The sequence below is a fragment of the Neomonachus schauinslandi genome, chromosome X (assembly GCF_002201575.2).
Source record: "Neomonachus schauinslandi chromosome X, ASM220157v2, whole genome shotgun sequence".
NCBI classification, from domain to species: domain Eukaryota; kingdom Metazoa; phylum Chordata; class Mammalia; order Carnivora; family Phocidae; genus Neomonachus; species Neomonachus schauinslandi.
This window is the reverse complement of record NC_058419.1, coordinates 29,511,790-29,583,878: the sequence shown is the minus strand read 5'-3', so window position 1 is coordinate 29,583,878 and position 72,089 is coordinate 29,511,790. Positions and strand designations below refer to the sequence as shown.

Genomic DNA, 72,089 nt, shown 5'->3' with positions numbered 1-72,089 from the left:
ATTTTGATGATCAATTTCACCAAATTGCTGTAGTGCCTTCCTGATTCCAAATTTGAGAACTGTGGGCTGGTGGAGTCATGTCCCCATGGATACCTACACATAAAGGCATTCATGCATATTTGGAATGGTGGCCACCAAGTAGTCACAAAAGCACGCATACACATACATGGATACAGCCCAGCCATTCTCTGTCCACCCTGGTTATCACCACCCACCTCTCAGCTCCTAGGCTTGAGTCCACTAAGGATAGAAAGGAGCTTCGGAATAATGGAGAACCTCAAAGAGTCCAAACATTCCTAATTGAGGCTGGAGTTGTACCTTAGGTCAATGCCTAGTACCCAGCGCCTTTGCCACCAACTGCTGAATCGTCACTGAGGAGAACCATGTTTGATGGTGTGATTTCACCCTCGGAGCTTGACTGTTTCCCATTGCCAGCTGCTCATTTTCTTTGGGTACCGGGAAAAAGCACCACAGCACCAGGGAACAACGCTGGTGCTTGTCTTTGCTTTGTCACTGTTTTCTTCCTATCTTAGTGACAAAACACTATAGTTACCAAACACTGTGTTTTTCAATACCAGTAAGAAAATGTTGGTAACACAAATTATTTATTTATTTGAGCGAGAACACGAGCAGGGGGAGGGGGAGGGGCAGAGGGAGAATCAGACTCGATGCCAGGACCCTGAGATCATGACCTGAGCTGAAGACAGACCCCCAACCGACTGAGCCACCCAGGCGTCCCCAAGTCTGAATATTTTTAAGGCTTTTAATACATATTGCCAAATTGTCCTCCAAAGTATTTGTAGCAAAGAGTCTTCCCACCATCAGCATGTCCAGCACGTGCGTGGATCCTCCCAGTCTCTTGGCTTTGCCTTGCAAAGGAGATGTTTGAGCACTTAAGACACACCTGGTTACAGCCAGCGATGGGAGGGGCCAGCCAGGAAGCTGGATGGGAGGTCAGCCGGGCACGAGGCATCTGGTGGAAACCACAGATCTAGGAGGCAGAAGCTGAGAGCAGTCCCAGTGAGGAGAAAACACAGTGTCACCGTCCACAAGAACCTTAGAAACCTCCAACTGCTTAGTTGTTTTCATTGTTGCGTTCATCATTGTGCTCTGTTGTACATACCCAAAGTACCTCTTTTTCCGTAGCTTTCAAAATTTCTGTAATGATCACTTAGTCATGCCTGGTCCGTAGTAGGGACTTAAATACCTGTTGAATATATGGCACTTTTAATCTATTGCTTTTTTTCTGCTTACTGGAATAAAACATGACACTGTAAAAATTCTCCAAACTGCAGAGGTACATGATGCAGCAAATTACCCTCTCCCCCACAATTCTACTCCCCAGAGATAACAGTTTATGGGTTGAAATGCATTTTTCCTGATTTTTTTCTCCACGCGTACTTTTGTCAGATTGTTTGTTTTGAGAATGGAATACTCCTTTTTAAAAGTAAACTTTTTCAATAATAAGATAAAATATTTTTTGTTAAGTGTTGTAAGTTGCATTTAATAGCTTTCAAATACACCACGTCAAAGTCCATCTTCAGTCAATCAAACCCAACAGTAGTTCATTCTTGCACAGTAAAACGCCCTTCAGCTTATGTTACGATACCCACTTAGCTCTCATGGACGAGGAATGGAAATTACAACTCATATCTGATCACTAATGTGTGATGAAGAGCATCAGGAGAATTCTATGAGGATGAATATAAAGAAATGGTTCTGATTTCAAAGCACATTGCTTGGAAACATTAACAAAAACATCCAAATGCTAGAGGTATACATGCTTCCAGTCAATTCTTGATAGGAAAGTTCAGAAAAACATCTGTTTCTTACTACCAAAGGGAGGGTTTCTTTTTAAGATCAAAGTCTGTTTTTTTCACAGAATTTCACACTTTCCTAATTTGAAGGCATAAACCAGCAACAGAGAACAATAATGCATGCTTCAGTGAATACTCTAGGGAAATCTTCATATTCAAAAAGGCTAAGTAATGCTTTTGTGAATTTTAGAATAAATTTAACAGAGGTTAATAGTCACCAAATGCTAAGTTTAGAGGGAGACGGGTCAGTGGGTAAACATCATTAACGTATTTTATACAGTAAACTATTTATTGAAGGAAAATCCATACAGGAAAATTCATCACACATATTACTTTTTAAAGAGGGGGGAAAGAGCAGGAGATGAGAGTGAGTGGCCTTAAGGTCACAAGACTGGGCTGGAAGATCATTCAGTGGGTCTCATAATTTGGACGTTCTGGTTTACCTGTCAGAAATGGCAGTTGGTGGGACGGCTGAATAGGCTTCAGTTAAGCTGTAACTGCCCTGTTTCCTTCCTCTAATTAATTACAGAGCTGAGTACATCCTTTCCCTGTATCCCCATCAAAAAACATTCATTAAACACCTAATTAGATGTGGCATTGTCACAGGCGCAGGGGCGGGGGGGGGGGGTGCGTCCAACCGCTTGGTTCAGGTTTGAAGTGGAGAGAATTTCTGTGTTCAGTAGTTTCTGGGAATCAATAGATCTGCTCCCAGTTCAAACTGCTCTGCAGAGCCTTTAAAAATGTTTACACTCTGTGGCCCAGTAATTCCACTTCTGGGAATCTGTACTAAGGAGAGAGAAATCTGGACTAAGATTTATGTGCAAGGATGTCCATGGCAATGTTCTTTATAATAAGGAAAAAAAATTTGGAAAAAAACCTGAAATGCCCCAAATTAGGGATATGATTAACTAGATGATAACACAGCCATATGGTGCATATGTTATATAGCTATTAAAATGGTGTTTTCAAATATTAAGGACATAGAAATATCCATAGTAATGAGTGAAAAAGTAGGCTGTACAGTTTGATCTCAATTTTGTTTAAAATTGCATATATATGCAGAGACAAATGACCAGAAGGAAAACCATAAAGCTATTTAGTTAACTCTGGGGAGTGGAATTGCAGAGGGCTACCTTCTTTTTTATACTTTTCTGTGTCGTCCAAATATGTTCAGTGAGCATATATTAAGATGAGCCCCCCAAGCCCTCCGAATTCTAGTTTACAAACGACTTAAATAAACCTGTGAATGTTTTGTAAATTGCACTCTGTCCTCCGTCCGATATGGGCTTGGGGCTGTTCAGGACCCATCTGCTTTGGTTCCCTCTCTCTCTGTCTCTCTGTCTCTCGCACACAGACACACACACACGTACACACACACACACACACACACTCGGCTCTGCTTTCAGTCATCCTTGCCTGAGTGCAAGTTTCAGGCAATGTGTCACCTCTTTCAAGGAAATTTGTACTTCTCTCTCATTGGGTGATTCTTAAAGCTTGTTGGTGTGGCAGGTGGGCAAGTACTCTTTCTGGTCCCCCTCTTTCTATGCCCCTGCAATTACGCCGGTAGGGGGCTGTCTACTCTGAGGATTGCCTGAAAGGAACCGCTTTTCTGAGAGACTGACCTGTCTGGGGAGATAAAAGGAACTCTGCCTGGGCTTGGGGTGGGTGGGTGGAATTTGAAGGAAAGACAGAACAGAGAGAGGGAGAAAATGAGCAGCTTTGTTTATTAGCGAGGACTCCTTTGGTAAGGTTGCATTTTAGCGTCCGACTGTTCAGAAGAAACACAGCTTTGCAGTTCAGTTGGAGCTGTAAGAGGTTCTGTGGAAGATGAAATGCACCTCACTCCAGACCTGCCTCTCAGCTCTGCCTGGGAGCCCAGAGTCTGTATAACGAGGAGGGGTTGTCCAGGAAAGCCTGCTCTCCTTTAGCAAACAGCCGACAGTTGCAGACATGAAATAGGCACCTGCATGTCAAACAACACAGAAGAGTATGAACTACAAAGGGAAAGTCTTTCCCTTCCCGATCTCACTTTTAGGAGGCAACTTCTGTTCAAAGTCTGGTGTGTCCTTCCCCAGACTTTTCCATTTTTCCTATGCACATACAAGTACACACACACACACATTTACACACATAAGTAGTGAACAAAGATGGAGCCAAACCATAACTCTTAATTCTGCAACTTACTTTTAAAAAAAAAAAAACCCAATTCTACTTCATGGGCAGATTTCCACGTCAGTATATATAGATTTACCTCATTTTTTTTTCCCCAGCAGCTGCCTAACATTCCATCGTGTGAACGTCTCAGATTTATTTAACCAACCCCCCGTGGTGGGACATTTAATTTAGTTCCAGTTTTTCATAGTTACAAGCAGTACTGCCGTAGACATCCCTGTACATAGACCATGGCATCCATTTAAGGGGAAATCTTCTTTCCATCAGCTGTGCATTACCTAACCATTTGCAATTAGTTTCCTGGGCTCTGGAGAACAGTTTTTAATGGCTACGCCAAATGTTCTGTAGCGTCCCGAATGGTCCAAGGCATCCTTTCCAATTAAGGTGCAGTCTGCTACCCTCTGCATTTTAAACGGCGTTCTGCGTTAAGGACAGGGCACTGTCTTACATTCCTGATCCAGTGTTATAAGTGCTCTGTCTTAATACGAAAGCCCTGCACTTGAATGGGCACTGCCTGAAGAGAGCGGGTGGCCAGAGGCTGCCCGTACCCCACACCATCACCCAGGGCCATCCAACCCAGGGACCAAAATATGGGACCTTCCTTCCTCCATTTACTTCCAGCCTCTCTCCACCACTTCTGGCAGGAAGGCCCAGCTAGAGAGTGAGGCACCTTATTTGCCTACTGACCGGCTTGAGGGAAAGAAATAGGGGAGCACAAATACCAACCTCCACATCGAAGGAGATCAGGCTGCTTGCCGCCCCTCTCACCCCCTGCCCCCCATCTCTCTCCTCTTACCCAGGTGCTCATGGCCTCCGCCATGCCTTCTGGCTTTGTGAAAGGCTTTTTCTTTGCCACCCTATTTGGGGGTGATCTCAGTCATTGCCTGTACCCCCATCAAAGCCCATCTCTTTTTAGAATTCTCAGTTGCCAGGATTCGTTTGTGTTAGTGTGACAGACAGTGCTGAAGGCTCGGCATCAGGAGACTGTTTTCTAGCCCTCGGCCTTGGACCACATCGATCCCTCAGAGCCTCCATTTTGACGTCTGCAAAATGGGGCTAATACGAGTATCTTCTTCACAGGGTCGATATGCGATGATAGGAGATAGCATATGGCAAAGCCCACTGAAAGCAAGGAACAGTGCTTCGTGATTGTATAAGGTGCCATTATTATTTATGCATTCTTCCTCCAGCTAAGCCAGTTTTATTTTGTTTTTGTTTAAACAGGGGATTTCTGGAGACTACAGTGCCTTAACTGGGAGGAGTGCTTATTACAGTGAAAATGTCACTCCGTGGAGCAGGCCAGTGGGGAAGCTAATTTGAGATGGGGAAACCCTTCCAGACTTCAAATCCACATATGCAGGGGGTTGCTGGCACCGCCAAGACAGAAGACTGACCAGAGTCCCCCAGGCAAAAATGTCAGAAAGGTCTCTGTTACCCTTTTCTGTCTCCAGGGAAGGGGGAGATGGGTTGGAAGGGGGGCGAGGACAACGTGGGTTTCTGAGAGCTGGCCCGAGGACCTGTCCTCCCTAGGGAGATGTGTTCTAGCAACTGTTTGGTGTATTTTTAAAGGTCAGAGAGGCTTTGGCTCTATAGGATGGAGTGGCTGTGACACCTGATTAATGTCTGTGCAGTACTTTCCAGAATGAAATTTAATCAGCAGAATGATTGCAGCAAGCAGCTGCCTGGAGGAAAATGATCCTGTTCTAATGGTGGCTTGTTTGATGTGTTGGCATTGTAGTGGGGCACGTACATTATTAGTCCAGCCCAGGGGGCCCCAACTAGGACACTGGATCAACTAGTAAGGAAATGCAGCGAACACCAGCAGCCCCTCTCTGGCTCCCGTGTAGGGTCATCACTGTCAGATTGTCAGTTCCTGCCCACTCCGAGGACCTTTGCTGTCAGCCTCCCTCTCACCCCCAGGCTCTTTCCTGTCTGCTCCTTTAACTCCCTCCTATCATTATTACCCGTTCCCCAAGCCCCTCAGATCCATCATTCGTCGTGCTACCCCCCACCCCAACTTCAAGGCCTTCCCTGACAGCCTCTCCAACACGCTCGCACATACGCACAGGCATCCCTCCCTCCTCCCCCCCACTCCCCAGAGGTGTCCTCAAGGCTTCAGTGGAATGAAAAATGGCCTCTCCTCACAAAATGGCTGGAGTTCCCTGGTCTAATTAACCCTTCTTGGCCTACTTTTCCATCAGAAGCACAGAGGTTATTATACTCACTCCCGGAAATTCTGTCATCAGTATTACATTCTCTAACAGGTAGGAAATGCAGCAGGGACCCAGGTGACTGCCATGTCCCACCATTCAAATGACACGGTGTGCTTTACATCCAAGCTGACTCTGTTGGACCTCCCTCAACAGGATCTGTGGTGTGAGGTGTTTCCCCAGTAGTAGACATAGGCTGAATGAGCTAGGCACAATTTCTTGCTGATCTTTGTTCCCTAGTTTGAATAATGTCCACACAACCCTTCCAGAGTGTACTCTGGAATCACCATGGGGATCGGACCCAGGATGAGGGCAGCGTTTGGAATTATTAAGGCCCCAGTTTACATGGGAAAGGGTAGCCTTTCAGGACCAAGAGGATTAAAATGGGTAGCATCTCCCAAAACCCTCTCTAAGCTCAAAGAAAGGGTTGAGCGGTCTCTTCTCCATGGGTAGTTGAGAGTACTTCATGACTCCCAGCCTTGATGGAGGAGCGAGAAATGGAAGAGGTCGAGGGAGAAGTAGTGGGAAAAAAACGGCCACTGTCAGCGCCACCTCCCTGCCACCGCGTATGGGGTGGGGGGAAGCCGCCCTCGCTGGAGGTGGGTGCAGCTGTCATCCTGCCTCCTACTTCTCCTGGCCCTGGGGAAGGATTTCCCCGGTGGGACAATGTGCAGGGTGGGCAGTGGAAATTCCCACTGTGCTGGTGATTAAAGGAGAGAGGGACAGAGAAACAGTTATCTCAAAGAAAAAAGGGGGAGGCCAAAGAATAAAACAAGGATTTCCCCAGAAGGAAGGAAGGAAAGAAAGAAGAAAGAAAGAAAGAAAGAAAGAAAGAAAAGAAAAAAGAAAAGAAAAGAAAAGAAAGAAAGAAAAGAAAAGGAAAGAAAGAAAGAAAAAGAAAGCAAGCCTCCTAGGCTTTGCCTGAGGCACCACCCTGGGGCCCTATATATGAAAGGAATCCGGAATCCAGGAAAAACAAAAAACTGACTAGTGTTCCTAGCCACATTAAGTTGTATATGTGTTTGGGGATGTCTAGAGGTGGAGTTGGACTGGAGGGGGCAGACATGGTATCCAAAGTTAGAAGACACTTTGACTAGCACATGATAAACCATCGTTGAATACTTGCTATGTGCCAGATGCTAGAAATAAAAAGATTCAGATCCTGCCCTCAAGGAGTTCACAATCAAGTAAGGGAGAGAGATTTGTAAAGAAAAAAAAAAAAAAAGATAATTTTGGCACAGAAAACTAAATGTAGTGGTAAAGGTGTAAGCTGGATGCCGAGAAAGGACTGAGAAGGGTTTCTAACCCAGGCAGGAGAGATGGGGGAAGTGGTGCCTGATTTAAGTATTAAAAGATTGACTCATTCATCCATTTTCTAGGATGTAAGTCCCATGAGGTCAGGGACTTGTTTTGTTCACTGTTGTAAGTCTAATGCCTAGAGCTGTACCTGGAATATGGTAGGAGCTCAGTATTCATTGAATAAATGACTACATGCCTACTATGTGCCAAACGCTGTGCTAAGTGCTTGGGAGACTTGGGGGAGGGGTGATGGAAAGGGAAGAATCAAGGAAGATTTCTAGGTTTTTGGCTTGAGCAGAAGGAAAATGTTAAGTCTTCTTTAAACTTTTGGTAGAATTCACCAGTGATGTTTTCTGGTCCTGGGCTTTGTTTTGGTGGGAATTTTGACCACTGCTTTGATGTCTTCACTTGCACAGTACCACTCGGACTTTCTATTTCTCCGTAAGTCAGCTTTGGTAACTTGCGTCTTTCTATAAATTTCTCCATTTCATCTAGTTATCTAATTTGTTGGCATACAATTGTTTATAGCATTTCTTTAAAAAAAATTTCTATAAGGTTGGCGGTAATAGTCCCACCTATTATTATTGAATTGTCTATTTCTCCCTGCAATTCATGTATATGGAGGCGGGCTGTTTTTAGGTGTGTACATATTTATAATTGCTGTATCTCCTTGAATTGTTGACCTTATTATTACTATTATAAAATCTTCTTCCTCACCTCTACTAACAACTTTTGTCTTAAAGTCTATTTTGCCTGATATTAGGATCCCCACTCCAATTCTCTTTTGGTCACTGTTTTCACAATACATCTTTTCCAGCCTTTTACTCTGAACTTAATTGTGTCTGTGAATCCGAAGCACATCTCCTGTAGACAGCACATAATTGGATCATGCTTTTTTATCCATTCTTCCAATCTCTGCCCTTTGATAGTAGTGTTTAATCTATTTGGATTTAATGTAATTATCAAAAAGGTGAAATTCATGTCTGCTCTTTTGCTATTTGTTTTTTCTATTTCATGTCTTTTGTGTTCGTCAGTCCTTCCATTACTGCCTAATCTTGTGTTAAATGGATTATTTTCTGGTCTACCTTTTTGATTACCTTATTGTTTCTTTTACTATATTTTCAGTTATTTTCTTAGTGGCCTCCCCAGGGACTGCAATGAACATATTAACCTATAAAAATCGAGTCAAAATTAATACCAATATTATTCAAGAACTTTGCTCCAAGAGAGCTCCATTCCCTCCTCCCTCCTTTGTGCTGATTGTCATACCAGTTACATCTTTATACACTGTATGTCCATCAATACAGGTTTATCATGATTGTTCTGTGCAGTTGTCTTTTAAATCAGAAAGGGAAAAAAAGGAATGTGGTACATAGTCTAAAATTAATATTACACGTTGCTTTTACATCTGGGAAAATTGGGAATACCTCCAATGGCCTAACTGCAAATTTCCCTCGCCACTCTGCTTCCACAGATAAGGTCCTCTGGCCAAACAACCCTCCTTATCATGGAGACCGGGCATGGTGCCTACTTATCCCTGAATAGTGGGCTTTCGTTCCCTGCCAGCCTATAGAATTATTTCAACAAGCCAATCATATCCTCCCATGGGAACCAGGGGTCACCCCCATCTTCTTGATACTACCAAACCTGCTTCCCACAATGCTTGGTTGTTCATTCTGATCCCACTTGCAAACCCCGTGTGGCTCTGTGTGACATGCAGTGCCCTCCTCCTTCAGGCTGTAAGTATATGTGACTAATAAGCTGCCGTCAATCTCATGTGGCCAGTGTTGTGTGTTGTGTGTTCAGTCATCCCCATAATTCTAGGGAAGAATCCCTCCCTCATCAATGAGGTGAGGAAGAGGTGATCAAAACAATTGGCATCATGAAGAGGGTAGACCAACCATGACCAAGGACACCTGGTTAGTTTTAGTTAACTGCTCATGGCTAATTAACTGCTTCCATGATATGGCAAACGCTGTCTGGGACAGAGCTGCCAATTGCTGATGGACTTGCACTTTGGCTTGCGGGGCACTCTATGCTCTTTGCCAGGTGTTGGTATCTCTTCTCACCCGAAATGCTCTAATCCTCATGACAAGCATTGTTGCTAATGCCATTGGGTTTGGCCTGGGTTTGGCAGGTGGTCTCTGAGGCCTCTGACTGTGAAGGCAGCACACGCAGTATCCTAATCCTTTGGCACTTGAGTCCCAACTACCAAGGATGGGGCTGTACCTCTCTGGTTACTGTGCCTAGCTTGGTTATTGTCACCGGCTGCTAAGGCAGCCATGTAAAACTTGTTTGTGATTGTGCACTGCCAGGATGGGCCTGGGGACACCTCTTGGTGAGGTTTCTGGAAAGGAAGGAGACCACCATCCTGGGGACAATGAAGCATGGCACCCCAGTTGCCTAATCATCATTGTTGTTCAGACAAAAGTAGCATCTTTGCTTCTCTCATGTGCTGCTACTTTCCTTGCTACTGTCATGTATGATCTCCTGGCCCCCCAAAGATAATGAGGTGCACATCCTTGGTAACCCATGGCCCAGGTACTGATTTTTAAAAATGGGAAGGAGTATTTTGTACTCAGTTGCTTTCCCAATGCATAACCCCCCAAGTGTGCCCGGGCTTTGTCCAGCTCACCAGCACGCCAAAGGGCTAATCTTGTGATCATAGGACTTGATGGATCCCATTCAGGCCACAGACAAAATGATTTTACTGGATGTGGACCTCAACCCGGGGAAGATTGACAGGCATTCCCTGGAAGAAGAGACAGCGTCCTGTGAGGCACGCCCCAGAGCCCCTGAACCTTTCCCCATAACCACCAAGAAGGTTGACATCACGGGTGATTGGGCAGGAACAGAAACTAGAAGTTGAGGCTTTACTTGGCTAAGAGTCTAAATTCTTATGAGGGACTTTTTACAGAGAGAAAAATAGGGGAACAAAGGGAAGCCCTTGTGGGGAAAAGAGCAGGGCCAGGGCGGAATAGTGGACCCAATGCTCTTCTGCTCTGCCATTCTGTTGCTTATGCCCCTTTGGCAACCAAGAGCTCACTCCTCAGGGCTGCAAGGAAAAAATTAAACTGAAACAAAGGTACACAATTTGACCCTACTGGAAATCCAAAATTTACTCAAAGAATTATATAGCAAAAACACAAAAGGGCACTGATTGGCTTTTGTACCTCTACAACATAGGCTCTGAATTAATGTCAACATTTGCTGAAATGCACCAATTGGCAAACCTACATGGACTTGATCAATACTGGAATTCAAATTACAGTTATACCTGGGGACCCATTAAATTTAAACAAGGTACACTCTATAATCTTCAGGGAGTCACTGAATATAAAAGAAAGGACAAAGAGGTATGCTTCACCTTAATGATCAGAATTATTATTTTACCTAGATTCCCATGATCATAGCACCCATTACCCTAAAATATCCTCTAGTGGGCACAGACATTCTGACCCAATTGAGTAATAAGTTAAAATTGTATAAGGTCTTTGGCCCTTATCAACTGGCTTGGCTAAAATGAGATGCCATGGATTCCCCAGTTCAAAAAGTTAAGATGGCACAATGTAACTTAAAACAGGGCCCTGAAAGATGAAAAGTTATTATAGAAGACTTAATTAGTGAAGGGGTGATTATCCCCACTGCTTCTTCATGTAACATCCCAGTTTGGCCTGTTCTTAAACGTGGAAAGAATGAATGGTGCCTCACAGTAAGTAACTGCACATCAATGCTCTGGCCCCATCCATTAAGACCCCCATATCCAAAACTGACTATTGGAATGACTGACTCCATCTACTGGGAAATATTTTGCTATTACAGATTTGAATAATATATTCTGTTCAGTGTCTATTTCAACAGCCTCTCAACTGCTGTTTGCCTTCACCTCTGAAAGGACACAATCCACCTTTACCAGGCTATCCATGGGGTACATCAGCAGCCTTGCCATTACACACAGTGTTTGCCAGCAAGATCCTAACTGCATCCAGCTTTCTCTAGAAACACAGACACGACGTTACATTGATGACATCCTCCTCCAAGGAGATTCATTTGACACATTTACTAACAACATACAAATACTCATAAAGGCCCTCAGAAAAAGGGGACAGACCATTGCTACACATAGTGCAAGGCCCCACCATCTCTGTTGCATTCCTGAAAATTCTTTAGTAAACTGAGGGTTATTCCATCTCGGACAGTTAAGAAAATACCTGTTGATCCTTTCAGCACCCACAATGTTAATACAAGTCCAACATCTTCTAAGATTTTTGGGGGGAGTTCTGAAGATACCATAGTCTTCATTTACAAATTTTACTTAATCTCATTAATGTTGTTACTTGCAAATTGGCCCACCTTGAATGGGTCTCCAACAAAAAGCTCCAGAATCTGTCCAAATTGAAATCAACAAGCACTCCTATTAGTGTCCTCAAACCCTCCTTCATGCCTCCTTTCATGCCTCCTGGAATCTCTAGACAATATGATGACCATAAGTGGTCCATAGGCTTCTAATATAAGAAATCGCCCGTCATAGCCCTGCACTATACTATTAGGGCAGCAATTTCCCGGCCACAGAGATCTTCTGAAAATCAAGGCTCTCACAGTCCCTTAGCTTGTGACCTTCTACACCCAGCTGCCCATTATGCTTTGGGTCATGGAAGCCACACTCCACAAGCACATCACAGCTACTGAGACCTCCTTGCTACTGGATGGAGCCAAACCTGAGCCCTCCAGTAGATCCTACCTACAGGAGGCTGGCCTTCTCTGTCCTCAGTCACTTGCCAGATGCCATGATCCTAGAGGAGGTCAGATCTCTCCCAGACCCTTGGCTACCTAGGGACCCTTTTAGGATCAACTGAGTGACCAATAATGGGAGCTCATATATTTTATGGATGGCATTGCACCGTCATACATGATGGAGTTCAGTAGAATGTTTTCATCCCTTAACCAGAGAGCCCCTGAAAAGGATGGCACCCAAGAGTCAGCACAACTGGCCATACTTCAGGTAGTCATTTTAACATTGGATGCCTAGCCAACAAATAGTATCATTTACACATTTTAAAAAATATTTTATTCATTTATTTGAGAGAGAGCAAGAGCACGAGTGGGGGGGGGGGCAGAGGAAGAAGCAGACTCCCCACTGAGCAGGCAGCCTGATGTGGAGCTCGGTCCCGGGACCCTGGAATCATGACCTGAGTTGAAGGCAGAAGCTTAACCGACCGAACCACCCAGGCGCCCCTCATTTGCACATTTTTACATCCCTTGGGCCACTGCCTCAGAGTTGCCCCTTTTGGAGTAAAGAACTCTGGGAATCTCTTCCCTCACATATATTCAAAATATAAATGAAGCCCACATGTCTCTACATATGCTAAGGCCACACACAATACAAGGCTTTACCAGGATGTTCCTTATCACCTTTGGAGTCACATTACCGTTAGTGACAAGGGCACTCATTTCATTTCTCAGAATATACAATGCTGGCTCTTAAAGAAGGCATTCGGTGGAATTTCCCCTATAGGACTCAGGAAGTTGGTTTAATTGAAAGGCATAATGGGCTCCTCAGATAACTTTGATTTAAGTTACAAAGTGGCAAACGGAGCCCCCCACTGGGTGTCACTATTGCCATAGGCATTGATTAGCCTAAATTCATGGCCTCTGGGGAAACGCACTCTTTGCATCAATGCCACATGGGTCCCTCAAATGCCTTTTTGGGACATAAAGGGGGACACCTCTAAAGTTCATGGTTTTTGACCATCATCTCACCACATGGCCCTCTTCTTCTTGGTCAAGTACTTACTTCACTTCCTAGGGAGGCCCTTCTACTCCCTAAAAATCTCAGTCACAGCAAAGATTGAAAGTGAAGACATTCAAAGGGTCAGATGTGATGTCAGTCCTAAAATTAATATTCTGTGCTGCCCAGACAGCTGGTAAAATCAGGAGAGCCTCAAAGAGACCAACCACAAGTTCACCTCCCCACTCTGCTCCCATGGATAAGGGCCCGTAGCCAACAAAACAAAACAAAACAAAACAAACTTCTTATCATGGGGAACCTGGCACAGTTCTTGCTTATCCTTGAGTAGCAGGCCTCAGTTCCCTGTTGGCCCATGGAATTATTCAAACAAGCAGATCACATCCTTTGTGGGAACCAAGAGTCACCTCACCCCCTTGATACTAGAAGGTCTGTCTCCCACCGACCCTGTTTGTTCACTCTGTTCTCAAGTGCAATCCCCTTGTGTCCCTGCATGGCAGGCGGTGTCCTCTTCCCCTGGACTGTGAGTATATGTGATTAATAAACTGTCAGTCTCATCTACCTACTGTCAGGTGTCATGACACTGGGGACTCCATTCTTCATTGATGGGGTGAAGAAGAGGTGATTAAAACAAGGAGTTATAAAGAAAAAAACCACACTTATATTGTCTTTTATATTTACCTATGTAATGAAGTTTTATCAGTTGTGGATTCAAGTTACTATCTAGGGTTCTTTCCCTCAAGCCTGAGAATCTCCCTTTAGTGTTTCTTATAGGTCAGGGCTGCCAGCAATAAATTCCATTAGTTTTTGTTTATCTGGGAATGTCTTGGTTTCTCCCTTATTTTTCAAGAAAACTCTTGCTGGATATAGAATTCTTAGTTGACAGTCTTTTTCTTTCAGCATTTTTAATGAGTCATCTTACTGCCTTCTGACACCCATGGTTTCTGATGAGAAATCAGCTGTTAACCTTGTTGAGTAACCCTTGTATCTAATGAGTCACTTCTTTCTTGCTGCTTTCAAGGTGATCTCTTTTTCTTTGTCTCTTGACAGTTTGATATGATGTGTCTAAGGTCTGGATCTTTTTGAGTTTTTCCTAGTTGGAAAATCTACTTTGTTTAGTTTCTTGGCTGTGTACATTCATGTTTTCTTTTTTAATGAAATTTGGGAAGTTTTCTGACATTATTCTTTCAAATACACTTTTTGTTCCATTCTCTCTCTCCTCTCTTTCTGGGTGTCCCATGGTGTGTGTGCTTGGTTGTGTCCAACAGGTCCCTGAGACTCTGTTCATTTTTCTTTCTGCCCCTCAGATTCAAAAATTTCAATTGACCTATTTTCAAATTCACGGATTCTTTCTTCTCCCTGCTCTACTCTCTTGACAAGTCCTTTTGTTGAATTTTTCATTTTCTTATTGTACTTTTTACTTTTGTACATTCTATTTCATTCATGTTATAATTTCTGTGTCTTTATTGATAATCACTATTTCGTGAGACATCATTTTCATACTTTGCTTTAGTTCTGTAGACTTCAGTTCCCTTATTTTAGCATATTTAAAACATCTCATTAGAAGTGTTTATCTGGGGTGTCTGGCTGGTTCAGTCAGTAGAGCATGCAACTCTTGATCTTGAGGTCATGAATTCAAGCCCCATGTTGGGCATGGAGCCTACTTTAAAAAAATAAAGTGTTTGTCTATTAATTCCAATGTCTGGGCTTTCTCAGGGACAGTTCCTATTGACTGCCTTATTTCCCATGTGTATGAGTCTATCTTTCTTTTTCCTTTGCAAACCCCAAATGGAATACAAACAGAAACAAATGAATATAACATATTTCAAATAAATAACATAACCACTTTAGGGGTTGGGGTGGAGGGACAACTAACCCAAAAAACTTTTGAACACAATTTTTTGATTATATACCCTCAAACAAAATAATTGTAAACAAATAGTATACTCTAGTTAGTATGTATTTTTTTTTTTTTCAGTTGTATGGGTTGAATATTCTCAAGTTACAAAATGGAAGGGAAGAAAGCTAGAATGAACTCTCTGGTGTTGAATGTCAATCAGAACTATCAGTATGAACTCATGGTTCATAATATATTTCACTTGCATATTTTCTGGCTCTGTCAACTGATAAGGCCAAGTAGTAATAATGCTCTAATGACAATGAGCACATCTAATGCCCAGAGCCTGGTATCTAAATACTCTTCCTTAGTAATAAGAACCAGGGCTACTTGGAGAAATGGCTGATTCCAAGGCTGGGACAGCAAAAATATCTTGTGGTGCCAGAAAATAAGGAGGTACTCAAAGAATGAAGTTAGCTTGAAATGACTTCTAATAGCCCAATATGGGATAATTTGACGAACAAAATAATGATAGTAGTGAAATGTAACCCATAAGATACATTAAAAAAAATTTTTTTTATTGTAGGAGTAAGTCTTTTTTAAGTAAGACCAATCTTGTAGGCAATATTTCAATGTAGTCTTTAATGTGTTTGTTACAAATGAGAACTAAAGGACTAGAATTTACTTCCAAAACGAGGGCAATGGTAAATTTCCAAAGCTAAAGGAAAGTAAACCACTATGTAAAGCTTCCTTCTATCATGTACATTATGAACCTACTGAGTGATTTCCCATCGAGTTTCAAAATTAGTCCAAGGGAGTGTCAAGGGGAAAATAAAGCCATATCTTGTTTGCTTCTTTCAAATTCATCAGACAATACTGTGTGCCCAGAGAGCATACAGAGCATACTCCTCTAGACACTATCCACGACAACAGACCTTTTCTAGGATACTAAACTACTTCTAATGTCTGTAGACTGCCCCAACCAGATTTAAACTACCTGTGAGATATAAACATCTAGTCACATATCCTAAATGCATAGATTCAAAACTACCATTTTAAAATAAATTGGGAAGTAGGAAAACCTTAAAAAAAGGATACATTCTGCTATCACACTATTATAAACATTATAAGTGTGTGTGTGGATATATATATAGAGAGAGCAGATAATCAAGATTTAAATAAGATGGTTAAAAAAAAAGGAAATGTAGATTTTACCAAAGGAACTATAATAACCGCCCAAGTTACAACTATAAACAGATTCGCTACTATGGTAATTTGTCTAGGTGCTGGAAAAAAATAACTAAAACAAAAAACAAAAACAAAAAAAATACAACCCAACCAATCAAAACAAAACAAAAACAAACAAACAAACAAACAAAAAACAAACCCACAATAAAACCCACCCTAGAATAAAACAAACGTTGATGAGTCTATACTGATACAAACAAACAAACAGAAAGGGAAAGCCCTGTCCTACAGCAGAATTCCAATTAATAAATGTAGAAGGAATGATGGAACTAGAAAATCACCATTTGGCAACCACCATAATAATACTTGTTTCATGCAAGAATCACCAATGGATGCTAAGACCAGTGGGTGAGAATATAATCAGAAAAAGGATATCTACATAGTATTGAAGCATCTTTCTGTAAGATATGTATTAATTACCAAGAGTAAAATGTAACTTTACAGCGGAGGAGCCTGTTAGGGATCACCTTAATCAAATGGTTGCAGTTAATAAACATTATGAGCAAAAGCACAAAGCAATATCATGTATCTCTAATGTGATGTGCTATAAAAGACACAGCATCACTCTCTGGCACTCCTGCCAAAAATGTATAACCTAAATCTAATAATGAGGGATCATCAGAAAAATCCAAATTCAGGGCGCCTGGGTGGCTCAGATGGTTAAGCGTCTGCCTTCAGCTCAGGTCATGATCCCGGGGTCCTGGGATCGAGTCCCGTATCGGGCTCCCTGCTCTTTGGGAGCCTGCTTCTCCCTCTGCCCCTCTCTCTCTCTCTCTCGTGAATAAACAAATAAAAATCTTAGAAAGGAAGGAAGGAAGAAAGAAAAATCCAAATTGGGGGATATTCTATAAGATAACTGGCCTGTACTCTCTAAAAAGTCAAGGTCCAAAGAATGAGGAACTAAGCAAGATTAAAAGGAGTCTAAAAAGACAATTAAATGCAGTGTGTAATCCTAGATTGTATCCTGGACCAGATGTTTTTCCTTTTGCCCTAAAGACAACCAGTGTGACAACTGGTGAAATTTAAATTTAAGATTAGTACATTTCATAAGAGTATGATATCAGTGTTAATTTTTTATTTTGATCATTGGTCTGTAGTTATATATGAGAAGTTCTGATTATAAGAAATATCTACTTAGAGGTAAAGGAACATCAAGTCTGCAACTAAATTTTAAGTGTTTCAGAAAAATATATAGGGGAAGAGAAAGCAAATGTTGTAAATTGTTAACATTTGGGCAATCGGTGTATGTGAAAGGTATAGAGTACACCCTTGCAAATTTTCTGTAAGTCTGATATTATTTCAAAATAAAAAGTTTTTAAAAATTCTAGGGGGACACCTGGGTGGCTCAGTCGGTTAAGCATCTGCCTTTGGCTCAGGTCATGATCCCAGAGTCCTGGGATCAAGTCCCACATTGGGTTCCTTGCTTAGCAGGGGGCCTGCTTCTTCATCTATCTCCTGCTCCCCCTGGTTGTGCTTTCTCTCTCTCTGACAAATAAATTAATAAAATCTTAAAAAAAAATTCTAGGAATAGAGTCACCTAGGTGGCTCAGTCGCTTAAGCATCTACCTTGAGCTCAGGTCATGATCTCAGGGTACTGGGATGGCTCCATGCTCAGTGGGGAGTCTGCTTCTCCCTCTCCCTCTGCCTCTCCCCCTGCCCATGTTCTCTCTCTCTCTGTCCCTCCCCACAGCTCATGCTCTCTCTCTTTTTCTCTCAAATAAATAAATAAAATATTTTTTAAAATCCTAGGAATAAACCCAATAAAATGTGTGCAAGACCTCTATGTAGAAAACTATAATGCTTTACTGAGAGACAGTGAAGATCTATATAGAAGAGATATACATTATTCACAAATTAGAAGACTCATATTGTGAAGAGGTCAATCCCCTCAAATACAGATTCAATGAAATTGCAATCACCCCCCCCCCCGGAATGTTTTGCGTGTGTGTGTGAGAGAGAGAGACAAACAGACAGACAGACAGAGACACAGTGAAAGAGAGAGAGACTTAAAGCTAAATTTTAAGTGTATCTAAAAATACAAGAGGTATTGTAGACACTTTTAAAGAAGCAGAAGCGGAAGTGAGAGGACTCTACCAGATATCAGACATATTATAAAGTTGTAGTAAACAGGATGGTATTATAGTGACACAGATGGGAAAAGAGAGCCCTAAAACAATCCCTATATATGGAGACTTGTTATATGACAGAGATGCTACTGCAGAGAAATGGAGACAGAGAATGGTGTGTCATTTTAAGAACGCCGACAAACAGATGCTGAGATGGAGTTAAAAATGCAGGAGGTTTATTGGGAATGGGGTGAGTATCACCTGTGAAAGATAAAAGAAAAGGAAGCAGGATTGTGCAGCAAGAGCCTCAAACTGTGATACATACCTGACCAGTTTTTGGCCAATCCAACAGGGAGCTCTAGAGCAAAGATTACCCGTTAGAGGGGTCCCACGGTGGGCAGAATTGCCAGGATGGAGTACTCCCTCCATGTTGAATGGCAAGTTCTTTCTCATTGGGAGATCCTCCGTGGCTGCCACAATACATCCCTTATGCTGAGCAGATCAATTTCTCCATACATTTTTGGGGACAAGTTTTTGTAGTTTTCCCATAGGCCTCTCTTCCTGAGCGAAACTTAGAAGAGGGAAGTTAGTGGAAAAAATCCACAGCCCCCATTGCTGCAGTTGGTCCCAGAACTACAGCTGGAATCCACTGTCTCCTCCCTCACTATCCATCCTCAATTCCTCTCACCCTCCACTATCGCCTCTGCTAGTCCCGGTGGCTCACGTGGTCAAGTGAGTAAAACCCTCATTACTGAGAAACCTGAACCCCAGTAACCATTCACACCTCAATTTGGGGTTGCTGCACTTGCCTCTTCGCAATTAAAATGGAGCAAGGCAAAGGAGTATCAAGAGTTGTCCAGATGGATTACATAAGTTCCATTCCTATTTCACCCTGTCCCCGTTTTGTAACTGCAGCCCACTGGGACTTGCCAGAAACTCCACAATGTGTGTCTTCTCACGCCTTACTCTTCCCACTCCCTAGGGTCTGCTGGATCATATGAGTTAAGCAGCCGGGCTGCTTTTACGTCCCAGAGTTCCTGCTCTGTGACTTGCTCGGAAGTGGTAGACTTCAACGGCCCTGGGTATATGGAGTGGCTCAGTATTCCCAGGTATGGAATGACTTGCACTAAAATCCAAATGGTCCTTCCTGGTGCTGTGCTTTTTTTCTTTGTGGTAGGGATTACCGGATGCCACAATTTGTCTTTTGCTTTGGCAGGGATTTCCCTGCATGCTCCTGACCACTGGATTCTTAAAAACTTCGTTAAATCTTTATCTCCTGCAATCTGGAGCACATGTGTCTTACCAAAGCCTCCAGAGGGCTAGTCTTCTCTTGCTCATCCTGCTCAATCAGCACAATGAGATCATCGATGTAATGGATCAATGTGTTGTTCTGCAGATGTCCAGAGAGGCCAGATCTCTTTGAACTATGTTATGACAGAAGGCAGGAGAAATAACACATCCCCGGACAAAACTATAAATGAATATTGTTATACATTCCGCATGAATGTGAGCTCTTTCTGATTCTCCCTCTTGATTGAGATAGTAAAGAATGCATTTGCCAAATCAATGGCCATCTCTCATGTACCTGAAGCCAAATTAATTTGCTCTAGCAAAGGTACTATGACTATCACAAAAGCTGTGATTGGCTTCTACTTTCTTGAGCTTACAGTCATCTCTAGTCATCTTTCAAGTCATATTCAGTTTCTGCAGGGTTGATACTGGTGTATCAAAAGGGGAACACCATCCCTTCATCGTTGAGATCCTTAAGGGTGCCCCAATCTATGCCATATTCCATCCCAGGGCAAGGGATAGACTACTGATTTTGATTTACTATCTCGGCTGTGGGCTGCATTTTCAGAGCTTTTGACTCGGCCTTTCTACTACTGTAGTTCTTATGCCACAGGACAAAGACCTAATGCAGAGGTTACTCCAGCTGCTAAGTATGTCAATCCCACTGAAGACTCAGTAACCAGGGAAATGAGCACCTGGTAGGTCTACAGGCCCAGTGGACTGGGGTATTAATGTCCAGTAGTCCAAAAGGGGAATGTCTCCCCTTTCCCCAGTGTACAGTCACCCACATAAATGGCCATAGGTCCCTTTGGGGAAGAACTGGGGCTAGTATTATTGTATATAATTGTCATGGTGATTTAGGGTCCTTCTTTCTGGGGACCCAGCCACCTCTTCAGTCAATGGGTTCTAAAAACTGACTCATATCTGGAGACTCAGCCAAAGATCATAGTTTGTCCAGACTCCTGCATATATATATATACATACATATATATATATATATGTATATATATATATATATTAGAGAAACTGCTCAGCGGGCCAAAGGGATGGGGCCCGAGTGCACCTGCCACGCTCAGTCAGTGGCCAGAGGGTGCCGGGAAAGAGCCTGGCTCCTGCTTAAATGCTTCAGAAGATCTCCGAGGTGCCACAGCTTGAGGCCGACCGCTAACTGCACTCTCGGCTGCTGGATGGCAAGTTCTTCCTCAAAGAAGAGCCAAGCTGCACAGATGATTCTTTTCAAAAATGGTGCTGGGATGATTGGGTACCCATATGGAAAAACGGAAAGAAATTGGGCCCTTACTTCAGTGAATGAGCCCAAATGAGTTACAAGTAGATTATACATTTAAATTTAAAGGGCCAAATTATGCTTTTAAAATACACACGATTATGGTCACAACTTTGGGGTAGTGACGAACTTCTTAGACAGTACACAAAACTGTTAACCATAAATGAAAAAAATGGATGACTTTGACCACAATAAAATTAAGCAGTTCATAGAAAAGACACCATGAAGAGAATGAAAAACCAAGCCATACAGTAGCAGAAGGTATTTGCAATATATGTGTAGCAAATAAAGTTCTAGGACATATACAAAATTGTTGGAAAGTGATAAGAAAATAAGAAAAATGGGCAAGAAGTCATAAACAGTTACTCCACGGAAGTGAAAATCCAAATGGCCAATAAGCATACAAAAATGTCCTCAATTTTGTCAGAGAAATGCAAATTAAAACCATTGTGCAATATCACCACACATTCACTAGAATGGCTAAATCTTATTTTTCTTTAAGATTTTATTTATTGGGCGCCTGGGTGGCTCAGTTGGTTAAGCGACTGCCTTCGGCTCAGGTCATGATCCTGGAGTCCCGGGATCGAGTCCCACATCGGGCTCCCTGCTCGGCAGGGAGTCTGCTTCTCCCTCTGACCCTCCCCCCTCTCATGTGCTCTCTCTCAAATAAATAAATAAAATCTTAAAAAAAAAAAAGATTTTATTTATTCATTTGAGAGAGAGTGAGCAAGTGTGAGTGAGTGAGAGAGCAGGTGCAGAGGGGCAGAGGAGAAGCAGGCTCCCTGCTGAGCAAGGAGTCCCACAGGGGGCTCGATCCCAGGACCCCGGGATCATGACCTGAGCTGAAAGCAGACACTTAACCAACTGAGCCACCCAGGTGCCCCTAGAATGGCTAAATTTTTTAAAAATTCCTTTTCTGGGGCGCCTGGGTGGCTCAGTCGTTAAGCGTCTGCCTTCGGCTCAGGTCATGATCCCAGGGTCCTGGGATGGAGGCCCACATCGGGCTCCCGGCTCAGCGGGGAGCCTGCTTCTCCCTCTGACCCTATCCCCTCTCATGCTGTTTCTCTCTCATTCTCTCTCAAATAAATAAATAAAATCTTTAAAAAAATAAATAAATAAAATAAAAATTCCTTTTCTTTTAAAGTGAAGACAAATTTTTTAAAAAGATTTTATTTATTTATTAGAGAGAGAGAGAGAACATGAGTGGGGATGGGGGTGGGGGAAGGGGCAGAGGGAGAGGGAGAAGCAGGCTTCCCGCTGAGCAGGGAGGCAGACACGGGGCTCGATCCCAGGACCCTGAGATCATGACCTGAGCCAAGGCAGACGCTTAACCAACCGAGCTACCCAGACACCCCCACATATATTTTTTAACAGCTTTATTGAGATATAATTAACATCCCATACAGCTTACCCATTTTTAGTGTACCACTGGTGGTTTTTAGTATGATCAGACACATGTAGCCATCACCATATTCAATTTTAGAACATTTTCATCACCTGAGAAATAAACTCCATACTTTTAGCTATTAACTCCCTGTCCCTCCAACCTCCCAGCCCTAAGCAAGCACTAATATACTTTCTGTCTCTGTAGCTTTGCCTATTTTGGACATTTCATATAAATGGAATCATATAATATGTGGTTTTTTGCAATTAGCTTCTTTCACTTAGAGCAATGTTTTCAAGGTCCATATATGTTGTAGCGTGCGTCAGTCCTTGTATTAGCCTGTTTGGTGTGCCCTAACAAAATACCACGCACTGGGTGGCTTAAACAGCAGACATTTGTTTCTTCACAGTTCTGGAGACCGGAAGTCCAAGATCAAGGTGCTAGCAGGGTTGGTTTCTGGTGAGGCCTCTCTCCTTAGCTTGCAGATGGCCGCATTTCCGCTGGGTCCTCACATGGCCTCTACTCTGTGTACCTGCAGGGAGAGAGAGGGGTATCTCTGGTATCTCCTCCTCTTCTTTTTTTTTTTTTTTAATTTAATTTATTTATTTGACAGAGAGAGAGAGAGCACGCACGAGCAGAGGGGAGGGGCAGAGGCAGAAGGAGAAGCAGACTCCCCGCTGAGCAGGGAGCCCGACGCGGGGCTCGATCCCAGGACTCTGGGATCATGATCTGAGCTGAAGGCGGACGCTTAACTGACTGGGCCACCCAGGCGTCCCTGTTTCCACCTTTTATCTATTATGAATATTGCCGCTATAAACAGTCGTGTACAAGTTTTTGTGTGGACATGTGTGTTCATTTCTCTTGGGTTACATCCCTGGGAGTTGAAAGGCTGGGTCATGTGGTAACTCTGTGTTTAACCATTTGAGGACTTGCCAGCCTGTTTTCTGAAATGACTGCACCAGCTTACACTCCCACCAGCAACATATGTGTGTTTCAACTTCACCAACTCTTTGACAAAAATTGTTATTATCTGACTATTATACTCATCTTCATGTTTGCGAGTAGCATCTCATTGTGGTTTTGATTTGTATTTCTTTGATCAGTCAGTTGTGCTTATTGGCTACTTGCATTTCTTCTTTGGAGAAATATTTATTCAAATCCTTCGCCTAATTTTTAATTGGGTTATTTGTCTTTGTATTATTGACCTGTAAGAGTTCTTTATATATTCCTTGTTTTGTATTTCTTTCATTTCCTGCTCTGGTCTCATTTTGTGTTTCCTCGGAGCTTATTGACGTTCCCGGAAGCATAAATAAATGTCAATAAATTTGTGAAGTTTTCAGCCATTATTTCTTCAAATGATTTTTCTGCTCCTTCTTATCTTTCTTCTGCTTCTACCACTCCTACTGCATATATGTTGGTGTGCTTAATGATATACCACATTTCTCCAAAGGTCTTTGCATTTTTCATCATTCTTTTTTCTCTGTTCTTTGGATTGGATAAACTACTGGTCTATCTTTAAGTACACTAATTCTTTCTTCTGCCATTTCAAATCCACTGTTGAGTCCCTTTAGTGAAATTCTTTTCAGTTATTATACTTTTCAACTTCAGAATTTATACTTCACTCTTTTTTTAAAAAGATTTTATTTTTAGGGGCTCCTGGGTGGCTCAGTTGGTTAAGCATCTAGACGCGGCCACATTTTTCTGTGTCCTCACATGGGGTGGCAGCAGTGGGGGTAGGTGGGTAAGTGGAGAACACTTATATGAACACTAATCCCATGATGGTGGCCCCACTCTCATGACCTCTCTTAAATTACCTTCCAAAGGCCGTACCTCCAAATACCATCACACTGGGGATTAGGGCTTCAGCATATGAATCTGAGGGGGACAAAAACGTTCAGTCGACAACAGTGTCATGAGAGTTTCTGTTGCCTTCGTTTTTTTTTTTTTACTTCCTGATTACTTTGGATGTTTCATAATTTTTGTGTGGAAACCGAATATTTTAGATAATATATTATAGCAACTCTGGTTTCTATAGCAACAACTGGTTTCCCCTCTAGGGCTGGTTATTTGAATTTGTTTGTTTTATTTGTTTAGTGACCATCTGGATTAGTTAAGTGAAGTCTTTCCCCCACCCACCACTACCACAGTGTGAGGGCTCTGATGTTGCTCCTCAAGGGGGTGCAGCTTTGGGTATTTCAACAGTCACCCTGGGATGACAGTGGTTTTCACAGAGTTCTTATCTCTTTTCTTAACCACGTCTAGCTGTTAAACTCTACTCATTGTCAGCTGACTCTCCTACTGTTTTCAACAGTGCCCAGGGCCGTAAACTTCTCCACAGACTGATCCAGTCAAATTCAGGAAGGACAATCCCCAAGGAAAGTGCTTTGACCTTTGTTCTGACCCCAGAAGGGCTCCTCCCAGCTGTCTCTTTCCTAGGTTCTCTCCAGCAAACTAGTGTGTCCACAGTTAGTTAGCCTAAATATCTCCAATGAATTTACTAGTCTCCTGCCAATTGTCTTTCACCACAACCTCCACTATTTTTGAGAGCTCCTTTAAACTAAAACTTCTCCACACTCTGTTGCAATGAAGTCAGTTCCTTTGGGAAGACATTTGGAGCCCTCTGTTTATGGCTTGCTGCTCCCCCTAAGCCAAATCTCTGAGCCATGGTGGAGATAATGGTGCACTTCTCTCTGAGTGACACCCCCACTCTGGCTGCTTAGTGCTCAGTAGAACGGGGAGCAGCAGCTTCAAGTTTTCTATGCTTGCTTCTCCCAGCACAGAACCACCACCTTACAAGGCAGGGCAAGGGTGATTGGGATCCCCATTTTCTCAGTGGTGCCATGCCCAAGGTAGACGCCTCCATCCACAAGTGGGGACTAGGTGGAAGAAGGAAGCCTGCACCTTTTCACAGTCACTGGGTCTTAGACTCAGCAACAGGTAGCTAAGGGCCAGATGAGAAATGCTCACCTCCTGCTCCTCCTGAGAAATAGTGCTCCAACTGGGATCTAGGAGAAGGTGGAGCCCTGGGTTTTTGGCTGCACCAATCTGGAGTGGAGTCTCCTCCTCACAAAGTTAAGAAAGGGGGTCACGAGGGAATGGGTCTTGGTTCAAATGCCATAGACACTCCGTGTTCTCACCAAATTTTAGTAGACTTTCTTGAATAGATGTTTCTTAATTTGCTGTATGTCCTTAGGATCATTTCTAGAGACTTTTAATGATTGTATGTATTTTTCCATAATTTTCACCAGTTTCATCAGAGGGCTGGTCTACAGAGCTCCTCACACTGTCATGCTGGAAGTAGAACTCCTTTATATATATTTTTTTTCATTGAGCCATCTCAAAATAACTTGCAGGCATCAGGAAAATTTATCCCTAAATACCTCAGCATGCATCTTCCCCAAATAAGGACATTTTCCTACATAATGACAATACTATTATCATTCTTGAATAAATTAGCATAATTCTATAGTTTCTAATAAACATTCCATATTCAAACTTCTCTAAGAATGTCTTTTATTCACCTTTTTTATGGGGGTGGGTAGGGACAATAACAAAACAAGATTCACATATTGCATTTTGTTGCTTTGTCTCTTTAGATTTCTTTAATTTAAAACAAACCTTCCAACCTTTCTTTTCATGTTATTGATATTTTGAAGAGTCCAGACCAGTTGTCTTTTAGAAGTTCCCCACATGGGGAAAGGTTATTTCTTGAGGGTCCTCTATCTTCTATTTCTTGATATGGGTAGTGGTTTCCCTATGGTGTTAGCTTTTTAAAATTTTTCATTAGGCTGCACAATAATATTCCATGCGTCAAATTTGTTTGTAACCAGTACTAAAAAGAAATGAGCTCTCGAGCCATGAAAAGACATGGAGGAAACTTAAATGAATATACTGAGTGAGAGAAGCCAATCTGAAAAGGTTATATACTGTATGATTCCAAGTATGTAACATTCTTGAAAATGAAAAACTATGGAAACAGTGAAAAGGTCAGTGGTTGCCAAGGGTTAGGGAGGGGGATAAATAGATGGAGCACAGGGGCGCCTGGGTGGCTCAGTTGGTTAAGCGACTGCCTTCGGCTCAGGCCATGATCCTGGAGTCCCTGGATCGAGTCCCGCATCGGGCTCCCTGCTCGGCAGGGAGTCTGTTTCTCCCTCTGACCCTCCCCCCCTCTCATGTGCTCTCTCTCATTCTCTCTCTCTCAAATAAATAAAATCTTAAAAAAAAAAAAAGATGGAGCACAGAGGATTTTTTAAGGCATTGAAATTATTCTGCACGATACTCTAATGGTGGGTGCATACCATTATACATTTGTCAAAATGCACAGGATGTCTGACACCAAAAGTGAACCCTAATGTAAACTACGGACTTTGGGTGATGATGATGTGTCAGTGTAGATTCACCGACTGTAACAAATGTATCACTGTGGTGTGGGATGTTGACTGTGGGGCAGTGGGCAGGGGATATATGGGAACTCTCTATATTTTCCATTCAATGTTGCTGGAAACCTAAAAATGACTTAAAAAATAAAGTCTATTTAAAAATCTGTAAGTAAAGGGCGCCTGGGTGGCTCAGTTGGTTAAGCAACTGCCTTCAGCTCAGGTCATGATCCCAGGGTCCTGGGATCGAGTCCCACATTGGGCTCCCGACTCAGTGGGGAGCCTGCTTCTCCCTCTGACCCTCTCCCCTCTCATGCTATTTCTCTCCCGCTCACTCTCTAATAAATAAATAAATAAATAAATAAATAAATAATAAATAAATAAATAAATAAAATCTTTAAAAAAAAATAAATAAAAATCTGTAAGTAGGGATGCCTGGGTGGCTCAGTCGGTTGGGCATCTGCCTTTGGCTTGGGTCGTGGTCTCCATCCCTCGTCTGGCTCCTTGCTCGGCAGGGGGGCCTGCTTCTCCTTCTGCCTGCTACTCCCCCTGCTTGTGCTCTTTCTCTTCTTCTCTCCCGCTGACAAATAAATACATAAATAAATAAAATCTTAAAAAAAATAAAAAAATAAAAATCTGTAAGTATATTTCACAACTTTTACAAATAGAGAAGTATCTAGAAAGAAGTGATTACAGTTCCAGTGCTCTAAGTTTCTCACAGTTTTTAGGAGGTATGTCAATATGTTAATTTTAGACCTTACTTAAGTACACTGGACTGTCAAAGTCCAAAGTCTATGCTTTTCCCATCACACCTTCCTTCCTCTCTAGAATCAAGTTAGGAGTTACTGACCCTTCTTGGGAGGGTCTCCTGGCTGCCACGTTTGAAAGTTCCCTCCAATCTCATTCTCTCCCAAGAGTTGCTCCGTTCCCTGGGCCGCCATGTTGCAATAGCTAAGAGGTAATGTCCTCCTCCCTCTTGCCCTCCCCTGAAGTTAATCGTCATTTGCCCCCTGCCCTAGGGAGGAACAGTGACAGAAGACTTGGCCTAACACTCGGAAAGGTCTCTGAATCATGATCAAGGGGATTAGACGAAGAAAGAGGCCGAGCTAATGATTAAAATGAGAGGGAGGGATAATGTTTCTTTGCTTCTATTCCTAGGAGTAGAGCACTAGCACAGGATTGGTTCAAATTAACACCTGACTTTCTATCTGTGAAACTAGGGAGACCAATTTGGGCTTGCAAAATACTCAGGAAAAATATTTTTGTTGATACCCTAGGAGTGACTGACCAGAGAAGTCTGAGAATTTTTATAAATAAAATAGCCATTCGGGGTGCCTGGGTGGCTCAGTCGGTTAAGCGACTGCCTTCAGCTCAGGTCATGATCCTGGAGTCCCGGGATCGAGTCCCGCATCGGGCTCCCTGCTCAGCAGGGAGCCTGCTTCTCCCTCTGACCCTCCCCCCTCTCATGTACTCTCTCTCATTCTCGCTCTCTCAAATAAATAAATAAATCTTAAAAAATAAATAAAATAAAATAAAATAGCCATTCATCTGCTGGTAAGCACCATGCCATTCCACAGTATCGTTCCTTTTTTTTTTTAGCTAGGTATGTATGCATGTATGTATGTATGTATTTATGTATTTATTTATTTATAGAACAGATTGTTTATGTCCCTGAACAGATGCAGGCTCTGCTGGGAAGGCAAGGCGTGGAAGTGAGTTCTAAGTGTCAGGTACGGCCCCTGCCTTCAAGGTTCTTACAATCCTATTGGAGAGAAAAAATATTCAGCCAGGATGAGGAAGGGTGGTAGCAAACCAGTGAAATGTCTCACTGGTTTAGAGTGTGTGATCATCTCTTTACCTGCCGGGGGTGAGGCTGACCTTTGAAGAGAGGGAAGGCAGTTTTGTAGCTAATTAATCGTGAAAAATGAGGGCACTCCGTAGGTTCCTGAAGAGTGAAGGCTAACAGATGAGCTAACAAACTCTCCTTTGTCTTAAAGATGGCTCTGCTAATGTCAACCGGGATCTGTTCTTTCAAGTCCTCAGCAGATTCTAGAAGCCTCATTTCCCTGACCCTCCTTCCTTTCTATCACAAGTGTCTCTGCCTGTCTTGGAAAGTAATAGGACTCCACTCCTTGGACAGTGTTCTACATCTTAACTGGTCCACAAGTTTAGATTGACCTTTCACCTAGTTAGGGCCCAGGAGTGAAGTGTGACTCCATCAAGGAAAAGTGGTTCAGAGATATGATCCTATGGGGACAGTGTCTCTCAGTGAGGCGGTGCAGATTGAAAGAGGGAAATGGGGATAATCTTCTCTTCCATATGTTATGTTCTCCTGGTGACCAATAATTTTTTATTTGTTTGTTTAATGTCCATCTCCCCAACTAAAGGGCAAACTGCATGAGGGTGGTGACCATGTCTTTTTCATTCTCTGCTGTATCCGTGGCCCCTAGCACAGTATCTGACACACGGTCAGTGTTCCTATAAATATTTGTCAAATGAATGAAGAATTAATTAATGAACTGAGTGGGACTTAAGTCCTGACAGGATGTGGATAGAGACGAGCAGATGAGTGAGAAAAGGTGGTAAGAGAGAAACAGAGGTCCTCACTGGCATCCCCAGGACGGCTGCAGGAACGGGACAGGAAGTGGGAGTCAGCAGGACCTTCTAGTAGTCTCGGTGGCAAAGGGAAACTAACATCTGCAGAGCATCTTCCGGGTGTCTGGTGCTTTACCATGTATGAGCTCATTTACCCATCACCACTGCAAGGAGGAGGCATTATTACGATCTGCATTTTACAGATGAAAACAAATGAGCCGCAGAGAGGTTAGAACTTGCTCATGATCACGAGTGTGAGACCGTTCCCCAGGGATCGCTCGTGTTTCTGCATATCTTCTGAGCCGATACTGGTCCGGACTTTTTTTTTTCCCCCCGAAGATATTTGTAGAGTGAACAGCTTTGGAAGATATGGTGTCTCCCTCTGGAGCGAAGGAAAGGCATACTCACTGCCCGTCCTAGAAGATTCGGCTTCACGAAGCTCAGTGTTGCTCTCCTGCCACACAACCCACAGCAGGTATGGGGTCGCCTGGCGCCTTCGGAGGAGCGCCTGGAAAGTCTGGAGACAAGGGGAAGTGACACAAGAAAATCTTTATACTCTGGCTTCTACGCTTGCTGTGAGAAATCAAGCCCCCTTACCTCTGACCCAGGAGCCAGGCAGAATCATACTGATGGACAGGGATTCCCAGATACTTCATAAATCCCTAGCTAGCTGGAGCTCCTTGGGGGTTACTGGCCACCTCTAGATCAAAGGCACCTAGGTGGTGGTTCGGGAGGTGTACGATGCTGAGATCCCAGTATCACACTCTCTTTATTTCGAACCCCCTCCCCCAATATTGTATCAAGTGGTATCAGTAGAGAGTTCTCATCTCAGGAGTCTCCAGTATCCCTTTTGTTTATATAGGTTTTTTGGTCTCATTATTTACAAACTCTTTTTATCTTCAGCGCTTTTGTGATGTTAGGCAATCACTCTCTGTTCGGCGAAGCTAGAGTAATAGGGCCCAGCTCAAGGTGGCCAAGAGGAGCGAGGCCGTTCCCACTTACCATGTCCCCAGAGGACTGCGCTTCCAGAAGGCCTGATGATTTGTCTAGCACTTCCACCGAAGTGATTCCAGGCTCTCCTCGCAATAGCCCTTCGAGAAAGCTGAGGTCTTCAGTGACCATTCCAGCAGCATACTGTGCATGTCCAACAGGGCTGGGGCTGGAAGTCATCTCCCTAGCCTGGAAACGTAGCGAGTTCGGAGGACAGCGCCCCGGGGTCAGGAGGAAGAAGAGCAGGAACATCAGGATGAGGGTTCTTCTTTTTGACCGCTTCTGGTCATCCTGCCTGGAAGACAGAACCTCAGGAGACCAAGGGCAGGGCAAAGTCAATGCCAAGCCATGTCGGGCTTCCTCCCACAAAGGCGGGCTGGTGTACAGCGAAGAGCTGGGGACGGACTGTCCCAGAGTGTGACTGGACCATGACTTTGTCCTTCGCGTCCCTGCATCCAAAATCTACAACGTGTAGGTGACTCCGGGCCCGAGATGGTTAGTCTTTCCCCCCTGGAGTCCCGGCAGATGCCCCCCCCCCCCCCCGCCCCGGCCCGGCCGAATGGCCCACGGGCAGAGTTGCCTTGGAAATAACCTTCCCGCAGCCTTCAGCTATCCCCCCACCCCCCAGCAGCTGTTGTTCTCGTCTGAACAGAGGATGATTGTTTCACTTCTTGACTTCTGGGCATAGATTTACCAAGCTGAGGTCCACTTGCATTGGAGCCAGAGGTGGTGGGAAGAAACCAGTTCACAAAAGGCCTACGCAAGTTGGGGTTGCCATCACCCTGAACAAAGCAAGGACTAGGGATAGGAAAGGGAGGCCCTTGGGACCCAGGCATCCATAAGGGAGAAAGGGTCTCAAGAGGGGCGCCTGGGTGGCTCAGTCGGTTAAGCGTCTGCCTTCGGCTCAGGTCATGATCCCAGGGTCCTGGGATCGAGTCCCGCATCCGGCTCCTTGTTCAGCGGGAAGCCTGCTTCTCTCTCTGTCCCTGCAGCTCCCCCTGCTTGTGCGCGCTCTCTCGCTCTCTCCGTCAAATAAATAAATAAAATCTTTAAAAAAAAAAAAAAAAAAGGGCGCCTGGGTGGCTCAGTTGGTTAAGCGACTGCCTTCGGCTCAGGTCATGATCCTGGAGTCCCGGGATCGAGTCCCGCATCGGGCTCCCTGCTCTGCAGGGAGTCTGCTCCTCCCTCTGACCCTGCCCGCTCTCATGTGCTCTCTGTCTCTCTCATTCTCTCTGTCTCAAATAAATAAATAAAAAATCTTAAAAAAAAAAAAAAATAAAATAAAATAAAAAAATAAAAAAAAAAAAGAAGAAGAAGAAGAAGAAAGGGTCTCAAGATAGTGGGCTCCCGGTTTCTTTTCTTGATGCGCGGGTGTTTGCTTGAAGAGACAAGAGGCAAGGAACCGATTAGCTTATTTCCGTCCCGCTCGCTCCTCAGGTGAGCAGCAACAAGCCCTAAAGACACTTTCTTTTTTCAGTGTGGGCATGAGGCATTCTCTAGGAACTGGGAACCTCCTAGAAGGTGCATTCCTTTAACCCTTTTATCATAGATAGCATCAATCCACTTAGGATACCTCAAGAGAAGGAAGATTATGGTGAGGATACACATAGCCTGGGAAACAACTAGATTCCAAAGCAGCTCCAGTCATCAGCATCTTGTTCTCCTCCTCTTGTATACTGGCCCTGCTTACCACTGGCAATCTGCGCTCTTCTCCTCTCACCTGACTGGAAAATTCTTTCCGTAGTCCATAGGAACAGTTCCACAGGGTGCTAGTCTGATCACCTTAGCTTATTACTATCAATCCAATTGGGCAGAGCCCTTTGTCCCTGGCTACCTTATCTGTCACCAAACTGCGGGACCCATTGCTGGCACAGTTATGGTCACCTCTGTGCCAACACTAGCTGGATCTGCCTTCCCGAGCAGGAGGCAGTGAGCACAGCCCTGGACGTGGCAGGCACCATGACTAACGGGTCTAGTACAGAGGGCTTTCCTCTGAAGGTTTGCCTCAGCCTTGGTGACAATGCCCCTGTGACAGATTCAGCTGACCAGGAGAGAGACAGGGCCAGTTCCCTGTGTAAGTGAAATAGGCAACTGCTCATGTCAGCGTTTCCCAAGTCCTGGTCCTCAAACCCCTGCATCAGATTCATCTTAGTGCTTTTCAAACCTTCAAATTTCTGGCCTACTTCAGACCTACAGAATCCGAATTTGGGAGTTGGGTAATCTGCACAAGTCCTCATATAATTCTGTGCACACTAAAGGTGAGGACCTTTGCTCTATGTTCTTCGAGCTTCACTTGAGCTGTGACTTCTTTCTGGAAAGTTCTTTCCCTGCTACCTTTGCTTAGCAAAATCCTGTCCCCTCCCTGGAGGCCAAGTTCAGATGAGGCTGCCTTCATGAAGCTTTCCCTGATTTCATGACTCCTTAACTCCCACTATCTTCTGTTGCTATGGAATAGGGCGTATTAGGCAGATAAGAATTGGGGTACAGGGAGGTGTTGGGGACGAAGGCACGTCTGGGATGGAGCTATAGGAAGGGATTTACGTTTTACCCCCAACTTTTCATTTGGAATAATTCGAAAGTAAACTATGATGAATCCGAGTATAGCCTTCACCTAGAAATTGTTAACATTTTAGATTTGCACATATGTTCTCTCTCCATATATGCATATGTAGTACACATATGTATGTATTTGGTGACACATTTGAAATTGAATTGCAGGCATCGTGCCACTTTATACCTAACTGCCACTTTAGCATATATCTACTAAGAATAAGAGAATTCTTTCATTCTCTTGCATAATCATCATACCATTATCACATCCAAGAAGTGTTATGTTGACAGAGTATTATCCAATATCAAATCCATATTGAAATTTCGCAAATGATCTCCAAAACATCCTAGATGTTTATGTTGATGCAGGATTCAATCAAGAATCATGGATTTCCGGGGGCACCTGGGTGGCTCAGTTGGTTAAGCAACTGCCTTCGGCTCAGGTCATGATCCTGGAGTCCCGGGATCGAGTCCCGCATCAGGCTCCCTGCTCGGCGGGGAGTCTGTTTCTCCCTCTGACCCTCCCTCCTCTCATGTGCTCTCTCTCTCTCATTCTCTCTCTCTCAAATAAATAAAATCTTTAAAAAAAAAAAAGAATCATGGATTTCGGGGCGCCTGGGTGGCTCCGTTGATGAAGCGTCTGCCTTTGGCTCAGGTCATGATCTCGGGGTCCTGGGATGGAGCCCTGAGCCCCACGTCAGGCTCCCTGCTCAGCGGGGAGTCTGCTTCTCCCTCTCCCTCTGCCCCTACCCTTACCTGTGCTCTCTCAAATAAAAAAAACATCTTGAAGAATCATGGATTTCACTTAATTGCCTTTTTTTTTTTTTAAGTCTCCTTTAATCTAGATTCTAGAACAGTACCTTTGGCTATTTTTCCTAACGATACCAATATTTTTGAAAAGTCTGGGTTGGTTGTCTTATCTGTAATCTGGATTTGTCTGATTGTTTCTTCATGATTAGATTCACATTCAACCCCTTTGGCAAGAAAACTATAGGAGTAATATGGCTTACTTCCCATTGCGTCACACTGGGGGGTCCACCTGCCATTACCCTGTTACTGGTAATGCTATATTCGATCACTTATATAAGGGGTGTCTTCTATAACTCTTTATTGTAAAGGTACAGTTTTTTCTTTGAAATTAATAAGTGATCTGTGGATTAATTAAGAATGTGCATGTTTAACAAGCTCTTATGGTGATTTTTGAGTGCCCTAAAGTTTGAACCGCTGTTTTGCATGTTGTGATGTGAAGGAAGGTCCACAAAGGCCTTGTCCACCTCCTGAATACAGACTCACCTGGAGCTGAGGGCATCTGTCTTCACCTTTCACCTCCTGCCCCACCTCCAGATGCCCCCTCTGTCTTCGCTGGCCCCAAATCCCTAGCCCAGGAGACACTAGTAGGCCAGATGGGGACATTGCCTCCAACATGAGCGAGCTCGCTCCCTTTATCAGTAAGGTAATCGGCCTTGTGAGGAAGAGCCCTTAAAAAGGATCCTTACATTAACCCAATGAGTGCACATATGGGAACACTGAGGTTCAGAGAGGTGAAGTAACTTCCCCAAGCTATTCAGGGTGGGCACTGGATTCGAATCCAGTTTCAACTGTACAGCCCATGCTTTTAAGCACTATGCTGTACTCCCTACGGAGCACTCATTCCACCTGACTTCAGAATTCTCTCACTGTCTTCTTCCGAAGCCTTCCGGGCCCACGGCATTCCTGAGAGTAAGGAAGCAGGGGCCCTGGCCTTACTCTCTTTCAAGGTGGGGAGACGGTGCGACACAGAAATCAAGTGGCACTCCTGTGGCCTTACGGCAAGCGAGTGGCTGAGCCAGGCCGCTGATGGAGAGACCGTAAGCTCTTGCTTATGAACTTGATTTTGATTTAAGAGGCAGCTGAGAGCCACTGCGATTTCTGACTGGTGCTTGCTGAATCCAGAGTGGGTTCAGTTGGATTAATATCACTGTCCTTTGTGCGGGGAAATGCTGTTGCTTGGTAATAAACAGGTTGGCAGGGTTTGGCGGAAAAGGCCAATGCTGCCCAACAGCCCCTTCTGTGCTCGGCGCACGTGATTGACTGCCTTTCGGCTTCCGGCTCTCTGTCCAGCCTGTCACGGGGAAAAATGCCACCTCCTAGATTCTAGTCAGCTCCAGAAAACCTCGCGCCCACCCCCCACCCTCCTTTCCCAATAAACAGAAAACGAGCCTTGTGGAGGGGCTCCACATCTGCGTAGCCCACATTTCCCCCTGATCTCTCAATTCTTCTGTGAGAACGCCCAGCCAAACGCTGCGGTGACATGAAAATGACACGACAAACCAACCCACAAAAAGCAAGACCGTCCCCTACTAGCAAGCCCCTGGTAATCTGGGGGTTTACTGCCCGGTTTAACCTTTAGTTTCAGGTTGCCCGTTTTCGGGTGGCAGAGGTGTCAGGAAAACATCCCTGCACCTGCTGCAAAGTCTCAGCTACGGCTGGAGATAGACGCAGACAAACCCATCTAGAGTTGAAGCCAGCACATGTACGTAGAAGGTATCATCCAAGTTTAGTATGCCCTGATAAATTAAACAGCATCGCATATAGACACAGAAGACGTCAAAGTTGGAGGACTCCCAAGAGGTCATCCGGCAAGGCCCTCCAGCCTACTCGTCACCCCTGGCCGAGAGACCAAAGCTCGGGCAGCTCCAGTGACAAGCGGCTCGCTGGCTTTCAGAGGCAGTTGGTGTCCGTGACCAGCTTCTTTTCAACAAAGGTCTTTTCTAAAACAAGGGGAAATCCATCCTCCCAGTACCTGCTGGCCACTGGGGGCTACTGCCTTCCTCAGAACAAGGCATCTCCTTGGGCACCCAGGCCCCACCCCCAACCCTAGAGGGACTGAAACTTCTAGCACTACAGTTCCTGAGCCAGAACCCTACTCCCCCTCCGACTGCTCCCTCTGATGGATTGTGTCCCTGAGCTCCGGTTCCCCGGGGCGGGGGGTCGACCGGTTGGGGCGGCCCCACCTCTATCGCTCCTCCCCCTCCCTGCCCACCCAGCGAGCACAAAGCTCCTGGGAATTGGGGCCTCTGTGGGCCCACTGCAGTGCCATGACTCTGCTTGCCAAAAGCCACTTGATGCAGCAGGTAAGCAGGCAGTTAGAGAGGTGCATTGGGTTTCTGAGAGGCACCAGTCTAGCTAAGGCAGAAATAGGCTCTAACTTAATAATCTGCTCATCACACACAGTAAGAGACACCCTGACTTATTCAAAGACACCGTGGGCGGTGCAGAGGATGAATAAGCATGATTCACTGCCACTCTGGCACCCGGGGCCCGAAGAATAATAAAACCCAAAGAATTGTAGCCGCCTGAGTAGTAAATTAAGAGATCCGGGGCTCAGCTAGACTCTAGACATCAATGTTACCATGGTGATAAAGGGCCCGGCGTTCAGCAGCTATTAGAGAGCAGGCATCTAATAGGCTAGTCTATGTCACAGCCAAAGCCCAAGGGGCTAGCAAAGAAGACCAATTAGCATATCCATTCATTAGGGGCCTCTGCACACTTCTTCTCTTAATTCCAATTAGTTGTTTGTTTGAACCGACGTCTCTTGTCTGCATTATGCTCATTAGTGCCTTTTAGCCACTGGAAATAGGCTTGAATCTCCACAAGGACCTCACAATTTCCCAAGCCTTCATTTTTTCCCCCTAGGGGTCTAGGCTTATACAGTCACCAACCCACAGCCCTCAGTCCCTCGAAATGAAAGCATCTCTCACTGTACAACTGTACTCGACAGATGGAAACTCTGCTCAGGAATGTGATGCGCTAAGGGTTCTTCCTGGAACCCAGCGAAGTAGGGATCTGGGGCCATTATCTGGACCATTCAGGTCAAGGAAACCCTCTGGCCTTAGCCAGTGAGCCTGCTGGCTACGCCCACTGGCCACTACTCAGAGGCTAGCTGTGCGGGCGGGGGAGCTTCGGGCACCGGGGACCATACTGGCATCAGCAAAGTCGGGCAGTAGCTGTTCCAGCTTGAAGGACCGCCCTTCAAGGTCCAACCCAAGCCCCGCCTATTCCGGGAAGCCTTCCCTGATCTCTGCAGCCCCAAATAAGTTCCCCCTTTTGCATGCACTTTGAAGATGACACCTGATGCCGGGCAGTATTCACGGACAGCCTCAGGCCCTCGGCTGGCCTGGAGCTTCGGCACCCATGACTTCAGAGTCCACAGGTCACTAATGCTGGAAGGGTCTGGGGTTCTAGAGAATGCCCAGCACTGCCCCCGCTGACTGAAATGGCAAAGAACTCTTAAGCCCCACTGCACGTGACCTCCCAGAGACTCCCTGAAGATTTAAGGAAAGCACACCACTATACAACTGCTCTTTGGTGGCTCTGGGACACACTCCACCCTCCCCCCAGCCAACACACACACACACACAATTGTGGAAGTGACCCACAAGAACAGATGTCAGAAACTAGCCCATCTCACGGTGGAGGCGAAGATTCTCTGAAGAGTGCTACCAACTCTTTCTTCCTCTGGGAACAGGAAGACCCAGTCCATAGCTTTCTGTTCCCCATCAGCAACCCAGCAACCATGTGGTTTGACCAGAGCAGGCCCCCAGGAGAGGAGGCTTCTAGAAGCAGCTGCGAACACCTGCGTCCAAGGACTGGGCATATACAGTTTGAGAGACTGGAGTCATTTGCCGTTGGATCTGCTGTCAAAGCCTCTCCTTGCCTGTCTTGCCTCCGTAGCCACCATTCACTTGCAGCTCTGCTGGCCACTTCCCGCTCCAGCCTGCTGCACTGGGCGGCAGATTGCTCCCCCAGCCCTTGTGGCAGGAATGGTTTCTCCTGTAGCTAGTCTTTTGAGTGTGAACTCATGCAGATTTCTGTCTTTGAGGTCCCATGGGATTTTGTTCTTTTACCCCACCCAAGAGCTGGCATTCCAGAAGGCAGCCTGAGCTATAGTCAAAATACACTGCAAATATATTAAGTGTATGGCAAACCCCAAGTGACCCAGAAGGCTCGGGCGTGGGAGATTCTGGAGAATGGAATATTTTGTTACCTGAGGTCACGTTGCTCCAAATCTCCTTCTGTCTTCCCCCTCTTGGGTTTTTTCCCCAGCTTTATTGAGATGTATTGACATATAACATTGTATACGTTTAGGTGTACAAGGTGGTTTGACTCCCTTATATATTGCAAAATGATGGTCACCATAGTGTTAGCTGACAAAACCTTCATCACGTCACTTAAGTGCCATTTCTTTTTTATGGTGAGGACACTTAAAATCAAGTCTCTTAGCAACTTTCAAGTAATAATACAGTGTTATTAACGATAGTCACCATGCTGTACGTTAGATCCCCAGAACTTGTTCACCTTATAAGTGGAAGTTTGTACCCTTTGACCAACATCTCCCCAATTCCCCCACCCCAGCCCCTGCTAACCACCATTCTACTCTGTTTCTATGAGTGTGGCTTTTTTAGAGCCCACATATAAGTGGGAGCATACACTATTTGCCTTTTGTTGTCTGACTTATTTCACTTGGCATAATGCCCTCAAGGTCCATCCATGTTGTTGCTAATGGCAGGATTTCCTTCTTTCTCATGGCTAAACGATAGTCCTCTGTGTGTGTGTGTGTGTGTCTGTGTATCACGCTTTCTTTATCCATTCATCCACTGACAGACACTTAGGTTGCTTCCAGACCTTGCCTATTGTGAATAATGCTGCCCCCCAACTCTTGATTTTTGAAATCTTGCTTACATGACTGTGCTCTTTTCTGCGTTAGGAAGACAAGACTAGTTAACCTATCCTCTGGTTTCTGAGGCTTACAAAGGGCTTTGAGATTCTCATATTTAACATTAGGAGTCACACAAAAGGCTTGATTGGAGAAAGTGTGAGAGAGTTCAGTATCTACTGAGATCAGGTTAACCCCTGGAATGTATTTTGCTTTTATTAAAGTCCAAAAAGAGGAATGAGTTTCTCTTTTTTTGTCAGTGGCCTCTTTCTCATCAAATAAGGGTATGGAGCGGGGAGGGACTCTGTTAAGGAAGAGTCCTAATTAGTAGCGTTCTAGTAAATGGAGTCTTTATTTTAAATTAACCACTATTGAAGCTGTCTTCATCAGAATAGCCTAGGCTTGGGATTATGAATAAGTCAATCTATCTAAGTAAGCTATTGTGCTGGTTTTCTTGGTTATGTATATGCCCAGAATCTCATTATCTGCAACATTCTCAGCCACCTGGGTATAACGGGGTGATTTGTGAAAGAAGGATCACAAATTCCACCCAAGCCTTTTAGCCACCCAGGCTCTGGTGGGGTGGACCGAACAGACCAAAAATGCTGTACAATGTTTTGGCTCTTTCTACTAATTTTTCTTTTGTTGGATCCCACATTGGCTTCAGGAGTTATATATGTCTGGGAAACTGACACTGCAAAGTTCTGGCCTGTTCCCTGCCCTGATGCTAAGGGATAAATATAGATCTCAACCACTACAGAAATGTGGCCAGGATTCCAAGGGGTGTGTGCGTGAGGGGCAGTGACTGATGGCGCCATTCTGACATGTGGGCTAGAAAAAGGCTTCTTTATGTCCAAGACCCTCTTTGGGGAGGGGAGGGGTAAAGCAGGAGCCTGGCCTCTAAAATCGGAATGCATAATCCACATTTCAAGGGGCTCATGGGTTGACACAAATAAGGAATATTGTAGGTGGCTTGATGTGTGTGTGTGGGGGGGCGGGTGGGGAGAGCAAAGGGAATCTTTCCTGACACCCTAGATCCTTTTGCATGAGATCAGTCTTATGAAAAAAGAAAGTTATTCTTGGCCATGTCCCCTCACCCCCAACTCCCACCCACGCCCCCACCTCCTGCACACACTGATACTCAGCTCTCAATTGAGAAGAACACGACTGAAGATTTCCATTGGGCCCATAGTACCTCAGGCGCTAGAGAAGGGCAGAGGGCGGGTAGAGACGTGAGGTGAGGGGGGTGGTGAGTCGCTCATCCTCGTGACCCAGAATATCTCCCCCCTCCCTGTGATGATGAGCTTGCTTTTCCATAAGGGCTTTCCTTTGATTCAGGGAATGGGCCAACCAATGAGAGAGGGGCATGTTAGATTATTTTGGGGAAGGGCTCATGCCAGGAGGGTTCACTTTTACTAGGCGCCAAGTGTCCCCAGCAACCAGTGTCTCCTGTACCAGCAGAAGCTCCAGAACTCTCACCCCCTGGCCTGCCTCTGCCCCGTCTGTGCCCACGGAACAGCCATGAGAAGGCAGCTCCGGTCCAGAAGGGCTCCAGCCTCTCCTTATGCTTATCGCTACAGACTCGTGAGTCCCGGGGAGCAGAATATTTTGCCCGCCCTTTTGAGGGGGGTGGGCTGGGGGTTGCGTAGATCTTGGCTTACGGCCGGCCGCTGCTCCTCAGCATGGGCAGGAACAGCGAGGTGTAAGGAAGCCTATAATTTCAAGATCCAGCGGTGACTCCTGGCACCCCACTGTGCCCTGAATTGCTGCATTGAAGGAGGAAGCCCCTCTTCCTGGGGAACAAAAGACAAGGGGAGGGGAAGATGCCAAAGAATAGGGGCCGTCTAAAATTGGGGGGGGGGAGTCTAGAATTTAAACAAACAGAGCTTTTGGAGTCTGGGAGTAGAGGTTTTGGTCCGATAGCAGGAAATTTTAGCCAGGAGAGAGAGGAAGGGGAAGAGGAAGGGAAAGACACAGCCCACCCAGCTGTCTTCAGTCCCCCAGGGCGGGAGCGCCTGAGGAACCCAGCTGCTCTTTTTCTAAAGCAGAAATTCCAAACTCTCGCGAAAAATCAGAGAATCGTAGATAGAAGCCGGGCGTAATCTTAGACATCATCTCTCCAGAACCCCTCATTATGTAAAGGAGGCTGCTGGGGCTCAGAGCACAGGAGTGACTTGCAAGTTAGTGAGAGAGCTAGTGAGAACGCCAAGTTTCCTCACTTCTAATCTTGGGCTCTTTCTATCAGACGTGCAGTAGGCAACTCCGTAGCCCTCTGATCCTCCCCCATCCGTTGCCAGCCTGCCTGCCACCCCACCCCACCCCGCCCAGCACACACACACACACACACACACACTCAGCACGCGCTTCTCTGCTGTCGCCATTTATCTTCATCCAGGGTGCATCACAGATTTCTTTGAACCCACGGTTTCTTTGCATGTTCTTTGCTAGAAATCGTTAATATATGCCACACGCAGTACTTTTTTTTGGAGGGGGGGAGTCTGAAATCTCCCCCAGAGAGGGCTGTGATCTGAGCCCCAGGAGGAAACAAAGCTTAATCCACTTTTCTTTGGAAATGGCCCCTTACATAACCAGGGAGTTAAGTAAAGACTGTCAACAGCCCTCAGAGGAAAACACGAATCCTTCCAAGTCCATGTCAACCTACAGAGGGCTTCCCTTCTCAGCCACACCGTGTAGAATCTTTCTTTGGGCATTTCAAGAGTCCCTCCCAGCTTTTGGAGCACTCACAGCCTGTAGGGCACCTAGAACTCATCCTTCCTTGGCTTCTTTTCTCCGTAATGTTGCTAAAGGGTTGTGTATAGGTTCAGTTATTTGTCAAGTGCATCAGAGGAGCTTGCTCTTTATAGGAAATGCTTGATTTTAAAAGCATCGGGGGATCTTGCCCTTTAGAGGGAATACTTGATCAAATTTAAAAAGAAACTATTTAATGCAGTGGTTAATCATATGCTAATTTCTCTTTAAAATCAACCAACCATTCAAACGTTTACATGGTGTTACTCAATGCAGGGCACAAATTTATCCTTTGGGTCACACTGTTTATTTATATGTTTATATGTTTATATATTTAGAGTGCTCAAAATGGAGCCACCCTCTGCCCTTCAGACTCTTCCCTTTTAGGGCAACATGATGGCCCCGGCACACACCCACTACTATATTCCAGCACATTCAAACACACTATCACAGGAGGGCACTGCCTCTCATCACCAAAGGATTCCCTACAGGATTCTGTTAAATAGTTAGTTGCACAAAAGTGCCTCCCTTGCACAATGTGAGGTTCTCCTGTCCCGGGAAGCAGAGAGCAAAAAAGACATTTGAGATTCCTGAAACTCAGGCAGTGTGAGAGCCGTGGGGAAATTAGCTCGGAGAAGGTTAATTCTTCCCGGGAGGGTAAAGCTTTAAATGACAAGCCATCTTTAATGGGATTATCATGAAAGCTCATATCTACAAATAAGATCAGGCTGAGGCCCAGGCCAGCTGCCTCCTCTGTGGAGCAGAGGTGGAGGGCAGGCCCCCCCGGGCAAGAGGGAGAGAAAAGTTGTTCAGAAAACATAAAGGGGACTATAAATCCTTTCGCAGTGAACCATTCCACCTCAAATTCTCGGAGATTCCCAGGTGCAGTAGATTCTTGGGGGGCCATGAGGACTACACACCACAGTCCACAAGGCTGCTGGGGTTTAGGACGACAAGCTCTGTGAGAGCAATTTCCCCAGAGTCCAGGCTCAGGTTTTAAGCGGGGCAGTTACCACTGGCGCTCGTTCGGTCCCCACCGGCTCCCGAGCTGTGGGCCCCACACGGGGGCAGGGCCATCAAGGAGTTGGAAAATATCCACTCTGCCCCTTGGGTGCTCAGAATGTAGTTGGTGAGGTCAAATGCGTCCGTGTGTTCGCACACAAGGTAAAGAGATTTAAGAACATTTATTAGTCCATTCAATGCCGAGTGATGGGGGCTTTTCTGAGCCTTGTACCGTGAGTCCACGTCAGAGCCAGAAATCCTTGATTATGAGCACCTACAATCTCTTGGGAGCACAGAACCCGACACACCTGTGGTGGCTCCATCATTCTGTTAACAGCGTCTGGGCGCTTGCGCTCAGTGCGCGAGGGGAGACACGTCACTGTCCCGGGTAACAAGAGACACAGGTTCTGTCAACTCGATCACAAACTCGCTGTGTGGCTACAGCTATGTCCTGCTCCCTCTCTGGGCCTCCGAGGGACAAGGGAATCTTCAGGGTCCCAGTCAGTTCTAGTATGGTGTGTGATAGAAAGCTGTACATTGGAACAAACTCGAGAGCCATTCAGAAGTGCTTACGATCCAGAGCTAGACAGTGCTGGCCAGACAGAACACTGAGAGCAGAGCCTTGTCATTCTCTGTCCCTTTTACTAATTCTGAACAATCCAATTTTCTGAGGCACCCCCCCCCCCCCACCAATGGCAGCATTTTTAGCTGAGTGTCCTCTAAACGGCCTTTGAGGAATCAGGCAGGGAGGGGGCAGCATGGAGCCCCTGGCCTCTATCATTTGACACATCCAACCCCAACAGGTGCACAGGCCCCGCCACCCTTCAGATTTGGACAGCAGAGAGAAGGGAGGGTGGCCTCATTTTCTGCTGCTGCAGTGAGCCTTGGCAGACCCCCAAAGAGCAAAGATCCAACTCTCCTGCCTATGGCTGGGAGGCATTTGAAATACCGTTGGTGAAGTCTGGGTTTCTCTTTTTTTGTTTAATTTCCTTAGAATCACTCAGAGAAGATTATAGTTTCAGATCTCAATGACTGCAATCAGTCAATCAACAGATATGTGCTGAGCACTCACTACGTGCCCAGATTTTTGCCTAGGGTATGGGGTGGGGGTGGGGGATGGGGGGAGACTAAGGAAGTATCAGTTGAGGTTCCAGACCTTCGGGAGTCTGTTCGACCGGCGGAGGTGCCAGCCCAGGCAACAGTCAGAGAAGCAGCAAACAGACCCCTGTGTTTTGTTTTTGCTAGGGAGGGAGTCTAAGTTTTGAGGAGGGGTCCAGCCACTGGCCTCTCCTCCTGCTGTCTGTCCCAGGCTACTTTCAGATACAACGTGGATGGTCAGGTTGAGCACCTGCCAGCTACAGGACCGACGGTAAAGCTGGCTTGGACTTAGAATTTGCCATGGTGGACTCAAGTGTCTAAAATGAGTCTGTTCTCCGGTGTTGAGCTCAGCTCTGCCCTAACAGGCCAGACAAAGCGAGGCCAAGGCCCCAGGACGGAGGAGTGACATAAGCAGAGTCCTGGGGGGTAGAGCCCAAGGCCCTGCAGCTGAGAATAAAACTTACACCTCTGTGGAAAGAATATTGGGTCAAAATGGGTCAAAGAAAGGATATTTCCTCCAAAAGAGCAGAGAGAGAGAGAGAGAGAACATGTGCCTCTTGTAACGAGGGGGAAGCGTCTCTGAATATTGAGTCGTTTTCCATTCCTTTTGACTGGTGGGATGCGCCCTGGGGAATTTTTTTCAAAAAGGGGACTGTGTTTTGTCACCATTCCAGGATGATCAGGATGAAGTGAACCAGAACTACTTAGCAGATGAAGAGGAAGAAGCTGAAGAAGAGGCTCGGGTGATGGTGGTACCCGATTTGGAGGAGGAGGAGGAAGAAGAGGAGGAGGACGAAGAGGAAGAGATAGAAGAGAAAGAAAAGGAGGAGGAAAAGGGTCAAGGTCAGCCAGCAGGCAATGCTTGGTGGCAGAGATGGCAGATCGTGAGCGAATACCTGTGGGATCCGGAGAAAAGGATGTCTCTGGCCCGAACAGGTCAGAGTTGGAGTAAGTCCCAGTTGTCCCAATGTCCCAGTCGGGTGTCCTTTGCTTTTGGCTTGGTGTCCAGGACTCCTTTACCATACGTTGGATGGGCTTGTCTGCAAACTTCTCTTAGATTTCGTGTGAAGGGCTGGATGCCTAGGGAAATGCCTGGACTGTGGGCAGATCCCATCGGAAGAAACTCCAAGTATGTAAACACACTAGATTGTGGAGCTGAAAGCCGCTGGGCTCAACTTCCTTTGCGATGCAGAGAGACAGTAAGAATGAGTTGAGAAAGCACAGATTTGTTGTTGTTGTTTAAGTCCCGGCCCCATCACTTTCTATCTGTGTGACCTTGGGCTCATCCTTTACCCTCTCTGAGCCTCATTCTTCCTCACCTGCCAAATGAGGGAAACAATCCCTACCATGTTTCTCCCACAGGATCAGCCTGAGGCTCCCGTCAGATGCTCCAGTTGTAAACTTGAAAGCACAGTTGACCCTTGAACAACACAGGTTTGAACGGCACTGCCCCACACAGGTGCTGTGTTTTCCCCCATAAATACAGCGTAGTGCTGTAAATGTATTTTCTCTTCCACAAGATTGCCTTCTCTGTAGCTTACTTTATCGTAAGCAGACAGCATATCCCACATGTAATGTACCAAATACGTGTGAATTGACTCTTCCTGGCTTCTGGTCAACAGTGGGCTATTAGGAGTTACGTTTGGGGGAGTCAAGACTTAGACACAGATTTTCAGCCGCACGGGGGTTGGCACCCCTAAGCCCCGCGCTGTTCAAGGGTCAACTGTACTATGCAGTAGACTGTTGCTAGGATATGAGACCCCAGTCCCTGCTAACTTGACCGCGGATTTATAAAATCTCATCATTTCACCCAGTAATGTCAGAAAAGGAAAGCCAGGAGGCCTGCCCTTGGCCCCGGCTTGTGGGTGCTTTAGGCTCCCACGGTGTACACAGAGAAATTCCGTTTAAAGGGGTCATTTCTGGCGATTACAGCCGAGCCCCCGTCGCGCTCAATCAGTGGCAGAATGGCATTCCTTAGCCACGGCCTTGACTTCACGACCTCTCCAGCACCCCTTTCCCAGGGTCCTACTCACCTCTTGAACTATTCATGCTGTGCCTTCTCCTCAGGAGATTTAGCCTGTGGTAAAATTCACACTTGCCACACTCTCTGCACAGCCCAGAAAAAGAGTAGCCGCTGGCTTGGCACTCAGTTAACCCAGGAGAAGAACAAAATAGATGACTCTGTGGATGAAATCAGAGTCCCCCAGGGCCCAGGGTCTAGGTTGCTGAAGTTGACGGTCATGCCTTCTAAAGGCCCCTTTGGCTGAGAATTCTCTCCCCACCTAGTTTATGTTTCTAATTCAGCTCCGTCAGGGTGAGACGGCCAGCCCTCCTTCCTGGAATTAGGAATAGCAGGTGTGGGGCTCTGAGCAACGCCCACCTCCCTTCACCCCTCCTCAGTTCCCAGCCCCACCCCTGCCAATCCCTCAAACTCTCAACTGGAACAAATGTACCATTCAAGGAACATTCCAACATTCTGGAAGCTGCAGACAAATGCCAGACACTCACTGGGGCTCCTAAGGGGGCACAGCTGTTTCTCCCTTGCCTAAAGAAGACTGGGAAAATAGGCCTTGTGAAATGCAAGTGTGATTCTGGGAGAGGGAGCTGTACTTTAACCCCTAAACAGCCAGCCATTGGAATTTCACCAGATGAGCTGATCCATGTGGCCCCTGGGGAGAATAATCCACAGGCCAAAAGAGAATGATGGGGGAGAAAGTTTCAAGTGCCCAGGGAAGACATGGCAGTGGGGACACCGCATGGTAGGCCATATCCGGGCCTCTGGATGGCAGGTCTGAGGAGAGTCCAGGAACTCAGGCTTATGCTGTTGGGCTATGCCTGGGCAAGGGGCACATGGTGATGTTAATGCCTAGGCCACCAAGCATATGCTTTGCTGCCCTCTTTGCTGCCCTCTTGCTTGAAAACTAGGTGCCCACTTGAGTATTTACTAACCCTATCCCAGCCTGCACATCGACATGACCAACATTATTCACCCAGCCTATGATTATACTATTCCGGGTTTTTCCTTTGGTAGCTGGGCAACTTCTATTTTTAGGAACTATCTGTTATTTTATTGGATACTGACAAGAACCATATGAGGTAGTAATATTATTATCCCCATTTTACAGATGCAGAAACTGAGGCTTAGAGAGGGTAAGTAACTTATCTAAAGTCACACAGTTATTAAGCTGCAGCACTGGAATTCAAGCCCAGGTCAGATGAACACTGGGGCTCATCCTCTTGCTGGAACACCACATTGTCTTCATGAAGTGTAGTGATGAGCAAGGCCCTGATGGATAGGGTCTCAGGACCTGATGGGATGTTTTGGTGGGAGGAATGAAGAATCTAGATCATGGGGCCCAGGCTTAGGTAAGGCATTCAGAAGAGACCCCTGGATTACCTAGAGGAGTAGCCCAAGTAAAACCTGGACATCCAGGGCAGAAAAAGTTGGAGGGTTCAGTGGGTTCCGATGGGTATGGTGCTTGGTCTTCCTTGGTGGGGATGGGGGGGTGGGAAGCTGTGTTAGCCCATCACAGACTTCAGGGCATAGCTCAGGGGTAAGGCTCAGGGCGCTCACCACTAGTGCCATTCTCCCCTCTACACTTCCTAGCCATATATCCTACGCAAGGCAGAAGACATCTCCAAGGGAATGTACCTGTATCCCATTGCTTTCCTTTCATCCATGAGACTGAGTCTTCTAGTCCCCCAGGATGGCTCCAGTCATTGACCCCTTCCCAGGACTGGGGACCGGGGTTGAGGAAGGGGGGAGGAGGCACAGGGCACATCCCATCAGGGCAGCCAGTGGGCAGGAGCCAAGTACCACAGGCGCACGGGCGCTGCTGTTTCTTCTCCAGGGATTCCAGCGGAATCGATGTGTTCCTGCCCCAGTTCTGCCTCAGTTCACCTTATGAAACATCAAGGTTCCATTTCCAGTTGGATGCCTGAGGATCTTTTTTCTCCCTTCCTCCGCTCCTCCCTACCCCCCCCCTTCTGGTTAATTTTATTTGGTTCATGGTTCAATTTAAAAATTAATATTTGGATTCAGTTTTGGGTACAGCAGAGTTATGTGGTTTGCTCCGGTTTCTGGTTCGTGATTCAGTTCAAATCTGTCTGTTCCGACATCATGTCATTGCTGTGAGCGGAGCCAGATACTGTTGCCGGAGAGGGCCCCAAGGAAGACTTGAAAAGAGCTTCTCAGCAGCCATCTCGGGCTCATTCACCTCACTCGGTGCTGCCTCATCCTGGGGCAAATCTAATCCCAAAACAGCCTGCGGAGGAGGCATTCAGACAACCGTGCTTCTTTGGGTCCTACAGCAATAAGCACATGAATAATAACAATGGTGAGGACCTGCCGTGTAAAGAGCTCACTTGGTATCTGCCAGGCTCTGTGCTATGCTATTTATATGCAGCGTCCCACACCAAGAAGGAAGTCCTATTATAGTCCTCATTGTACAGATGAGGAAATTGAGGCCCAGAGAGGCGAGCAGTATGTCCAAGATGAAACAGCGAGGAAATGGTAAGGTCAGGAAAGGACGCGAGGAGAAGCGGAATTTCAGATATTGTTAGGGATGTAGATCAGTATATGAGGTGAAGTGCTAAGCTTGTTCCCATTTTACCTGTGAGGACTTGGGGGCACAGAGAGGTTCTGGAACTTGCCCAAGCTCACAGGTAGAGCAAGTGTCGATAATTAAGTACAGTTTCTTCCTCCTTCCTTCCCCGTCGCGTGTTCTTTTGGAAAAGCAGAGCCACTTAAACTTTTGCTAAAGATGAATAAGATTTGAAATAAGTAGGGTGAGGCCTCACTTTGCCTTGATTAGAGTAGAGGCAAGTCCAGCGGAAATTAATCAAAAGTTTGAATTATAGGCTATGTGAAAAGAAATGCTGTTTTCGTCTCTTGCAAATACATATAATCACTGGAGCCAAGCCGCTAGGACTTTTCAGGGCACCTGCTTTAATGAGGGCTCCCAAGCAATTTGCCCTCTGCAGTACTCTCAACTCCACTCCCCTGTAATCTTGCTCATGGCCATCATCTGCTCAACAAGCCCTTCCATCGGAGATGCTGTAAAGGTACACTGCAATCAGACCTCCGGCACAGTTCTCACGAATTCCAAATTGGTGAAATCTGAATAAGCAAGGACATACTGAATCTGGGGAATATGGATAAATAAATAAATAAATAAATAAATAAAAGCCATCTCACATGTTGGGGTTGGTTCTAGCTCATGAGTTCAAGCGAGGAGGCAGGAGGGCTAGTTGGCAAGCACTGACCACTCTCATCTCTGATCCTTCTGCAGGCCTGATCTTAGTCATTTACTTCTTCTTCTATGCCTCCCTGGCCGCTGTCATCACCCTCTGCATGTACACGCTATTTCTGACCATCAGTCCCTACATGCCGACCTTCACTGAGAGGGTGAAGCCTCCTGGTGAGTGCCCAGATGCCCTGTGCTGTCAGCAGTCGCTGGACAGAAATCTGCTTGGACAGCATGTTCAGCCTCAATTAACTTTGGCTCTTCCTGGTAATGACTTAGGGATTCAATTATTAAGAGTAAAAGTAAAATGGTACTTGGCAAATTATGGTCCTTTTTGTTTTGATTGCCTGGGGGGTAATGGTTTCATGGGAATCAATACAAAAAAATTATCCCAAGAACGGGTTAATATATCCAAGACCTGTTTTCATTGCCAGGAGTTATGATTAGACCCTTCGCCCATAGCCTTAACTTCAACTTCAACGTTTCTGAACCTGACACTTGGCAGCATTATGTCATTAGCCTAAATGGCTTTCTCCAGGGTAAGTAAGTGCCTTTGAATGGGGGAAATCTCTGTGGAAAGGTGATGGGTTGGGGGTGGGGGATTCGAAATTCACAATTCACCAGAAATCCCACCCTTACTAACCCCAGCCCATCCTGGTCTTTCCTTACCTTGCATCCCCCTCAGCACCTGTATATACAATCAAGACTGTTCTAGTTTGTGATTGTATGTTGTCTTGAAAGCATATAAGCCAAGTCTCCAGCAAGATGCTAAGTTCACTGGGGGCAGAGAATTTGTTTTCTTAAACATCCAGATGGCTCAATAATGACCATTTATAAAAGATCATTCCAGGGGGTGGGTAGTGGTGAGAAAAGAAGAGTGTTCTCCAGAATGGGAAGATTCCTGCCTCCTATACTTTCTCAAGGTAAGAGAATTCCTTTCTTGGAGATGGGCCATCTTGAAGGAAGAGAGCAAGGGTCTTGATTTAATAGCATCCTGGCAGGGAGTTAGAGAAAGAATCTCTGGGTGACAGTCACTCCAACATTTTGATAGGAAATGTTTGCAAGATGCCTATCTCTAGCGTCATCAGATACACTTTCAGGGACCGAGTGGCTTTTTGAGAAGCCCTTCCATGGACTGAAAGCTGAGGTAGCAGTTTGGTTAAGGTCCGACACAGAGCACGCAGGCTCTAAGCCCCAGTGGGCTGCACAAATTAGTTGTGGAAAAAAGCCAGTTTCATTGCTTTGGTTGTCCCTGCCTGGCTGAAATGGAGGGATAGGGAGCAGTAGAATGTGCACTGAAAGAGAAAAACAATCTCTTGTGTGATGGGAAGGGTTATGTAAATGCATAAATTTTGTCATTTAACTTTAACCCTGCATAGAAGCTACCGTCAGGGGGCCTGGGTGGCTCAGTCGTCGGTTAAGTGTCCAACTCCTGATCTCAGCTCAGGTTTCGATCTTAGGGTTGTGAGTTCAAGCCCCGCATTGGGGCTACATAAAGAATCTACCATCTCCATTCTACAAATGGGCAACTGAGGCTCAGAAAGGGGAACGTGATAAAAGTCTCCCAGCAGCCGAACCAGTGTTTAAAACCACATCCATGGTTGTGACACCTTCGCTACTGGAAGTGTGGTCCAGGACCCGCAGCATCAGCATCCCCTGGGAGTTTGTTAGAAGGGCAGGCTCTCAGGCCCCACCCCAGACCTGTTGAATCAGGATCGGCACTTGAACAAAATCCACAGGTGATCTCTATAAACTTTAAGGCTTGAGAAATACTGCTTTTTGTAATTCTTTGTTGCTGCCATATGACCGGGACTTAGAAACTCAGCTTTGTAACAGTCATGCTCAGTGTCATTTTGGGGAAGTCTGAGTTTCAGATTCCTCATCTGTAAAATGAGGGGGACTGGGTCCCTTCTGAATCCATGTAGTTTTTTGAGCTCAAAAACAAAAACAAAAACGTTTTGGGCATCAGAGCCAGCACAGTCTCGTCTTTTCTTTCAAACTGTCTGTGAGCTATTGCAAGTGTGTTGTCAGAATCTCTGCTGAGGAAATCCCTCCAAGAAGCTAGTAGATAGAGAAATACCAATTCTGACCTGACGACAGAGATGGAGAACATTAGGCAAAGCATTGGGTTTTTAGTTCCTAAGGGTAGATAACATGCCCTATTTAAAAGGAACACATCTCTGAAATAGACATCCCAGAGTATCAATTTCATTCCCACGAGGACTGGGATTTTGCAATAAGGGTCATGCCCATGTCACATTATTTTTAATGGAACTACCTCAAGAGAAACAATGAGCACGTGATTAGAGCTTCTATTTAGAAACTTATTATTTGAACATAGTTCTTGTTCTAAAAAAAAAAAAAAAAGATTAAAACGAAAACTTGAGTCCAATGTAGCTTTGTCAAAGGAAAAATAAAGGCTTAACCGTAATTGGAATAGATTTAAAATTCCCAGGTGCTCCTTAATAATATTAAACCCAAGTCACAACCTGTCTAGATGACAACCCAGCAGTCCATCTGGAGTTTTACCCCCGGTAGATCATAGGTGCACAGACTCCTCTGAAAAACTAAGCTACTGGGAACGTGAGTGCATGGGGGCTGGACCTAACAGGACTAACTGGACTCCGTCATTTAAAACCAAACTGGAAATAATGCAGTCATTTCCAAAGCCCAGTTCAGTGGCATCTGGTAGTCCAAAGAGTAAGCTCACAGACAGCCCCTTTTCAGCTCTCTCCCCGTGATATGTATACCTTGGACACATGCTCCTTTCCATCCGATGTAAATGGACATGAACCCTGAGTGCCTAGGTTCTCAGTAGACAAGATCTCACCCTCTCACGTTCTCGGGGGAGACCCTACAGCTTGTCGTTGGTTTCTGTCTTTCAACCTAAGCTTCTCTTTTGTGGTGCTAACTTCGGTCTGTAAAGGATGAGAAGCTGGTTTATCTCCTCCTCCTCCCTCTTTCTCCTCTCCCTCCCTCCTGTCCCACAACACACACTTCTCATGTTTTTGTGTCTGGTGTCTCTCATGGACCTCCAAGGGAGATGTTTCCTAGACTGAACTTAAAAAGATTTAGCCCAAGAGGTTTGCTTCCTTATATAAGCCAGGCCGTGACATGATTCAGTCCCTCTTCCAGAATCTACTATGTGCCTCTTCCTCTTCCAGAAGTAGAAGGGGCAGCCCTCCCCAGTTTACAGTTTGCCATCGCTGAAAAAAAATAATGGAAAATGGAAGTTATACGGTGACCAACACATGACCCAGAGATAGCTATTCCAAAGTTTGGAGGGAAGGAGAAACAATCGAAGTGGGCCCAGGGGATGAGCCCGAAAGGCTTCCGGGAGAGAGGCTGATGGGGGGGCCTTGGACACCGACGCCAGGTCACAGAGCCTAGGCCAGGCTGAGTGGGCTCTCAGAGGAGCACGAGAATGCTGCAGAAAGGAAACTAGGCAGGAGGACTACTGAAAACGTGGCCCTCCCCTGTAGCACCTGTCTAACAGGCCCACCTCCCCCCTGCTGCCCCCACACACACTTTAGGTTACAATGACAGTCTTCAAGAGGAGATGAATGTAGATTGTCCCCCGGGGCAGTACTTCATCCAAGATGGCGATGAGGATGAAGACAAGAAGGCCTGCCAGTTTAAGCGCTCCTTCCTGAAGAACTGCTCGGGCTTGGAGGACCCTACTTTTGGCTACTCTACTGGACAGCCGTGCATCCTTCTAAAGATGAACCGGGTATACTGGCCCTTGATACTCCGGTGATACTAAGTGGAGGAGCTGGGTGGGAAGGCTCTGGCCCCTCCGTTTCTCTTGGGCTCTGTCTTCACACCCTGCAAGTCTGGCCACTCTTACTGACAGCATCAGTAATTCGAACAACCGGACACACCTGTCAAGCAATAATCCCTTTTTCTCCCTGAATACTTCCTATTTCCACCCTCCTCTCCCACCCCTAACCTGCCCTCTGATGCCCTCTGTCAGTAACGAGGTCCTGAGCTGTTTGGAACAGGGGACTGACATGATGGGAGGGGCAAGTCTTCTATCACAAGAGACACATTTTCCTCCTCTCCTGCCATGCCTTAGGTGTGGTAGAGCCCTACCAGGCACATCCTTCTTAAAACCAGAAAGTTCTTTACAGCTTCAGGGTTCTCTTGCTGCCGTTACCATTGTACAAACATCAGGCACAAATACAACAAGGAGTAAGCTGAGCTGCACGGCTCTGGAGATATTTTTGCATTTTTTGCTTTTTGTAACATTCCTGAGAGGGTGAAATAGGTTAAGTTTATGCCTACGGAAGGGGTGGCTTAAGGGGGGGTTTAGAAAAGCCCCATTTTTACTGTCCAATCCGTTTTGTGTTTTGATGTTCAACAACAACAACAACAACAACAACAACAACAATGCTGGTTTTCTTTTGATAGATTGTAGGCTTTCGTCCTGAGCTTGGGGATCCTGTGAAGGTGTCCTGCAAAGTTCAGGTAAAGTGCCTTTTTGAGTAAGTATTGCTAGCCCATCTGTTTTATGTAAAAAGATGGTTCATCCCTTCCAAGGGTTTCACCATGGATGCCGGGCTATGGGTTAGGGAAAGGTTAGTATGTCATAACTACGCCTCCCTCTAGTACCTTCTGGCCTCCCTCTTGCCAGAAAGCATTCAATTCACGTCTGTGTGTGTCGTGCGACTGTGTGTGTCCTCACTGGTTTATACCTGTGAACGCCAAAGAATGAACCTGCTAAGGGCCACAGCAGGGACCGACAACGGGCCATGTCATTAACTGGGATTCTGTTTACACTTTTGCTTTTAGCTCTAATTACTTGTTTCTTTGAACTAAACCAGCTTTCATTAGAGTCATTAGTCCCTGCTTTTAAACCAGAATTTCCCTTTTTGCAGCAATGACCAGTGGCACTCCGTGTTACAATAACAAAGGACTACCAGGGAAGTATAAACAGAACTCCATTAATATGCTAATTAACTGTCCTTCGAGGGACCATTAACTTCTATCTCATCTGCGCCAATTAGCTCCTTTGTAGGAAGAAGCCCTAGATCTTGGGTTTGCTTCTCAAACCGGAAGCAGTAGCTCCCTCCGGTTTCCTAACATGCACTGCACCCCCAGCCCTGGACGGCTGCCTCGCTACTGTCCTCAGACCTCCAGCCTTGAGGGTGGTGGGTCAGAAAGCAGAAAGAGGCAGCATTTATTGATCCCTTAGGCTACGCCAGGTACTTTGCTAGGTGTTAGGGGTGCTGAGATAGCTATGACTCGGTCTCTGAAATCGGGGCAACCACGTATTACAGCTGCTGTGAAAGGTGCAGCGGGGACACGGAAGATGAGGGTTGAAAGGTCAGGCCGTGGTTTGCCCCGTGAACAAGGTAGGAAGGACATCCATTCTGTCCACACGGACATGAGTGTGCGTAAATATACACACACTCCAGACGTGAAGACAAACTAGTGGCACTGATTCCACAGGCTATTCACAGACGTGAACTGCGTTGCTTTCTAGAAGAAAATGTAAGTAAATCATAAAGACCGACTCAGTCTTAAACTAGCATACTAATTGGCTTGAGCCCTGCTTATAGTTCCCTAGTGGAAGCCATTCGTTTTTCCGTTTACAAAGAACCTTGCTAAGAACCGTCCTTTAAAAAGAAAACAAGAAATAGTCAGAGTCGTCATACATTCCATAATAATCAGTTGGTCAAAATCCACACCCACTTGTGGAAATCAAGCAGGACAAGGTCATCACTAGAATAAGAGTATACTCTGAACGATTACACTATATTGACAGAAGCAATCCCATGACCCCAGTGAGTGATCCGCTAGTAGTGAGCACTGTCTGTTAGCCCCCAGACCTCTGCTATACAGGGCAAGCCAATGCATAGGCAGAATGGTCAGTCCCCTACCTGACATGATATGATGAGGGTACACTTATTTATTTCATCTTTGCAGTGCTGGTTCCCTCTTGCTTATCCTCCTGAGTTCACCTCCTGCAATTAAGCACTACGGAGAAGGTGGTCAGACACATGAGTTTCGGTGGGCCAGACTATAGGCTGTGTCCCTAGGCAGCAGATCCCTGTGCACCTGGTCTACCTTCCAACAGAACTGAGCCCACGGTGTGCAAGTTGTCATGGCGTGGGATTTACTCAATATGTTCTAACATCTACCTGCCTCAACGTCCAAGACTGGGTGCCAGGCCCAGGATGATTTTTTTTTTTTTTTTTTTTTTTGGAGAGGGGCTGGCATGGTAGGCCCTCTTGCTAGAGCAGCACCAGCTACTGCCAGCCTTCCGGAGCCCTTCTGTCTGGGTCCCCTAGGAGCCAGTACAGAACTATATCGAGCACATTCGGCCTCCTCAGTCCAGGCCTTCCATTCAATATTCTTTCAACTGAAAACCGAGGCACAGTCTCTCCCTGGAAATGCTCTGGGGATAGGTAAGCTATGCCCCATTCTGCTTTCATGGGTCTTCCTGGGACAGTTGGTTATGGGTCACATTGTGATTTCACCTGGGGCACAGGCCCCTTGAGCTCAGGCTTCAACCCACCAGGGGACCCGGCATCCCACATACACCTGCTTTTACTTCCAGAGAGGCGATGAAAATGACATCCGATCCATCAATTACTACCCAGAGTCGGCTTCTTTTGACCTTCGCTACTACCCTTACTATGGCAAACTGACTCACGTAAGCCTGTATCCTTTTCAGTCTTTGCTGTCAGAAAGGGCTCAGAGACAGAGGCAGGGCTGTTCGGAATTTCTGAGAATTAGGGAGCAGCATGTAGTAACAGTGGGGTGAACAGTGGCTGGCCAAGACCAGGAGCTCCCTCTACCAATTCCTAGTACAACCACTCCTTTCTGTATCTGAAGGTATTTCAGCTCTGGTCTGGTCTAACTCCTTCAGATTATAGATGGAGAAATTCGAGTTCAGAGAGAGAAAGCGACTTGCCCAACACATATAGCTAATTAGTGGCAGAGCCAGGAGCAGACAGATCACTGTCATTGCACTCCACGATACCCAAATAATCACACCTGCCTGCTTCTCCCAGGTGAAGCCTTGGGGCGGCGGTGGTGGGTCATAGGGCGAGGCTTCACCTTTCCCAGAGACATTGGAAAGATACTAGTTCTGGTTTCATTCGTGGTCTGATAGCCAGAAAATCCTATCACACAGAGTTAGAACCGGTTTTCCCCAGAGGAGGGTCAGACATCTGACAGTGACTTATGCAAGAAGAGTGTCATTTCCCCACCATCCCAGGGCAGAGAGCATGTCAGTTGCTTTAGCCATTCGTGACTTGGCATCATGGGATTTGCTCAGTTCCCTGTGTGAGGGTTATCCCATCCTGCACTGAATATCTGCTCCCTTGCATCCTGTTACCCACCACCACGCCCTCCGCTCCTCGCACTTAGGATTCATGTTCTTCCGCCTACAGGTTAACTACACCTCCCCGCTGGTGGCAATGCACTTTACAGATGTGGTGAAGAACCAAGCGGTGCCCGTCCAGTGCCAGCTGAAGGGCAAGGGCATCATAAATGATGTCATCAATGATCGTTTTGTGGGTAGGGTGATCTTTACTCTGAACATAGAAACCTAAGAACTTTGCGGGGCGCTCCCACTAGTTCTGTTTCTGTTTTATTTCATGTACCCCCTGGTAGTACCTGAATTCCTTTTCTTCGCTCAGGACACAGCCAGATGGACACCTAAGACAGCAGATCATCTTTCCTTGCCTTTGACATATGTATAAAATGACATTGTGGGATTGATTTTTTAAAGGTAGTTTCTCCTGATGACAAATAGATGATGTTAATTTCCTTTCCCCCTTCTTAAAACTAAAACCCATTCTTGCTGCTAGAAGTCTCACCATAGTATAAACATAGTATCTGATAAAATTCACAAGAGCCATGAAGGAGAATATCTATGATGATTTTAAATTCATCGTGTTTTGTAAAATTTTGTTGTTTTTAGAGGTGAGATTCCTCCCAACCAGGCTGATAACTTTAAAAAAAAAAAAATTTTTTTTTTTTTTTTCTTAACCTGCCTGACAAGTTCCTTCCCTGGGAATCACCAATCAGACCAACTCAGAATACACCTAGGGCTACCATACCTAGAGAACTGTATATCCAAGGGTGCTTGAGGAACTGGCTGCCTCAAAAGGGCAACTAAATAATACTGATTTGAAGACTAGGTTATCTTCAGCTGGGACAGAAAGCAGTGCTAACTGGATATCGTTCTGGAATAGAAATGAACACCTTTCCTATGACTTTTTTGGGGAGGTGGGGTCCATAGCAACTGGGGAGAATACTTACCATGTGGATGTGATTGGCATTTGATTCCTTGCTCTGTGGTGTGATCATCCAAAGGCAAACATTCCTACACACGGGTTTGTCTCAGCTTCAGGCAAAGGAGAAAACAAGGAAGATCTCCACCAGCTAATTATTCTTGGGCTATATGCTTGACAGTAGTATAATGTTCTTCGAGACCATCTGGGATGGGCATGTTGAACCCCAGCTACAGCTCTAGGGATTGAAATCACGGTCTGCCAACTGATACACAGTAAGACAGAAAGCTCCCGCCAGGCCACCCAAAATCCAAGGCCCATTGCCAGTGTTTCATTTGCCTAGAAAACGATGGGGGGCAGATGTTTATCCAGGTTGTGGATCAGCCAGGCTGCTTTGTCTTATCTTTGGCCATGCGACCATTCCACTGCTTCTTAACACCTCCACCAGGGGGAGGGCTGGGACAAGGAGAAAAAGTGAGCATTAGAGAATTGCATAGTGTCTCGGGGTCCAAAGTTAAGCTTCAGTGCCACCTAGAAGCACCCAGAGTCTGAATCTCCTCTATAATGTTTATCTTCTCCCGAAACAGGGAACTGGCAGTCTGGTAGTGAAGACAAACAAGCAAAGAAGTAACTATGAACTAGCATGACGACTTATACAACTAGTATGTGGAAATGGGAACATGAGGAAAAGTAACTAACTTGAACTGAGAAAGTAGCAGAGGAAATTTCACATGCAAAGTCACAATCACGAAAGAGCACAGTGTGTTTGGGTAACTGGGAGCAGTTCGTGTAACTGGAGTGTAAGGGGCTCAGAGGAATGGCCGGGAGTGGCAGGGGATTGGGCTAGAGAGGTATAGAGGTACCGAAAGAGGACTTTGAGTTTAATCCAGGAGATGAAAAGGAGTCATTAAAGTATTTTAAGCAGGGAAGCTCTGTGATCATATTTGCACTTTAGAAAGAGCACTTTGGCAGCTACAGTGTGAAGGGTGGGTGGGAGAGGGCAAGACTGGGCAATGAGGGAGAAGGAGGAGTCAAGAATGGCTCCAAAGTTTTGAACTTGGCTAGAACCAGCGTGATGGTGATATTGTTGATCGAGGCTGGGAATCCAAGAGAGAAGCAAGATTGGAGAGCAAGATGTGATCAATTTCAAGCTTGTGATTCCTACTGGTCAGACACCGATGTCGAGACGTCAACACAAGTGGGGTTGGGGAGAAGGAACTCTGAGAACAAAAGCAACATTTGCTTAAGTGAACCTTCTTAAGAAATTCTAAGCTATTTAATCTGGGGAACTCGAGCCAGTTACGTAAACACACCACACCAGTCTAGTCTCTCGGAGAGTGTTTTTCTCTTTTGCTCGGGGCCCAAAGCACTGCGGCTGCTCTTTGGAATCTCCTTCCGGCTTTCCAACTCTTGTCAAAAGAGTAGAGGGAAGCCGACCTCTGCTAACAAGTGATAGAAGATATTCGACAGCAGATCTGTGGAAAATACAAAAAAAACCCAATGAAACTGTCTCCTCCCAACCCCTGTCCTTACCAAATTCCGTTTCCAAAACTAATCAAGAACGAAATACCTGAAGACGGTAACTTTAAAACCATTTCAAGATTACCTCAAATAATCAAACTCTCAAAATTCAGTAGTAAAAGATAATAGAACATTAGATCTGGAAAGGATACTAGAGTGTTTAGAGAAAACAACCTGCATTGCATCTGACTCCAGGTCCAGTGCTCTTTCTACTCTGAGCTGCTGCTTACCAGGAAGAACCATCTTTTTAAAAATCAATGGATGATACCCCAAACATTTTGAGACATATGTCAAATTTGAGTTAGAATAGTTAACATTTCACAGGAATTCAACTACTGGTGCTATATTTTATACATAATACATTATCCTGTTAAATACGTTGACTATTACACAGACAAGGAATTATGACTCTTTTGTCATACAGTATTTCTCATTCAGTGGAATCCATTGTATCCACAGTTTCCAAGCAGTATTGAATAGTACTAGGATGGTTTGGGTTGTCAGATGGGACATGAAAAAACAGCTTTATCACACCGAACTGGATATTATATACTCACTAAAATGGAATTCTAGCAGTTCAATAAACTTCCGGTGGATTAATCTAAATCTTCCCCCATACTGTTTCACACCGGGATTTGATTTGTATACCATCTGTTGCAATGCACTTGGTTTTACTTGATTGTCAATGAGAATTACTACTTCCAAATGCCTTCGTGGTCTTGTCCATGTTAGATTTATGATTTCTCACCCCTCTGAAATCACTATCCTAAAGTAACTTTTCTTAGGCATCTATCTGCTGGGACTCTTCATGTAGAAAACATTATTATTGTATTGAATTGTTGACAACAATAAATTGAAATTAAAAAAGGAGTGTATGGTTTCCTCTTTCTAGACGGTACCACTGATTTTCCCACAGGAATACTGGGTAGCCATGTGGGTGGAAAACTTGACAAGTGACAGCCTATTAGTTTAAAACTTTTTTCTTCTTCTTCCCCCCACCTTTTTTTTTTTTTTTTTGACTCTTGGGGTTTAACCACAGGAGGATGAAACTAAAAGTTGTTTCATTTTTGAGTATTTTTCCTTTTTAGTCTCTATGCTCTGGTTTCTCAGAAGACTACTTTGTCAGAGCAAACTTCCTTTCTTCATCGAGTACTGGTATAAATTGTTCCATTTGTTTGTGTAGGAAAGGAACACCAAGAGAAACTTTGAGGTGGGGAGAAGGAACCAAAATCCAAAGAGAAGCTGCAATTGCTTGATGAAAGCCTGGCTAAGTGACTTTAGGGCACATCTGGCCACAAATGGTCTCCCAGAGCAAATCCCTAATGGTAACTGCAATTAAAGACAGAAATATTTCCACTCCCTTGTCTGACTCAGGGGCTAAGCTGCTGTAGGAATCCCTTCTTTCTTTGGAAGCTGCCCTGGCCTAAGGTCTACTAGGCTTATATGGTTTGATTGGGGTGAAGTCTGTGATCCCAATACACTTCCCCTATCTAGGTTCTTCGTTAGTCATTTTCCTTACTGATTTCCTCTTAAAATACTCAAACATGATAAAGTAATTAACCAAGTCATGCAGAAGTGTGATTTACACTGTGATTTTATCTAGGCAGAAAACAGAGGTTTGGATGTGTGTGGTGGTGGGGAGGAAGGACAGGATGGATGGAGGCAAAGGGCGAGGAAAAAGGAGTGGAAAGGCTGAATAGCCCTGCTTACTTCACAAAGTTATTTAGTCGCAGGCTAGAAGGGGAGAAACGCTTATAGGAAGATCTAAAAGGCTTAAGAAAGATATGATAGGCTCCCAGTCTGGCAGCTTAGTCTCCAGGATGTAGTTCTGTGCAGGCTCCTGTATGGCCATAACATCAATCAGGGCTCCAACAATGAACAGCACACTTGACAAAATGGAATAATTGGAAGGGGGGTATTTCCAAAGAGATTACTTATAAATGTGTAGATGCAGGGAACCACAGAGAATAGCACAATAACCCAGGCTAGTATAAGCTAAACTCTTACCTTCCTAGGCCCCAAGGGACAGGCATAGGAAGTGATTCCCACAACCCAGAAGGACTGAATCATGTACAATTGACTGCCTTGAGAGGAGTGGTGACCTTGTTGAAGGACTAAGCTAGCCCAAGGTGATCTTGTAGGGAGGTAATCCTACACCTATTTATGGTTGTATCTGAACTTCTGAAACTCTTTTCAAAATTTTAACATTAAGATCTCCAAAGAACAGTCCTTTCACTCTACCCTACCATTTTGTTGACATCTTTCACTTGAAAGAAAGGGAGGATGAAGAGAGAAAGAAGCCACCTTGATTTATTCTGCTTTATCTTTACCAAAAAACATTCTATAATTCAACTCTGCATTAAATGTCTGGCTTGCATAAAACATTTTCTTTCCAGAACAGAATGATACAACCCTCATAATACAGCTAACTTGAGTCAGAAAAGTATTTGTCTTCCATTAAGGACAAACATGTTCATAAATGAGAATCAGGATAAAGGTGACATCCTTTCCCTCTCCAATCCTCCAGCTGATGTTATCATCTTGTGTATAGAAAATCCTAAGGAGCTACTAAAAGACTATCACAGCTAATAAAAAAGTTCACCAACAGTGCAAGATAAAAGATTAGTATACAAAAATCGGTTGTCTTTCTATACACTAGCAGAGAACAATTTAAAAAAGAGAAATTAACAAAACAATTCCATTACAATTGCATAAAAAATAAAATACTTAGGAAAACAGTAACAAAAGAAATGCAAGACTTGTGCACTGAAAACTACATAGCATTGTTGAAATAAAAGAGCTAAATAAATGGAAAGAACTATGTTCATGGATTAGAAGATTAATATTGCTAAAATGGCAATACTTTCCAAATTGATCTACATATTCAGTACAATCCTTTCAAAATCCAACTTCCTTTTTTCCCCCAGACATTGATATGGTTATCCAAAAATTCATTTGGAACTATAAGGGACCCAGGAAAAGTCAAAATAATTTTGAAAAAGAAGAACAAATCTGGAAGACTCATACATCCCAATTTCAAAACTTACTACAATGCTACAGTAATTAAAACAGTGTGGTACCGTCATAAGGATAGACATATAGAACTGAGAGTCCAAAAATAAACCCATACATCTGTGGCCAGTTGATTTTTGAAAACAGTGCTACATCCGTTCAATAGTCAAAGAATAGTCTCTTCAACAAATGGTGCTGGGACAATCCACATGCAAAAATGTTAATTTGGACGCTTACCTCATACCATATACAAAAATTAACCCTGAATGGACCGAAGATCTAAATGTAAGAGCTAAAATTATGAAAGTCTTAGAAGAAATATAGACATAAATCTTTGTGACCTTGGATTAAACAATGGTTTCTTATATACAAAAATGTGCAAGGAGTCTAAATAGATATCTCTCCAAAAGAGATATACAAATGACTAATAAGCGTATGAAACGATGGTAAACATTCTTAGTCATTAGGGAAGTGCAAATCAAATCAAAACCACAATGAGATACTACTTCACATCCACTACAATGGCTATTAAGAGAAAAGACAATAACAAGTGTTGTTGAGGATGTGGAGAAATTAGAACCCTCATAAACTGCTGGAGAAAATGTAAAATGGTGAAGCCACTTTGGAAAAACAGTGTGGCAGTTCTTCAAAAGGTTAAACCTAGGGTTTACCATATGACCCAGAAATGCCACTCCTAGATATACACCAAAGATCACTGAAAACATAACTCCACCCAAAAGCATGTACTTGAATGTTCATAGCAGCATTATTCATAATAACCAAAAAGTGGAAATAACCCATGTCCATCAACTGATGAATGAATAAACAAAGTGTGGCATATCCATATAATGGAATATTATTCAGCTATAAAAGCTATGAAATACAGATCCATGCTATAGCATGGATGAACCTCAAAACATTATGCTAAGTGAAAGAAACCAGAAACAGAAGGCCACATATATGATCCCATTTATATGACATGTCCAGAATAGGCAAATCCATAAAGACACAAAATAGATCAATGGTTGTCAGGAAGGGGTTGGAGGGGGGTGGAATAGAGTGATTGCTAATGGGAATGAGAATATCTATCTATCTATCTATCTATCTATCTATCTATCTATCTATCTATCCATCCATCCATCCATCTGTCTATCCACCTATCTATCCATCTATAGACAGAGGGAGAGAAATTTCTGGGTCATATGGCAACTTGTTTAACTTTTAGAGGAACTGCCAGGCTGTTTTCCAAAGCAGCTGCACCATTTTACAGTCCCACCAGCAATATATGAGAGTTCCAATTTCTCTATATCCTTGCCTACACTTGTTACTGTCCATTTTTTAAATTATAGTCATCCCACAGCGTGTGCAGTGGCATCTCATTGTGGTTTTGATTTGCATTTTGCATTTCCCTGATGACTGATGATGTTGAGCATTTTTTTCAATGTGCTCATTGACCATTTGTATATTTTCTTTGGAGAGATATCTATTCAGATTCTGTGCTCATTTTTAGTTCGGTTGTCTTTTTACTATTTTTGTTAGAGCTATTTATGGTCTGGATATTAGACCCTTATCAAGTATAAGATTTACATAAATTTTCTCCCATTTTATGGGTTGTCTTTTCAAGTTCTTGATAGAATCCTTTGAAGTAAAAAAGTTTTTAATTTGGGTGAAGTCCAATTTATATATTTTTTCTTTGGTTACTTGTGCTTTTGGTCTCATATCTAAGAAACTCTTTCCTAACTCAAGGTCATGAAGTTTACTCCTATGTTTTCTTCTAGGTGTTTGAGCTTCTGCTGGTACATTTAGATCTATGACCATTTTGAGTTACCACACTCTTTTTTTTTAAGATTTTATTTATTTATTTGACAGAGAGAGCAAGAGAGCACAAGCAAGGGGAGCAGGAGAGGGAGATGGAGAAGCAGGCTCCCCGCTGAGTGGGGAGACACAGGGCTCAATCCCAGGACCCTGGGATCATGACCTGAGCTTAACTGACTGAGCCACCCAGGCGCCCCTTGAGTTACCACACTCTTTTAATTACTATAGCTTTGTAGCAAGTTGTGATTGGGAAGTATGAATCTTCCAACTTTGTCCTTTTTAAAGACCTTTTTTGGATTTTCTGCATCCTTTTAACTTCTATTTAAATTTTTGGATCCGCTTATTAATTTCTGCAAGAAAGGTTCTATTTCAATGGTTGCTTTATGGTTTATAGCAGGTTTTTCTCAGCATTGTTGACATTTGGGGCCAGGTAATTGTTTTGGGGACTGTCCTATGCATTTTGCGGCATCCCTGGCCTCTATCCAATAAATATCAGTTTTGGAAACCAAACATGTCTCCAGGCATTGTTGAATGTCCTCCAGGGGCCAAAATCACCCCTGAGAACCACTGGTTTAGAGTTTATATCTTTAACATCACAACTTACCTTCAAGTTATATTATACCATTTCATGTATTGTATATGAACCTTACCATAGTATACTTCCATTTTCCCCATCCAGACCTTTTGGCTACTGTTATCATACATTTTACTTATTCATATGTCATAAGTCCCACAACACACTGTTATTATTTTTATTTAAACAATTAATTGTTTTAAAAAGAGATTTAAATAATAAGAAAAAGAATCTTATATATTTAATCATGTAGTTACCATTTCCTAAGGCTCCTTATTCCTTTGTGTAGATCCAGGTTTCCAAATAGCATCATTTTCATTCTGCTTGAAAAATGTCCTTTAAGGGGCGCCTGGGTGGCTCAGCCGTTAAGCGTCTGCCTTCGGCTCGGGTCATGGTCCCGGGGTCCTGGGATCGAGCCCCGCATCGGGCTCCCTGCTCCACGGGAGGCCTGCTTCTCCCTCTCCCACTCCCCCTGCTTGTGTTCCCTCTCTCGCTGCGTCTCTCTCTGTCAAATAAATAAATAAAATCTTTAAAAAAAAAAATGTCCTTTAACATGTTCAGTGGTGTGGAACTGCTGGTGAGGGTTTCTTCAGCTTTTATATGCCTGAAAGTCTTTATTTTTGCCTTTGCTTTTGAAAAATATGTTGATGAGTATAGAATTCTTGATTGGGAGGGGCACCTGGGTGGCTCATTTGGGTAAGCATCCGACTGCTGATCTCAGCTCGGTCTTAATCTCAGGGTTGTGAGTTCAAGCCCCATGCTGGGCTCCACACTGAGTGTGGAATCTACTTTAAAAAAAAAAAGAATTCTTGAGGCGCCTGGGTGGCTCAGTCAGTTAAGCGTCTGCCTTTGGCTCAGGTCATGATCCCAGGGTCCTGGATCAAGCCCCGCATAGGGCTCCCTGCTTGTCGGGAAGCCTGCTTCTCCCTCTCCCACTCCCCCTGCTTATGTTCCCTCTCTCACTGTGTCTCTCTCTGTCAAATAAATAAATATAAAATCTTTAAAAAAAAAGAATTCTTGATTAAGAGTGTTTTCTTTCACTTCTTTAAAGATGTTGCTTTACTGTCTTCTGGCTTGTTTCTCCAAGAAATCTGATGTTAACCTTTGTACATATCTTTTTTTCCCCCCTCGCTATTTTTTTGTTTTGTTGTTGTTGTTGTTGTTTAAGATCTTATTTATTTATTTATTTGTCAGAGAGAGAGAGAGCACACAAGTAGGGGCAGCGGCAGGGAGAGGGAGAAACAGACTCCCTGCTGAGCAAGGAGCCCAATGCAGGACTTGGTCCTAGGATCCTGGGATCATGACCTGAGCCAAAGGCAGATGCTTAACCAACTGAGCCACCCAGGCGTCCCTTCCCCTCACTGTTTGTAAGATTTTATCTTTATCACTATTTCTTTTTTTTATATTTTATTTATTTATTTGACAGAGAGAGACACAGCGAGAGAGGGAACACAAGCAGGGGGAGTGGGAGAGGGAGAAGCAGGCTTCCCGCTGAGCAGGGAGCCCGACGCGGGGCTCAATCCCAGGACCCTGGGATCATGACCTGAGCCGAAGGCAGACGCTTAACGACTGAGCCACCCAGGCGCCCCTCTTTATCACTATTTCTAAGCAATTTGATATTATGTGTTTGGCAGTTTTCATGCTCCTTGTGCTGGGAGTTCATTGATCTTCTTGGATCTGTGGGCTTCCTAAAATTTGGAAATAACTCAGCCATTATTTCTTCTTCAAATATTCTTTCAGCTACCACCCCCACCTCATCCTCTCCTTCAGGGACTATGAATACATATATATATTGGGTTGCTTGAAATTTTCCCACAATTCACTGATACACTGATCTTGTTTCATTCATTTTCTATCTGCATTTCATTTCGACTATTTTCTATTGTTCTATCTTCAAATACACTAATATTTTCCTCTACAACTGGTAATCTATCATTAATCAAAAATACAGTGCTTATTTCATCTCAGATATTGTAGTTTTCATTTCCACAAGTTTGATTTGGGTCCTTTTTATATTTCCCATGTCTCTACCTATTATGTTCAATCTTTCTGTACTTCATTGAGGATGTTAAATCCATTTATAATGACCTTTTAAAATATTTATTTATTTATTTGAGAGACAGAGTGTGGGGTGAGGGGCAGAGGAAGAGGGAAAGAGAGATTCTCAAGTAGATTCCACATCGAGCACGGAGCCCTACTGGTTCCATAACATATGACACCCCCCCGGAAAGCTGATATCCTGACAAAGTAATGGAATTGCCTGCTGAGGAACAGCTGAAGCACCAACTCAAAGTAAATACTTTGTGAGGACAGAATGCTGTTCTCCAGAATACATTAAATTCATTGAATCAAACATTTTTACATGGTGCGTATGCTCAATTAGGATACATGAGTTCAGGAGCCACGGAGTGGAAGCAGGAATAGCCACACTTATCATCACTTCCAATGACACAGTTGGGGGACTTTATGTTTGCCATCTCTGCAATTCTGAACTTTCTAAGGTCAGAGGTGCTAGCCCTGAAGGGAGCTCACTCTAGCCCAGGGTTTCTCAACCTTGCCACTAACGACACTTGGGGCTAGATAATTCTTTGTTTGCAGGGGCTGTCCTGTACATTATAGGATATTTAACAGCATCCCTGGCTAGACGCCAGTAGCACACTCTTCCCAGCTATGATGAACAAAAAATGTCTCCAGATATTTCCAAATGTTCTCTGGGAGACTGAAGTGCCCCAAGTTGAGAATCACTGCTCTATCCAATAGAGGGGGGGGGGGGGAAAGGTTCATATTGAACTATAATTTGTGGCTGCCACCTCGGCATTTTGATCGCCTTGTGTCCAGGGCCCAGGAGGCAAGAAGAGGAGTCACCATTTTAACTTGGTCAATTGACCCTGACTATCAGGAGATAGGGCTACTATTGTACAATGGGGACAGGGAGGACTGATTGGAGGATCAAGTAGTTTCTAAGCAGAAGCAGCCGCTAGGTTGGATTACCATTCTGTCAGAGATCTGTCCAGTAAGGAGAAAAGCCCAAATAGATACACACACTTGGCTACTTACATAGAGAGCCTAAGCAAGATCAGCACAGTGTCAGCTCCCCACATCCCTAATCTCACAGGATGACACCTGAACCACAGGGGTCAGATAACAGATTGATAGAGCACTCTGTTGTGGAGGAACCAATTCTAGACTGCAGCTAAGAAGTGTTAGAGCCTTTATCTATATGCTAAGGAAGCCAAGGTAGATAGTCCGTGCCTCACCGGAACCAGGGAGGTAGATAAGAACCTGATCTGTGGCATCCTCCTGCAAGAGAGGGAAGCTTACGAGAAATAGCCTTGCGACAGCTCCTCAGAAGATTGCTATCTTGCCATGTCCCTGGGAGGATCACGGGGTGTTCTGCCAAGACTTAGGTCAAAACAATTGAGCCTTGCCTATGTGGCCTACACAGATATATGAAGGTTGCCAGGGTGCCATCGTTCACCCATTTCCCTACAGGTACGTGTGTGGAACCCAGGTGATCCACTTGAATATTTCTAGGTACTACCTTTCCCAGTTATGACTATAAATGGACAGGTACAGCAACTTTGAACTGGGAAGGACGTGGTGAGGAGATTGAGGCTACTCAAGGACAAAGGTCTGGGTCACACCCCTAGGTAAGCCACTGAGACAACAGAGGTGGCAACTGGGGGTGAATGGAATTTAAAATGGACAGTAGAGGAAGGAGATTATGACCATCAGTCATGAACCCAAGACCAACGTCTATAGTGTTGCCTGTGTTTCTAACACTGACCTCCCTCTTCTGAGCTTCCCCTCAGGAGGAAAGACCTTACAGAGCCCTGTAGAATCTGCCCCCCAAATATACAGAAAGAAACGTATCCCAGTGGCACAAGTGGTATATTGTGGTAGACAAAGACATATACTCCCTAGCTGCCTCTTCGAGGAAAAAGTTGCTGCTCAGCTCTGGGAAGGGCAGTCAGCAGACCCTAGGTAGCCGTCAGCGCTTTCAGGGCGTGCCTCAGCTGCAGTCTCTCTGTCCACGTCATACTCTTCCTGTAGCAGCCCACATCTAGTAACTGAGTGAATTTGACATGGGGCCATGCTGATTGGCAATATTCATTCCACAGCCCTTTGCTGGGTCACCAAAGTCTTTGTTTGGGCTATATCACATTTCAGTTTCTCCACCGGCCCAATCCTACTTCATCCGCCTTTCGTGGGTGTTGATCCCTGACAAACACCTAACTCCATCTCAGCATCTGTTTCTGGAGAACCCAAACTGGAACACCAATGACGATGCTTAGATCCAGGTTTAGAGGAAACAATATATCTTGATATGTCAAAATATACTCTGTAGGGACATTTTTCTGGCATAAAGTTGTTCATAATATTTCCTTATAAGCTTTTTAATGTCTGTATGAATCTAGTGATGTACTGTCGCTCATTCCTTATATTGGTGATTGGTGTCTTTTCACTTTTTTTCCCCTAATGAGTCTGCCTGGAGGTTCATCAATTTCATTGATTTCCTTAAAGACCAGCTTTAGATTTCACTGATTTTCCTCTATTGTTTTACTGTTTTCTACCTCATTGATACATGTTCTGATTTTTTAAAATTATTTTGCATTTAATTAGCTCTTATATTTTTGGTTCTTAAAGTGAAAACTCAGGTCATTGAATTGGACCTTTCTTCTTTTCTAATGTAAGATTTAGTTCTATAAATTTCCCAATATGTTTAGATCTAAACAATACATTTAAAGATGTTTAAATTTTCCTCTAGGTAAGCTTATGCTTGAGCTACACTTCAATAATTCTGATATATTGTGCTTTTATTTTATTTTATTTTAAAGATTTTATTTATTTATTTGACAGAGAGACAGAGAGAGTGCACAAATAGGCAGAGCGGCAGGCAGAGGGAGGGGAAGAAGCAGACTCCCCCTGAGCAGGGAGCCCGATGCAGGGCTTGATCCCAGGACCCGGGGATCATGACCTGAGCCGAAGGCAGCCGCTTAACCAACGGAGCCACTCAGGTGCCCCTACTGTGCTTTTATTTTAATTCCCTTCAAAACACTTTCTAATTTCCCATTTGATTTCTTCTTTAGCTCATGAAATATTTAGAAGTAATATTATTTAGTTTCCAAATATTTGGGGATTTACAGATATCTTTCTGTTATTGATTTCTAATTTAATTTTCCATTGACGTAAGACAACATACTTCATATCATCTAAATGATTTTAAATATATCAACTCGTTTTATAAGTCAGAATATTGTTTATCTTGGTAAATGATCACCTGAAATATGTATTCTGATGTTTGTGGGAATAGTGTTCTATAAATATCAATTAAGTCAAGTTGATTGATCATATTTTTTTAATTGATCATTCTTTTCAAGTCTTTGTGTTTGCTGTTCTGCTATCTACTTTGTTTGAAATTAAAGCCACCATTTCAGCTTTATTTCCATTAGTATTAGCAGGATGTATTTTTTTTTTCTATTCTTATACTTTAGCCTATTCGTGTCTTTATAACTAAGGTGGGTTTATTGTAGACCACACATATTTGGGTCTTGGGTTTTTTCTTATCCTGACAATCTCTACCATTTACTTGAGTTGTTCAGACTGTTTATAAATAACATTATTGATATGAGTTGTATTTAAATCTACCATCTTGCTCTTCGTTTTCTGTTGGTCTTGTTTGTTCATTGTTCCCCTTTCTTCTTTTTTTCTGCCTTCTATTTGAATTAATTGGGTTTTAAAAATGATTCCACTTTATCCCCTTTGATTTATTAGCTATATTGCTTGGTTTATTTGGGTTTTTTTTTTTTTTAGACCTTGCTTTAGGGTTCATAGTAGATATTTTTAATATATCACTGTCTACCTTGAAGTCATATTATACCACTTCTCATATAGTATAGGAAATTTACAATATACTTCCATTTTCATCTTTGTGCTATCATCATATATTTTTCTTCTACATATATTATAAACACCACACTACATTGCTATTGTTAGCCTTAACCAATTACCTTTCTTTTTTGCAACATGATTTTTAATAACTAAATAGTATTATGTACTAATCAGAGTATGGATGCATCAAAATGTATTTAACCAATTCCAAATTGTGCATTAAAGTTGTTACCACACAAATTATATAGCAATAAACAGTCTTGCACAAAAATCTCTTTGCACATTTCCAACTATTTCTTTAGGATAGTTTTTTATTGTGGTAAAAAATACACATAACATAAAATTTACATCTTAACCATTTTTGGGGTCGCCTGGGTGGCTCAGTCAGTTAAGCATCTGCCTTCGGCTCAGGTCATGATCCCAGGGTTCTGGGATGGAGCCCCATGTCAGGCTCTCTGCTCAGCGGGGAGCCTGCTTCTCCCTCTCCCTCTGCCTGCCACTCCCCCTGCTTGTGCACTCTCTCGCTCAAATAAATAAATAAATAATCTTTAAAAAGCCATCCTAACCATTTTTAAGTGTATAGTTCAGTATACTTCCAGCTCTGTCTGTGTTCCAATCCTTTTGTATGCTTAATTCCTTAGCCTTGGGTAGTTTCCTCAGCTGTACGTGCATATTAGTACTGGGGGGACCCTCTGTAGGTCTGTGGAGTCCTCTGTCTATACACCTCTCCTATCTAGTACTCTGTCTTGCAAACTCTAGCTGCCATAGTCTCCCTAGATTCTCCACTCCATCTTCTCAGTTTTTCAGGCTCCACCTGGGTTCCCTCTCCTTATACCATGGCCTGGAAACTCGCTCCAGACGGTATGCTACATAAACATGGGGTTCACCTCATTTCTCAGGGATCACTGTTCTTTATTACTTAATGGCCAATGACTTTAAAACTGTTATTTCATATCTTTGTCCATTTTTTAAAGTTCTTTTTTTCTGGTGGGAGAGTTAATCCAGTCCTTATTATGTCATCTTGGCCAGTAGTGGAAATCTACCTCCTTTTTTGTTAAATTTTACTTCAAAGTGTGTCAGTCAGGCTTCAGTCAAAGTAGTAGAACTACTGTGTGTGTGTGTGTGTGTGTGTGTGTGAGAGAGAGAGAGAGAGAGAGAGAGAGAGAGAGTGCGTGCGCACGGGTGCACATAGGTGTATGCATGTAATTTATAAGGGCTTTGCTACAGAGATTTTCCTTATACAATTGTGGGAACTGGTTAAGGAATCTCTGTAAAGCTGTTATCTTTACATCTGATGCTGAAACTTGAAGTCCACAGTGTAGGAAATCAGGAAGGCAAGACGGACATAAATGTAAAGTGGGAGAGAACAAAACCACAAGCATGAGCTGACACCCCCCAGGACAGACCGAAACCTTTGTCAGTTCTTACTTCCTCTGACCTTGGAATGGGTAGCCTGCAGAGGCCAAGACACTTCATCACAGAACTAAATTCACACACCTGGCCCAGGAGTCAAGGAGCCAAAGGAGGATCCAGCAGGAGGTGGAGAATTTCCAAGCCCAGCTGCTGCCTTGTGTCAATAAGGTGAATCAACAAAAAAAGCCACAATGTGTTCAAGCTACAAAATGGCCACCGCTTCACTTTTGTCCTCCAAATCTTCCACAATAAACTCACTTGTGTCCCACCCTAACTGCAAACATAAAGGAAAGCGAGTTCCCCCAATGTTTATAGCAGCAATGTCCACGATAATCAAAATATGGAAAGAGCCCAAACAGATGTCCATTGACAGATGAATGGATAAAGAAGATGTGGTATATATATACAATGGAATATTACTCAGCCATCAAAAAGAATGAAATCTTGCCATTTGCAAAGACATAGATGGAACTAGAGGGTACTATGCTAAGTGAAATAAATCAGTCATAGAAAGACAAATATATGATTTCACTCATATGTGGAATTTAAGAAACAAAACAGAGGATCATAGGGGAAGGGAAGGAAAAATAAAATAAGACAAAATCAGAGAGGGAGACAAACCATAAGAGACTCTTAATCTCAGGAAACAAACTGAGGGTTGCTGGAGGGGAGGTGGGTAGGCGGATGGGGTAAGTGGGTGATGGACATTAAGGAGGGCACTTGATGTAATGAGCAGTGGGTGTTATATACAACTGATGAATCACTAAACTCTACCCCTGAAACTAATAATACACTACATGTTAATTAAATTGAATTTTAAATAAAAATTTTCTTTTATTTTTTCTTTTATTTTTTTATTATTATGTTCAATTAGCCAACATATAGCACATCATTAGTTTTTGATGTAGTGTTCAACAATCCATTAGTTGCATAAAAAAATTTTTTTAAGTAAAAAAAAAGAA

General features: G+C 44.4%; 1 protein-coding gene across 2 annotated transcripts; it reads left to right on the top strand.

The window, feature by feature from the left end:
- The first annotated feature begins 40,017 nt into the window (after nt 1-40,017).
- ATP1B4 (ATPase Na+/K+ transporting family member beta 4) lies at nt 40,018-56,438 on the top strand. Of its 2 annotated transcripts, none has more exons than XM_021686103.1 (8): nt 40,018-40,144; nt 44,083-44,344; nt 48,700-48,828; nt 49,089-49,193; nt 52,188-52,384; nt 53,065-53,121; nt 55,217-55,312; nt 56,055-56,438. In XM_021686103.1, the coding sequence occupies exons 1-8, from the start codon at nt 40,082-40,084 to the stop codon at nt 56,214-56,216; spliced, it is 1,071 nt and encodes a 356-aa protein (XP_021541778.1). In that variant the 5' UTR covers nt 40,018-40,081; the 3' UTR covers nt 56,217-56,438. The 2 variants fall into 2 exon arrangements, with proteins under 2 accessions (XP_021541778.1, XP_021541770.1); XM_021686095.1 differs by having other exon boundaries at nt 44,083-44,356.
- Nucleotides 56,439-72,089: the final 15,651 nt, after the last annotated feature.

Bases quoted from the DNA above. Each gene is read 5' to 3' on its own strand.
- ATP1B4 (XM_021686095.1), top strand. From the start codon at position 40,082: ATGAGAAGGCAGCTCCGGTCCAGAAGGGCTCCAGCCTCTCCTTATGCT. The intron at 40,145-44,082 runs GTGAGTCCCGGG...TCACCATTCCAG, and splicing joins ATGCTTATCGCTACAGACTC to GATGATCAGGATGAAGTGAA. The intron at 49,194-52,187 runs GTAAGTAAGTGC...CACACACTTTAG, and splicing joins CCTAAATGGCTTTCTCCAGG to GTTACAATGACAGTCTTCAA.